This window comes from Girardinichthys multiradiatus, chromosome 1 (genome assembly GCF_021462225.1).
Source record: "Girardinichthys multiradiatus isolate DD_20200921_A chromosome 1, DD_fGirMul_XY1, whole genome shotgun sequence".
Classification (NCBI taxonomy): domain Eukaryota; kingdom Metazoa; phylum Chordata; class Actinopteri; order Cyprinodontiformes; family Goodeidae; genus Girardinichthys; species Girardinichthys multiradiatus.
The window spans coordinates 4,727,494-4,789,115 of record NC_061794.1 but is presented as its reverse complement, the minus strand read 5'-3'; the positions used below and the strand labels follow the sequence as shown (position 1 = coordinate 4,789,115).

The following is a 61,622-nucleotide window of genomic DNA, read 5'->3' as shown; positions in this document are numbered from 1 at the left end:
CCTGTCACTTCCTTCCACAACATGAACTATACTCCTTTCTAAAACAACTTTCTTTTCGCATCTCTAATGTCCTTTTTCAATTTTACCTTCTTTACCGACTGATCGCAATATTTAAGACAAACGAAACTTCCTTCAGGAAAGTTTTAACTCTTTAACCCCTTAATTGATGCACTCTGTGCTTTTTAATCTTTTCTTGTTTTTTTTTTTATTTTTCCATCAACTGTTTTACTTGAAACTTTTTAAACTATTTAACTTATTTACACTCAAACTTCCACGCTGTGAAAAACCAAACTTATCTTCCAAATTAAAGCACATTTAACACAATCATCCCCACTTTTTCCTTTCATTATTTTATAAATCAGAGTCTGAAGAAGGAGACACCCCTGATGCCTCAAGGTTCCGGAACCATTTTTTTTTTTACCCGTTCAGCGGCACGTCTGCCCACTGGCTTTTCTCCTTTATGAGGTGTAGAAAATTGCCAAAAACCACCCGCAAAACCCTGTGTTTTGCTTTATCTTATTGTTACCAATAAGAACCTCCCTGCAATTCCTTTTGCAGGGTAACCGGGCCCTCAGCTGATGTCCTCCCTCTCGCAACTCTGGAACCTAATTAATTAGTTAGGAGATGATGGTTAATGTGTAATAAAAATAATAATATACATTATATCATACAGAGCAACTTCTCACCCAGATATATTTGAAGACAAATTGTTCGGATCTAATCAGCCAGACGCCGCAGGCGGACATGAGAACTCCCCTCCGTAAAATGGAAGTGGACTGAGAACAACTCTCAGGCTGGCCAGGCGTCCGTGTCCCATCCTGCGGTCTCCTCTGGCACGTTAGATCTTGTTCGTGACGCTAAAATTGTTGTGGAATTTTCTTATCAAAGTGGGTAGAAGTTGACTCATAACAAGAGAAAATCCGGACTTTGTCTTATAAGTTTTATTCAAAGGCATTCAGCGTTTGAAGACCCTGACACTGAGGTTAGTCAGTGAAACAGAGCCCCGATCAACATTTACACACAGTATTTATACCAGAACATGACAGTGTTATCTCAACTTCAAAGAGTCTGTGTTTTACGACCCCAGACCCTTCCCGGGTTCAGAGGTGACTAGGTTACCTAGGAACAACCATCTACTCTCCCCGAGGCATCACCCTAACAAATGCCCTTAACCATTAAACTTCTGATAATGGCTTTTACAGCTTCCTCCTCTAACACAGATGTTCACTGGAGTGAGGTAAACCAAAGGTCATACACTGTGAAATGCTTACTGCAAGAATTTCCATCACAGGAAGCATGGTAACTCCTCTCCCTGAAGATTCATGAAGACGTGTGAGAAACAGTCCTTCAGCAAAGGAATGTGTGAGAAAACTGAGAAGGGCTGCACAAGCATTGTAAAATGTATACTTCAGCAACAGAATGTGTGAGAAACTGAGAAAAGGCTGCACAACAAATGTAAAATGTATATTTCTGTAGTATGTGTATGTTCAATAAAAGAATGGTGCAGGGGAGAGACAAACAGATGTGTTCCTGACTACGCAGACGCAGCATCTCTTCCTCCGGCCGGATGAATCAGCTTCAGCCTCTTGTCCGTGTTTTCTTTTCTTAGACATTTAAGTTTAGTTTTTTCTCGTACAGAATTAAGATGCTTTGACCAAATAAACGAACACGCAGGAGTTTAGGAGGACAACTCCAACATCAGCCAATCACATGGCAGCAACTCAATGTATTTAGGCATGTAGATATGGTCAAGACGATCTGCTGCAGTTCAAACCGAGCATCAGAATGGGGAAGAACAACTTCCCTGTACTGTTGTATTGCTCTTGCATCTTATACTGCTCTATATTTACTCTCACTCACTTAAAACTGTGCACATATATTTATATTATATTGTAGATATGTTTATACTGTTTAATTTGTACTGTATTGCACCGACTACGCCAAAACAAATTCCTTGTATGTCCAAAAACGTACTTGGCAATAAAGCTTTTCTGATTCTGATTCTGATTCTGATTTAAGTGACTTTGAACGTGGCATGGTTGTTGGTGCCAGACGGACTGGTCTGAGTATTTTAGAAACTGCTGATCCACTGGGATTTTCACAAACTACCACAAACTGTAGGGTTTACAGAGAATGGTCCAAAAAAGAGAAAATATCCAGTGAGCGGCAGTTTTGTGGGCGCAAATGCCTTGTTGATGCCAGAGGTCAGAGGAGAATGGCCAGACTGGTTCGAGCTGATAGAAAGGCAACAGTAACTCAAATAACCACTTGTTACAACCAAGGCATGCAGAAGAGCATCTCTGATCGCACAACATGTCGAATCTTGAGGCGGATGGGCTATAGCAGCATAAGACCAGACCGGGTGCCACTTCTGTCAGCTAAGAACAGGAAACTGAGGCTACAATTCGCACAGGCTCACCAAAATTGGACAATAGAAGATTGGAAAAACGTTGCCTGGTCTGATGAGTCTCGGTGTCTGCTGCGACATTCAGATGGTAGGGTCAGAATTTGGCGTCAACAACATGAAAGCATGGATCCATTTTGCCTTGTATCAACGGTTCAGGATGGTGGTGTAATGGTGTGGGGGATATTTTCTTGGCACTCTTTGGGCCCCTTAGTACCAACTTAAAATAATAACTTTCTGCTTTCTTGACCCCTCTGGGGCTGTCTGATCGGTAAGGGTGGCAGGGTGCCCTTTGTCACTTGGTCTTTTTGGGGCCTGGCCGCTGTGGATTCCTGATGCATTCACAGCAGGTTTGGGGCGCTTGGGTGGAATTCTTCATCCTTTGTGCTGGGCGGTTCTACTATTGGGGGCTTGAGTGGGTGCCTGGCCGCTTTGTCCCGGGCTGGGTGGTGTAGCAGCAGGGCCGGGTGGGGGGATTCGGTGCCCAGCGTCTCTAAATGTGCCTCTCTGGCCAGGGGGCTGCTGCTTCTGTGCACACAACCGATCTGCCTTCATGTGGGTCATATGGCTAGATACTCTGTGGGGGTGCCTGGTGTCTGTCTCTCTGATATTGCTGTAGCCTCAGTGAGCCAAGGCTACCTGCCTTTTGCTGCTCTTGGGCGCTTAGTGGTGCGAGGTTAGTCTTCTTACTATTGCAACATCTTTGCAAGTCCAGGTGATAAACTAGTACACACACCCATACAAATAATCCAAAAGGTTGAAGGCCTTACAAACACAGATAAAGAACAAAAAATTTTCAAATAAAGGCAGCAGGTTTATTTCCTCTAGTAAATGACTCTTTTGACATCTTCAAAGATAGTAGGTGGGCCAATGACAAAAGCCAACTTCTGTCATGTTAAAATAACTTCAAACTCAAAAATGTCACACTGGCTTAATCAAACTCTATTTTATCAACTTTATACCTCCATATACTAACCACCTCCCTATCTTCAGACCCTCTGCCTGCACTTGGGATCTCAGAGGAAGATGTAAATAGGCTATTTCAGGGCTTGAAAACAAAAACGGTCTCAGGATGATGCCTGAAACCCTGCGCCGACCAACTGGCACCCATCTTTACTGAGATCTTCAAGAAGTCACTGGAGCTGTGTGAGGTTCCCCCCTGCTTCAAACGCTCCACCATCATGCCAGTACCCAAGAAACCCACCATCACAGGATTAAATGACTACAGGCTTGTCGGCCTGACGCCTGTGGTCATAAAATCCTTTGAGTGACTGGTATTGAACCACCTGAAGGACATCACAGGCCCACTGCTGGACCCCTGCAGTTTGCCTACCGGGCAAACAGGTCAGCAGATGATGCAATCAACTTGAGACTACACTTCATCTTGCAACACCTCGACCAACCAGGGATGTACGCCAGGATCCTGTTTGTGGACTTTAGCTGGGCGTTCAACACTATCAATCCAGATATCCTCCACCAGAAGCTCATCAAGCTCCAAGTCCTGACCTCCACCTGTCAGTGGACCACCAGCTTCCTGACTGACCAGCAGCAGCAGGTGAGGCTGGGGAACATCTTCTCCCGCACAAGAACCATCATCACTGGCGCCCCCCAGGAGTGTGTTCTCTCCCCACTCCTCCCTCTACACAAATGACTGCACCTCAGTGGACTCGTCTGTGAAACCCCTGAAGTTTGCAGATGACACCACTGTCATTGGACTGATCCAGGACAGTGATGAGTCTGCATATAGACAAGAGGAGGATCAGCTGGCATGCTGGTGTGGTCAGAACCACCTGGAACTTAACCCACTCAAGACTGTGGAGATGATGGTGGACTTATAGAGAACACCTACCCAACACTCCCCCCTCACCATCCTCAAAAACGCTATGTCTGCTGTAGACTACTTCCAATTCCTACGAAACACAATTTTTCTGAAACCTGATATGGTCCTCCCACATAGACAATGTTCAGAAGAAGGCCCAGCAGAGACTTTACTTCCGGAGGCAACTCAAGAAGTACATCCTTCCAGAGGAGCTGCTGGTCACCGTCTACACTGCCATCATCCAGTCTGTCCCATCTTCATCCATCTCAGTGTGGTTTGGCTCATCCATAAAACTGGACAGGTCCAGACTGCAACAAACAATCAGGTCTGCAGAGAGAATCATCAGGGCTGACCTTCCCTCCATCCAGTACTTGTCTAGGATCAGTAAAAGAGCAGCTAAAATCTCTGCAGACCCCACACACCCTGCACACAAACTGTTTAGGCTTTTACCTTCAGGTCAGCACTAACAGAGCACTGTCTGCTAAAACCAGCCGCCGCAGAAACAGTTTCTTCCCCCAGGCTGATTGAGTTAATTTGGGGGGAATTCAAATAGCTAAAGCCTTTGTGGAACTGTTCAATGAAAAAATGTGCGTTATTTCCTTTTCTGACAAGCCTTACTATTTTTTACTCCATATTTATTTCCATCTTCAACATATTTTTTTGCTTTGGTACTTTTTGTTTTCTTAAGTACTTTTTTTGGTTTTTGTTGTGTTTTATTTGGCCCTATACCTAACTCTCATTTTTATTCTGTTTAGGAGCCAGGGCAGGGTAAAAAAACGTCCTTTGTTTTCAATCCAATTTGAGTTAATCCAGATTTCTTACCTGGGATGACGGATAGTAAATTCATAAATTGGGCTGATTAGGCAATATTCAAATTACATGACTTATTGTAACGTTCTATCCTGATGTGATATGACAAACTCATTAGAAAATACAAAATCAAACAAAGATTTTTTTTCTTTTCTTTTAGTGCTTGAAGTGTAAAACTGAGACCGGTACTCTTACTCACTGCTTTTGGTCTTGTATTAAAGTGAAACAATTCTAGCAGATCATCATGGAGAAATGAACAAAATTCAAATAATAATCCTATATTTGTTATTTGGAATAACTGATCCTAATGTCAGTGATAAATATAAAAGAAAACTCAACAGATTATTAACTTTTTGTGCTAGAAAATTCATTCTTCTGAACTGGACAACTGAAAAAATTCCTTCCAAGACTCAATGGCAGAAGATTGTATTTGACCATTTTTCTTTAGACTACCTGACATGTTGGTTACACTATCAAAATGATGTCTTTGTTAAAACATGGAAACCTTTTTTATCTTATCTTGGAACTAATATCTCCACAACTCTCACAATATCTTTCTTTTAGTATTTATGTACAGTATGTGTAGCTAATAATCAACTGTGACTCCTGAACCTGTCTATGGGCCCTTGTTGTTTTTTTGTCTTTTTTCTTTTCTAGATAAATTTCTAGATAAAAAAACATATATATATATATATTTATATATATATGATAATAATAATCTGACAAATTCCAGAAACAGATTAGAGCTTTGTCATTTTCTTTCCAGAAAGGCCGTATCATCAGGAATTAAACAAAATTTTAAATGCCCTAAGGGTTTTTTATTATATCTTTTATTGTGTTGTAAATTCATTGCTCCTGCTGGTTGTCTCCATGTGTCTGCCTGAAGGATGACATAGCTGCTTTCTCTGACATATTGCTCTGTGGTCTCCCCCCTCTGGTCTCAGCCGTAACTGTCAAAGACGGATTCTCTTCAGTCGCACACGCTGGCTTGTCCTTCTTTATAGCTTGAATGGATTGTTCAGCAGGTGATCCGGCCTCATGTCTCTTTAAGATGTAGCTCTCACGCCCAGTGATGGGGCTGATCTGAGACTCTGGTTGGGCTTCAGCTCCTGTAGATGGATCAGCAACATACTGATGTACATCCCTGCTGGTCTGAAATAATGGTCATTGTATGTTATTATAAAACACAATGAATTACCAAAGTTAAACACAGCAAAGAAAAACTTTGACAGCAAAAAAGGACAGTAAAAGACAATTACCATCAATTTAAAGACATATTCTTCCTTTTATAGAAGCAACATGATTAACAAGCACACAACTTGCACACATCTCTTTAAATTCATTTTAGTACATTTTGCTTGCTAACAATCTGCTGTTTTTCATATGTAATATTTTGAATCAGCACAACACATAATAGGTTATAACATCAGCACTCTGCCAATGTCATTTTCTAAATGCTGAATAAAGTTAAAAGAGAACCATAATTAACAATTATAAGCTTGGTTGCATTGAGGCTTGACAATGCCAAAGGCATGCAAGAACAATACATTTGATCTCTCATTCTCTCTGTATTATGTGTATTTTATGTATATTTTAATTTGGTGTCTGGGAGGACACTTCAACATAGAAGCAAAATTGGTGGTAATCATCATGATGCATTCTCTTTGTTTCTAGTTGGAAATACAATGAGAACACCCCTGAAGCCAGAAGTCACTATGAGAGTTGAAGGGTGTTGAGCAGCTGTTGTAGGTATAAACTATTAGCACTTCTAACGGTTTGTACCCCATTAAACCAGCAGCACACATTTTACTGTACCTTGTTTTTATAACCATGTTCCTTTAGTGTTTGAAGGCATAATATGGAGCCAAATACATTTAATAAGCTTGTATTCTTATTAGTTTTTGGATCCAAAACAATTAGAAAATCCTTACTGGTTTGCAGACTTGCAAGTCAAAAACACCCCACTCTGGCAAGGCAGACCAGAGCTCCAACTTTCAGTTAGATCAAATGCATCATTAGCATTTTTAGCAATAGCAGCTAGCCTAAGCAGTCATCTGTATAGCATAGCTTCTTTTTGTTCAAATACCCTGAAACAACTCTAGTCAAAACCTCTAAATATGAATGCATGTGAATGTGAATTGCTCTAAATATGAAAGACCCCAAATACAAATTTTCTTCTGAACATGAATGTCTAGGTTGTTGTTAGCAAGCCAGCCCATCGCTGACAACCCTAGCTTTTGTTAAGCAAGTATATGGTCCATATGCTACTGCTAAATGTGTGCTCTGTCAAACCTCTTTGATGGCTCTAAGCCATCAAAGAGGTTTGCACAATGTTTGAAAAAGTGCAGTGCGTCTGTACAAACCCAAATAAAGTTGTTTCACTCAACATGACTCTGTGTAGTTACACTGTTAAGAACCATTTTCTAACATTTGAATGTGAAGGATAGTAAGCAGGGCAAATAAACAGCTATGGCACATTTACTAGTAAGGACGAATCATCAGTAATATGCTTTATATTGACTATGACCTGCCCATACCATTAGACACGACACGACAAGAAAGTCGATCATCGACCTCCTGCCTAGGGTGTCCTGGTGCCAAGTGCACTGATGAACACCCTTTTGCCTGAACATGGTGTTCATTATGGACAATCCGTGACTAGAACAGAAGTCCATTAACGAAACACCACTCGGATTCAGATCGGGGAGGCCATTTCTCCCGATCATGCCTCTCCAGGTGTCACAGTCGTTTCCCACATGGGCGTTGAAGTCCCCCTGTTCAATAACGGAGTCCCCCGGAGGGGCACTATGCAGCACCCCTGACAGGGATGCCAATAAGGCCGGATACTCCGCACTACCGCTCAGCCCATAGGCCGAACCGACAGAGACCTGTCTCCAACCCGAAGGCACAGGGATGCGACCCTCTCATCCAATGGGGTAAACCCCAACACGAGACAGCTGAGCTTGGGGGCAACAAGCAAACCTCTCGAGAAGTTCAGCCCTTCCACCCGCAGGGAGAGGCAACAGGCCACTCCAGAGTAGAAGAGAGTCCAGTCCCTCTCGATAGGTTCCAGACCCCACACTGTGCATGGAGGTGAGCCCGAATATTTCTAGTTGATATCTCTCGACCTCCTACACAAGCTCAGGCTCCTTCCCCCCCACATCCCTAGAGTCAACTTAAGCATCTGGAGATCGGGCTGCCAAGGTCTCCACCGTCGTCTGCTTCCCAATCCACTTTGCATGGTCCCTCATAGTTCCCCCTGCAGGTGGCCCACTGGGGGATGGACTTGCGTCTCTCGTTCAGGCTTGGCCCGGCCAGGTCCTGTGAGTAGCAACCCAGCCACCAGGTGGTCTCCGACGAGTCCCCTCCGACGAGGTCTCAGCCTGGAGCCAGGCGACGTCACGTGCCTTGATTATATGGTCCTCATGAAGGTGTCTTGAACCGCTCTTTGTCTGACCCGTCACCCAGAGCCTGTTTGCCATGGGAGAACCTACTAGGGGCATTTAAGCCCCAGACAACATAGCCTCTAGGATCATTCGAGCACTCAAACCCCTCCACCATATTAAGGTGGCAGTTCAAGGAAGGGGGTACAGTATAATTTCATTCTTGTCATTAAACAACGCAGCCAAGTTTAATTTATTATTCAAACTGGTAAAAAGAGTTTTCTGTTTAAGGAAACGGACTTGATTGCATTGAGTCACTGACTTACATCAATCACTCCTTCTGATCAAGCATGTAGTGACAGTGGAGAGAACTCCATTTTAACAGGAAGAAATCTCCAGCACAACCTAGCTCAGTGTAGATGGCCATATGCCTTGGCCGACTGGGGGTTTGAGAAGACAGAGCCAACACACACAAAAAAAACATAAAAGCAATGCCCCATGTGTCCCACTGCAGCCTAAGCCCCATAGCATCATCACTACAGATATAGCTCAGGATAACCTAAGCCACAAGCTTTATCAAAACGAAAGGAAAGATATAAGCCTGCTTATGGACAAAAATTGGGAGGTGGTTCCACAAGAGAGGAGCAGGACATCTAAGAGATCTGGGCACTACTTTAACAATTCTCTGCCAGCATCACTGATGTGAAAAAGGTTATATAGATTGACAGAATTCACAGTAGTACTGACACCCGAGAAATATTTTAAACCTTCAAAACTACTTTAACCTTTGCCACTTACTACCAATCTGATAGCAGACACCTTTGCCTGGTTTGTTTATTGACAAAATGGCAATAAAACTTTCAATAATATTCTAATTTATTGAATTGGTTCAAATTCTGGAACTCTGGAACTATTAAGTGTTCATCATAGAGACAGCCTAAAGAAAGAAACTGTCTTTGTGGCAGCTTTTGCAAATAGCACTCCATACTGCAGACCCTAAGGTAAATACAGTCATATTCAATAAATTAGAATATTATTGAAAAGTTCATTTATTTCAGTAACTCAATTCACTAAGCGAAATGTTTTATATAGATTAATTTCACACAGACTGATGTTTTCAAGCCTTTATTTCTGTTAACAATGATGATTTTCTGCTTCCAGCTAATGAAAACATGACATTTAAGATTAGAATATTACATCAGGCAAACACAAAACATCCTTTTTAATAACAGAAATGTGTATTTATTGAAAAGTATGTTTATTACTTGCTTAAAGGTTGTTGTTTTCTAAAGGTACTGACAAAACTAGCCTCATCAGAACACATATTCTAATTTATTAAATCTGACTGTAGACAGACTGAACAATGGCAGTGTAGAAGATGATCAGCAACTCCTGTGGCAGGTTGTCCTTCTTAAGTTGTCAGAAGAAGTATAGTCTCTGCTTGGCCCTCTTCGTGAAGACAGTGTGAGGACCATCTCAGGTCCTGAGAAAGGGGTGTTCCTCGGAATTGGAAAAGATCAACAGTAGACACAGTGTTTTTGAGGATGGTGAGGGCAGGAGTGTTTTACGGAAGTCTGGTATCACCTCCACAGTCTTGAGTGGTTTAGGCCTTATGTGGTGCTGTCTGCACCACTGGCCAGTAGATCCACCTGTCTGTATGCAGACTCATCACTGTCCTGGATTAGACCAATAACAGTGGTGTCTGCAAACTTCAGGAGTTCACTGATCGGTCCACAGAGGTGCAGGTATTTGTGTACAGGGAGAAGAGGAGCAGGAAGAGAACACAAGCCTTGGGGGGCGCCGGTGCTGGTGGTTTTTGTGCAGAACAGGCTCCCTAGCCTCACCTCCTGCTGTCGGTTAGTGAGATAGCTGGTGATCCTCTGACAAGTGGAGGTCAGAACTGTGAGCTGGGTAAGCTTCTGGTGGAGGAAACCTGTGTTGATGGTGTTGAAGGCCAAGCTGAAGTCCACAAAGAGGATCTTGGCATACCTCTCTGGATAGTCGAGATGGTGCAGAAGAAAGTGTAGTCCTGGGTTGACTATGGCATTTGCCAGGACAAACCAGTCACTCAAAGTATTTAATGACCAGTCATTTAATCCTGTGATGGTGAGTTTCTTGGGGACCAAGATGAAAAGCATTTGAAGCAAGGGGGTACCTCATGCAGCTCCAGAGACTTGTTGAAGATCTTAGTGATGGGGGCCAGTTGGTCAGTGCAGCCTCTCAAACCCTGAAGCTTTCCTGGCTTTCTGATGCTGAAAGGCCCTATTCCCATTATCCTCAGTGATCTTTAGTCCAGGCAGGAAGTCAAAGGAGAGGATGGTGGTTGCTACATGTAAAGTTTCTGTGTCAGAGTGAGATGTGGATGAGCTGCTGGGAGGTGTGAACAACTACTTTTCAAACCTACAGTTGAAGCTGTTAAGGTTGTCTGTCAGACAATCGTTCTTCTCAGGGTATATATATATATATATATATGTGTATATATATACAGGTCCTTCTCAAAATATTAGCATATTGTGATAAAGTTCATTATTTTCCATAATGTAATGATGAAAATTTAACATTCATATATTTTAGATTCATTGCACACTAACTGAAATATTTCAGGTCTTTTATTGTCTTAATACAGATGATTTTGGCATACAGCTCATGAAAACCCAAAATTCCTATCTCACAAAATTAGCATATCATTAAAAGGGTCTCTAAACGAGCTAAGAACCTAATCATCTGAATCAACGAGTTAACTCTAAACACCTGCAAAAGATTCCTGAGGCCTTTAAAACTCCCAGCCTGGTTCATCACTCAAAACCCCAATCATGGGTAAGACTGCCGACCTGACTGCTGTCCAGAAGGCCACTATTGACACCCTCAAGCAAGAGGGTAAGACACAGAAAGAAATTTCTGAACGAATAGGCTGTTCCCAGAGTGCTGTATCAAGGCACCTCAGTGGGAAGTCTGTGGGAAGGAAAAAGTGTGGCAGAAAACGCTGCACAACGAGAAGAGGTGACCGGACCCTGAGGAAGATTGTGGAGAAGGGCCGATTCCAGACCTTGGGGGACCTGCGGAAGCAGTGGACTGAGTCTGGAGTAGAAACATCCAGAGCCACCGTGCACAGGCGTGTGCAGGAAATGGGCTACAGGTGCCGCATTCCCCAGGTCAAGCCACTTTTGAATCAGAAACAGCGGCAGAAGCGCCTGACCTGGGCTACAGAGAAGCAGCACTGGACTGTTGCTCAGTGGTCCAAAGTACTTTTTTTGGATGAAAGCAAATTCTGCATGTCATTCGGAAATCAAGGTGCCAGAGTCTGGAGGAAGACTGGGGAGAAGGAAATGCCAAAATGCCAGAAGTCCAGTGTCAAGTACCCACAGTCAGTGATGGTCTGGGGTGCCGTGTCAGCTGCTGGTGTTGGTCCACTGTGTTTTATCAAGGGCAGGGTCAATGCAGCTAGCTATCAGGAGATTTTGGAGCATTCATGCTTCCATCTGCTGAAAAGCTTTATGGAGATGAAGATTTCACTTTTCAGCACGACCTGGCACCTGCTCACAGTGCCAAAACCACTGGTAAATGGTTTACTGACCATGGTATCACTGTGCTCAATTGGCCTGCCAACTCTCCTGACCTGAACCCCATAGAGAATCTGTGGGATATTGTGAAGAGAACGTTGAGAGACTCAAGACCCAACACTCTGGATGAGCTAAAGGCCGCTATCGAAGCATCCTGGGCCTCCATAAGACCTCAGCAGTGCCACAGGCTGATTGCCTCCATGCCACGCCGCATTGAAGCAGTCATTTCTGCAAAAGGATTCCCGACCAAGTATTGAGTGCATAACTGTACATGATTATTTGAAGGTTGACGTTTTTTGTATTAAAAACACTTTTCTTTTATTGGTCGGATGAAATATGCTAATTTTGTGAGATAGGAATTTTGGGTTTTCATGAGCTGTATGCCAAAATCATCCGTATTAAGACAATAAAAGACCTGAAATATTTCAGTTAGTGTGCAATGAATCTAAAATATACGAATGTTAAATTTTCATCATGACATTATGGAAAATAATGAACTTCATCACAATATGCTAATATTTTGAGAAGGACCAGTATATATATATATATATATATATATGTGTATATATATATATATATATATATATATATATATATATATATTCTATGAATATGCACCTACTAGGCATTTTAATGCAAAACTGTCAAATTCTGGAAGTAGAGGATACAAATAGGTTAATTTTACACGTGCAGTGTGATTCACTAAAGCAGCAAAAAATTTAGCTCATTGTCATTGTTTTGCACGTCCCAAAGGCAGCAGCAATTTGCAACAGAGCTGAGCACAGGTAGGTATGATCCCTACGTAAAGGTAGCCATATTTTAACAAAAATGTGTGCCCCTCAGCAGCTACTGTATCTGGTTTTTATGTATGCTTGCCTAGGAAGAATAACTGCCCAGTCCTGCCATAGGCACTATCCTGTTTCAATGATTCCTGTCCTTCGAGAACTCTTTCATTTTAAATTAAATTTATTAAACAATCACACCAATCAATGCATAATGCATTATACACAACACAGCCAATCACACTTTCATTGTTTTGCGTTTACATTCTTTTGAGCAGTTACCCTAGCCCACAACATAGCTAGCTAAAACAGAATAAAAGAGCAAACATGGCAGAGGAACCATGACAGAGGAACCAGATAAAAATAAAATAAAATGAAATACAATCAGACAAAACATTACACCAAAATCCCAGAGGTCTACAACACCATCGAAGCAAGGCCCTTCAGATCAAGGACCAGTAAGAACCCCCAGGCAGCAGCTCTGGGATCAGTAAGACAGCCACAAACACCAGTACAGTAGCTAGTCTCAGCTGGACATATGCCTCTTTTCCACTGACGGCTTCAGCACCGCACTGCTCCCCTCCACTCAGTCTCGCTCTACTTTGCACAAAAGCTGTTTCCATTGAATCACTAATTGTTAGAAGCCCCGCCTCCAACCATTGGCATCATGAGCTGTGCTGCTATTGGCCCTGTCCTAATACTGGCACTTCCACCCTTGTGTCACTGAAATTGCGCGTTCCAGTTGTTGGGTTTGAGTGCATAGTGTGTCCCAAATCTCCAGAGTGGTCCTTAGCCCTGCCCCCTTTGTGCCTTCAATCCACACTTAAGCACATCTAAGCAGACTTCGCCAAAGTATATTACCCACAATTCACTGCTGCAGGTGACGTTTTTGAGCAAAAACCAATGACAACCATCAATGTAATCAACCATTATAATCAGAGTAATAAGAACTGCGTAAACTTTAGACAGCAAGGAGACAAATATATTTTTTACTGGTTTTTTAGGCTCAGCAATGTGAGATACCACTGGCTCCAGTGATTCTGTAAAGTCAGTAGCCCATAACATTGAAATTACCTTTCGAACAAACACCGTGGCGAGAGTCTGGTGTATAAGCCTCCTTCGCCTCCTGCACTTTCTCCTCCTAAAAACAATTGCCTGTTGCAGTTTTAAAATATTTTTTAGCAGCAAGACTGCGAAAACAGCAACGGGTCCCGTCATTTTTAATGTGGGAGTTACGGTGCAGAGGTGCAAGTCAATGACGTAACCCCTACTGTCCCAATTCTCCAATTTTGCATGCTTGTAACCTGCGCACTTCAACCCTTACACGCACTTTTACAAAGCACACACTTCATAGAGGGTCATAGGGTGTAGTGTGGGTATTGGGACAGGGACTATTAACCCTTACTGCCTTATGGTTCTGTGTGAGCCTACCAAAGATAAAATAAGTACAAACATGCAAAGCAAAATAAAAACTCATGGTTGCACACCACGTCCTCCAACAGTGATTTTGAAACATTGCCAGGGACTGGAAAAGCACCACAATTAGTCACTGTCAAAAAGGAAACTGCCAGAACATTTGGCCAGGAGGAACATTTTAATGCAGAATGGTGCAAAAGCAGAGTGGTTGCTTTTGTGCATTACCAAAAAGCTTGCTTTCTGTAAAATATGACGATTGGCTGCTGTCAAACAGCTTGTCACCTTCTCCGAATGTGGAGATGACAGCTTTGTAAAGACAGGGCTAAACAATTGGAACAAGTGCCCAGGCCTTCTGGATAGTCATAAAAATTCAGTTTTTCATAAAGAGTGTGTCCAGAAAAATTGCACTTACTTCAGTCAAACACCCATCAATATACAACTTGACAAACAAGTGCACTGAGCAGATAAAAAGGAGAAATGGGCTAATGGGTTGGACCTGTCCAACTTAATGTCCAGTACACATTTAAAATCTCCAGCTATCACACATTGCTCAGCCAATGTTGACAGGTCTTCATAGAGTCTTGAATCATCTACATTGGGGCCGTATGAATTCACTAGATTTATATTTTTTTAAAAGACAGCCTTGGATTATTAAGTATACCAAATTTGTCTTTGATTAAATTTTTTTACTTGGAGTGGTACGGTTTTGTAAATATGGATCATAATCCCCCTGGCTTGGGTGGAGAATGATGTTGCATATGCAGCACCTTGCTACATCCTACTGATTGCCTTGCTGTCTTCTAACAGATGGGCTTCTTGTAGGAACACTAAATAAATTTAAGATTCATTCCCTAAGACATATATTTGTTATGATTTGTACCTGTCAGCTCTCTTGCCACACCCACCTGCTCTGCTGCAATCAACCTCTTGCCCCTCACCTGTGAGCTGCTATATTTAGATGCTCTCCTACCTACAGCTGTTTGCCAAATAATTGAAAACTCCTGTTAGTAGATATTCAGCGTTCCTTCCATGTCCTTGTCTGACCTCCACGTTTCAACCTTGTTTCTGGTCCCTGGATTCTCCAGTCTCGTCTTGCCCCTGCTGGATGTCTGCCGAGTTTCTGATTCCTGGACAACAACACTGCTGCTGTGCCACGACCTCTGAGTATTACTTAAGGCCTGGACTCATAAGCCTATCTCAGCCTTCTTGTGTCTGACTCCTGCATGTCTTCTGAATTTTGGACTGTTCTCTGACGATCTGTCAGACATCGTTGCAGCAATTAAAGCCAGCACCTGCTGGGACGTCATCGCCTTCACCGGCTTTTTCTTTGGGCCTCTCTGGAGGGGAAAGGAGCAAACTAACATGATCAAGCTCCCCACCCTGGTTATTGGCTAATCTTTTGAGTCTTTCTTAAAACACAGACTCCTTAGCGGACACCAACTTGTTCTCTTACTTTGCAGAAGTTCCTGTCTGTTTCTGCAGAGATTTTCTGACTTCTGCCAGTTTTTCTGTTAAAATATCTTTTGACACACCCTCAGTGTTTGACAGAAGTTTCGGGTGCAAGGTCTGGTGCATTACAATGTTAAATTACCTTGCCATAGAATAACTTTCTTATGGACCATAACAAACACAGATAAAACCCACATACAAAAGGATTTCTGTTACCCTGCCTGTGGTCCCCGTGTAAGTGTTTTTCAGTTATTAATAAATCTTGTCAACTCACCATGCAACTCCTGTCCTCTTGCCTGCCACACCAGAGCAGTTCTCAGGTTTCTTTTTTTTTTTTTACATTTTTTGTGGCACTAGAGGCCTTTATTTTTAATTTTTTTCAATAGTAGGTAGACAGGAAAAAGGGAAAGAGAGGGGGAGACATTCAGCAAAGGTTGCTGGGTCTGGGACTCAAACTCAGGACAGCTGCATTAAGGACTATAGCCTCTACACATGGTCGCGCGGGTAACCCCTACACCACCAGCGCCATGACCAACCACAGTTGGTCATGGCAGATGGCCACACACATTGACCCAGGTTGTGCTGGAGGTTTATTGCTGTCAAAAGAGAAGTTTTCCTTTCTGTTGTCGGTACCGGCATGCTGAGTATGAGGGACTGCTGTAAAATCAAAACAAAATGCAAACGACAGCCCACTGTTGTTACATGCTCGTTCAGGAGGAGTGAATGATGCAAGTCCCTAACTCAATGCAATCTGCTGGGTTTCATTAGATAGGAAACCTTTTAACCAATTTAAAAAATAAATGTCACGTGTTGTTAATTTTATTGCATGTGGCTAGCACTGTTGCCCTGCAGCAAGAAGGTCCTGGGTTTCCGAACCCAGGAGTCTTTCTGCATGGAGATTGCATGGTTTCCTCATGCATGCGTGGGTTCTCACCGGGTACTCCGGCTTCCTCCCACAGTCCAAAAACATGAGTATAAGGTTAATTGGTCTCTCTAAATTGAATGAGTGTGTGCATGGTTGTGTGTCCTGTATGTCTCCGTGTTATCCAGTGATGGATTGGCGACCTGTTCAGGGTGTACCCTGCCTCTCGCCCGTAAACTGCTGGAGATAGGCACCAGCTCCCCTGTGACCCACTGTGGAATAAGCGGTAAAGATGAATGAATTGCATGTGGAAATGTCTGATGTTGGTGCTATCTTGCGGCAGTAATGCACTGTAACTACACCTCCCAGCATTCATTGCAGCTCTGACATCAGGGCAGAGGTGATATACCTCCCTGCAAACCAAATTTACCAGGTGGGCCAGGGTGAGGCCAGTGTTTTTTCATGGGGGCACAGAACAAAAGAATGAAACAAAAAACAGGGTAATAATAAGCCACAGATCCACTTGTGACTTTGGAGCTGCAGGTTGCAGACCACTGATCTAGTAGACGACACCTGTAATCCTATCTCAATACAGCTGAAGCTAAAAGTGCAACACCTTAATTTTTAATTAATTGATAAAGTAAAACTGTAAAGGTAAATAAATTGGTCCAAGGGACCAATCAGTTACCATTTCTGAGAGGGGGGTTTTTAGGGTCTTGAAACCTTGGGGTCTTTAGCCCAGACCCCTCCTTCCTCCTCTTCCCTCTTTAAGAAATATCCTTTACAGTCTGGATTTACGCATTTTCCCCACTATGTTTATCTCTCGCATGCAGCGCAGCACTGAAAACATTTAGTCAACACTTGGGTGACCAGATCTCAAAAAACTGAATGTGGGACAAGGATAAGGGGCATTGTGGGACACATTACCAACTCTATGATTATGTCCTAGATTTTAATTCAACAAAGATCTCACATTTCTGCTTTGCCTGTTAGTGAACAACAATGACTTAACACAAATTGGAAAAAAAAAACTTTAAAAAACTTTTTTGAAGTATAACAAAATGGTATAAAAACTGATTAAAAAAGTTCAATGTTTATCAGTAAGAACTTTACAAGCTTTCAAAGTTTAACACTAGTAATCTCGGCTGCTGTTACCTTGTCTCTCTGGCAGTCATCTCTGAGTTTGAGTAGAAATAAGTCCATAGACCAGCAGGTGACTTTTCTGCTTTTTCTTGTTTTGTTTTATTTTACTAGCATCTGGTGCGCAGGTTGGTCATGATGTGGGACTCTACTGCGTTTTTTTAATGACAGCTGATGTGGCTCTGTAATGACGACTGTAGCTCTGCTTTCTTTACATTTCAGAAAAAAATCGGCTGTCGAATAATTATGACTTATCTGAATTTGACCCAGTCAAATGAGAGGCTTTGTTCCTATTTGAGGGATACCGGGACAGGAGTGAAAAATGCGCCACAGTCCCACACAAATCAGGACATCTGGTGCCCCAAGTCAGTCTATGCCCACCTGCTGAGTGGACCCCAGCCCGGTCTCACTGAGTATAAATTATGTTAAGACTGGACAATGGAATCCCAAATATTAATTTTTTACATAAACATGTATGGGAACGTTGTAAATATATAATTAATATAAATGTTCATAAGGTTACTTTTATGTTTACCTCTTAATTTCTCAACCGTTGCCTGGATTGGCATCTAGTCTGCTCTATTACCGTAATGCACCATGTATATGCGAAGCTAATCTTTAACAGAGAGCTAATGTCGGCTGGTGTGACTGACGTGACCACAGTGAACTGTGCTGGGTGACACAGAAAACATAACACCAATAACTCCGATGGTTATGCCAGCCAGCATTAAAGTCTTGAGTGCTGTGCTCTGCATATTCCATGTGGACACGGTGCTCAATGGTTGTTAGGGTATCCACAATGGTATCGTCGATGCTAACATTCTGGAGAGAAATTATCATCCCGATAATTTGAAAGATGTCATCCAGACAAATCAAAATGACATCATATGACAAATTATCCCCCCCAATTTGATCTGCTAAGGTAACCAGAGCTGAATGAAGTTAAAGAAACTCCACCATCCTACCCAAACCTTGAGCAGGCGCAGTAGCTGCTCAGGGGAGCAGGTACCCAGGAAACTAATCTCTATGTAAGGCTCAGCCAATGAGGATGCAAGTCCAGCCCATTGATGCTGATTGGCCCCAGAGTCATTCAGTTGTAAAGTGACATGAAATAAATAGCCATGGGGAAATATAAGCTGATTTTTAAAAAAATTACATTTTGAAATAAAAAAAAATTGCTGGAATTACATAAAAATAGCCTCAACAATAATTTCAATTATTAGGTAAACATTTTATATGAAAATTATTTTATATTACAAAGCTGATTTTTAATGGAAAATTAAATATATTTAATAATAATGAGCTGAGAATTTAATATGCATTCAATTATTTCACAATTTCATTGTCACATTAAATCATTATCTATTGTTTACTGATGTAGATACTTATTTCATAATGTTTCATTTATTTATTTAATTTTGAACACTTTGGCGTTCCATAATTATGTCTTCAGTACAGGGGGCAACAGGGGCCAGAGCCAGTTCTACAGGGGCACCGGCCCCTTGTGGCCCCTGTCTAGAACCGCCAATGGGTGGGATGCAAGCAGATAATCTGTGGTGAAGATCCCTAAAGGTAGCAGCTGAAAGAAGAAGATGAAGATATTGGACTATTAGTGTGGAGCTGACCTGCTCGCCAACATCTGTGATCCTGCTGCCTCTGTCTGACAGTGATTTGCCCTTCTTTGGTTGGCCAAATCCCCACGACTCGAGTCTAATGAGACCCTCTGCTGAACGGGCAGTTTTGTTGATGTGGTGGGCTGGGATACGAGATGGTAAATCCCAAGTGCCCTTAAAGTCTGGCCAGGCGCTGCCTTTCTACAGGACACACAGAGACGCAGAATGATCCTCACAACATTCTGTTTTAAATGAAAACAGAAGTAGTTCAGTGCACCTACTTTCACTCCTGGTAGCAGATGTCCTCTGCTGTCTGCAACGAAGGAGGTGTGACCCACATGTTTACTGGGCCGCTGCAAACAAAGAGACCAATAATATTTTCAGGTAATCATCCCCAAAAATCAACAAAAACACAGTTTAATCCAGCAGGAACCGGTTGCTGATATCCGTAACTACCTCTTTAAAGGACTTAGCCTCACACCAGTTCTGCAGCCTCTTGGATTGGAAGGCACTGTCATACTTTTCAAGGCGAAAAAAGCAATGAAGTAATATAAGTAAAAAAAAAGTCCAAAACAGCAATTTTTCACAAGACAGAAAATGAGCTTACTTGGTTAGCTGAGAAACTGGAAGACATTGCTGCGTGTGCTACCGTCCCAATCTGTTGTGTTGATTTGTTGCGTAGCAACTCACTTAAACTGAACGCTACTTTATAGAAAACTGAAAACATCTCTAAAAAGTTCATAAAACTATTTAAATGTTCGTTACATAATAATTGAAAATATACCATATGTCTCAGTGCTTTATGAAGGTGGTTTTCACCAGAACAATTCATATAAATGAACATATAAAATTACACATGTCGAAAATGATGATGATGTTTGGACGGTGTATTTTAAAAGAATATTTTCCTCACATTTTTATCCCATCGTGAGTCTGATGTGAAAAACAGCGTACTTCAGCGTATGGTCAGGTGTAGAGCTTTTGTTTTTGTTGTTTAACCAATGCAACGACATTCAAAACTAAGTAATAGTACGGGATGTTTTATAAAGAAGTCCCAATATTTAAATGTACTTTGATTTCTGCTATACCATGCGTTCCACCGAAATGTAATTCAGCACAAAGTTCAGTCTTTGTGGACCAAATTATTTATTTTGAAATTATTTGCCGGAAACTTGCATATGCTGAAAACGCCGGAATCCTTAGAACCCCACATTGTCAGAGATGATTTACTTTTGGAAGTGGCGGTAAAAGGCATAAACTGGTATGTGAATGATTCAGAATGGTAATTTATGGCATTCCTCTGGAGGAAGATATAGACAAGTAAAAAAAAAGCATTGTCGGTGCAAAGGTAAAAAATCTCAAAAGACTGACAAAAAATATAAATGGAGAAAGAGTAGGAAGCCTGTCAATTTTAATAGACTTTGAAGAAAAGGTGTTGCCACAAAATGTTAAAATAGGATATCTGAGTTTTTCTGTGAGGCCCTTCACTCCTCCACCACTAAGATGTTTTAAATGTCAGAGATATGGTCATATAGCAGCTGTCTGCAAAGGAAAACAAAGATGTCCAAAGTGTGGAGAAGATCACAGAATTGAAGATTGTGGGGAAGAAGTGCAGGAAAAATGTTGCAATTGTGGAGGGCAACATAGAGTTACATTCGGGGGATGTGAGATAAGGAAGAAGGCAAAAGAAATTCAATAAATTAAAATGACTAAAAACATAAGCTATGCTGAAGCAGTCACAAATGTCCAGAATGAAAGATCAAGGGATGAAGGTCAAGTTAGGATTCCAGATTATCAACAAAGAAAAGTAGAATCAGAGGAAAATGTTACAATGTCTGTGGAAAAACTGATATTATTCATAGCTTATGTCATTAACTGCACTGAACAGGCTAAACACAAAACAGAAAAGATTAAAATAATAGTCAGAGGAGCAGAAAAGTTCTTAGGGTTTAAAGAAGGATCTTGGGAAAACATTAATAAAAAGTTGGAAACAGATGGGACGCAAGGAGGAACCCCAGCTGATAGAAATATATGATAATATTACAGTGGAATGCAAGAAGTTTAATCGCTAATAGACAGGAATTTAAATGGTATATAGATGGAATTGAAGAAAAACCAGAAATTATATGTATACAGGAGACGTGGTTAAAACCAAAACTAGATTTTGTGTTTAAAGGTATAATAGTATCAGAAGGGATAGACAAGAAGGAAGTGGAGGAGGATGTGGAATATTTATAAAAGAAGGAATACAATATCAGATATTAGGAAAAGGTAAAAATTTAGAATACATAATAGTTGAAATTTACAATAAAAAAGAAAAATGTAAGATAATAAATTTTTATAATCCATGTAAAATATTATCATTTGAGTTGATGGATGAATTAATGGGATACTTAGAAGGAAAAGTAGTCTGGTGTGGAGATTTTAATGCTAACAGCAAATTATGGGGAAAATGTAATGATAAAAATGGACAAGTTATTGAAGAAATAATGGAAATAAAAAATTTGGTATGTATAAATGATGGAAGATGAACAAGAATTAATGTAAAAACAGGTACAGAGTCTGTGATTGATTTAACAATAGTATCAAATTGTTTAGCCAATAACTGTGAGTGGGACATTGACAAAGATACAACAGTAGGCAGTGATCATTACCCCATTAAAATCATAACAGGAATATTAATAAATAACAGGAATACAGGATTATATAAAAGATGGAACTTTAATAAGGCTGATTGGGAAAAATTTTAATATTTAAGTCAAAATAAATTGGAAGAAATAGATGAGTCAATTGATATAAATAGTTTAAATATAAATATCTGTAAAAAAAAAATCTTACAGGCTGCAGAAGAATCAATAAAAAAAGGAGGAAGAAAGAATGATAAAAAAATTGTGCCATGGTGGACAAAAGAATGTAGTGAAGTAATAAAATTAAGAAATAAAGCATTTACAATGTTAAAAAGTAACCCAATTTATCAGAACCTAATTGAGTACAAAAGAAAGCAAGCAAAAGTGAGAAAGATCATTAAGAATGCAAAAATAGATTATTGGAGAAACCTTTGTAATACCGTAGGGAGAGAAACTGTTAGGTATTATTTAGTCAACTCAGAGGCAAGAACGATACAGTCAATTTACTTGCAAGGGTAGCTCTGCTGTACAGACTACTACAAAGTGTTGGCACCCCTGTCTCTTTATTTATACATGCTGGTTCACACACAGTTCAACAAACATTCAGGGTGTGTGTGTGTGTGTGTGTGGTCAGAAAGGTTAGGGTTCATGTGTCTTGATTTTAAGCAGAGAGAGAGAGTGAGTGAGGACTCGTACCAGTCCCTAGATGTTGCTGATAAAAGCATAACTCACTCTTCTGACCTATGTCCCTTTCTGTGACATGTAAGGAGGGAAAGACACTTAGAGCAGCACTTATGAGTGATAAACAATACAAAAGTTTTCAAACCCCTAACAGAAACAAAAATTGATCAAATTTGGAAAACAATTAAAAGAATGAAGGGTATTAGAAAAGAATATGGATATCCTATATTAAAAATAGATAATACAACTATAACGGAAGATAAAGAAAAAGCAGAAATATTAGCTAAAACATTTAGTAAAATTCATAGTTCAAATAATATTAGTGAAGAGGGGAAGAAAGGTAGGGAAATCACAAAGATGAAATATAAAGAATTACTGCGAAATAACGTAGATACGAATAAATTAATAAATGAACCATTTACACAAGGAGAATTGAACTTTGTTACCAGGAAAACAAAAAATACATCACCTGGAAAAGATCAAATGTACTATATGATGATAGAACATCTTAATGACAAAGCAAAAGAAAAAATATTAGAATTATACAGTAAAGTCTGGGAGGAGGGAGAGCTGCCACAGAGCTGGAAGGAAGCAATAATTATTCCAATAGCTAAACCTGGAAAAGATAACACAAAACCAGAAAATTATAGACCGATGGCATTAACATCAAATATTTGTAAAATAATGGAAAAAATAATTAATAATAGATTAACATATTATTTAAATATTAATGGATATATATCTAGAAATCAAAATGGGTTTCGAAAAGGGAGAAGCACAAATGACTCTGCATTATGTTTAGAATATAAAATTAGGAGAGCACAAATAAACAAAGAAAATGTAGTAGCTGTATTTTTCGACATAGAAAAAGCTTATGACATGATGTGGGTTGAAGGATTATTAATTAAATAAAATAAAATGGGTATTACTGGAAAAATGTTTAACTGGATTAAAGATTTTTTATCAAAAAGAACAATACAAGTAAGAATTGGTCAAGAATTGTCAGGTAAATATATAATAGATAATGGTACTCCTCAAGGAAGTATTATAAGTCCATTATTGTTTTCTATAATGATAAATGATGAATTTAAAAATATTGGTAAGGACGTCGGTTGCTCACTATTTGCAGACGATGGAGCTATATGGAAAAGGGGTCGTAATATCAAACTTATTGAAAAGAAAATACAGGATGAGATTATTAGAATAGAACAATGGGCAAATCAATGGGGATTTAAATTCTCAGTGGAAAAAACAAAAGTAATGGTGTTTACACAGAAAAGGAAAAGAGAAAATATAAAACTAAAATTATACAATCAAGTTTTAGAACAAGTAAAAAATATAAAATTTTTAGGTATATGGTTTGATGAAAAAATTATATGGAAAGTACATATAGAAAGAATCATAGATAAATGCAAACAAATATTAAATATTATGAGATGTATGGCTGGTATTGACTGGGGAGCAGATCGAACATCATTAAAAATAATTTATACAGGATTAATTAAATCAAATATTGATTATGGAAGTATAGCAAACACTCACCTTATAAAATTAGACAATATACAACATCAAGCTTTAAGAATTTGTACAGGAGCAATCAGAACCAGTCCAATAGCAGCACTTCAGGTAGAGATGGGAGAGATGCCATTAGATCTAAGAAGGAAACAGTTAGCAATAAATTACTGGATAAATTTACAAAGCAATAATCCGGATCATCCCACACGTGATATTTTAAAACCATGCTGGGAAAAAGAAAAAAAACAAGTTAAGAGTTTTGGTTGGATTATCAATAATATAGCAGAAGAATTTCAAATATATGAAAAAGAAATAAGTTTAATGTTGCCTTTGCCAGTAGTGCCACCGTGGCTGTTACCAGAAGCAGTGGTGGATATGGCATTGATGAAAAAGAAAAAGGATCCAAAATGTAGATTAGATTCAAGTATAATACAAGAATATATAAACAATTACTATCATTATGTCCAGATTTACACAGACGCATCAAAAACAGATGAAAAAATAGGAGTAGCATTTGTAATACCAGAATTTAAAATAAAAGTAGGAAAAAGAATTACAGATGGATTATCAGTATATTCAGGAGAATTATTAGCCATATTGTTAGCAGTGCAGTGGGTGGAGGATATAAAACCATTAAAAACAATCATTTGTTCAGACTCAAGTTCAGCATTATTAAGTTTAAAACATAATCATTCAGAGGGTAGACCAGACATTTTGTTGGAAATAAAACATACTTTATTTAGAATACAAAGAATGGGATTAATATTAGTGTTTTTATGGGTACCAGCACATGTAGGAGTTGGAGGGAATGAGATGGCGGACAGGATAGCAAAGAAGGCAATACAAAACAACATTAGCTTTATAATAAATATTAGTAGGTCAGAGGCAAGAAATATAATTAAACAGAGAATCAGGAAAGAGTGGCAAAAAAGGTGGGATGAAGAAAAGAAAGGAAGATGGTTTTACAGAATCAACAAGATAGTAGGAGAAGTAAGAACAGGAAGAAGGAGAAGAAAAGAGGAAAGATTAATTACAAGATTAAGAATAGGACATACAGGACTTAATTCTACATTGTTCAAGATAAAGAAACATAATACAGGAAAATGTGATCATTGTGGGGAGGAGGAAACAATAGAACATGTAATATTGAAGTGTCAGAAATATGAACAAGAAAGAACAATTTTAAGGAGAGAATTTGTAGGTATTAAAGAAAATTTTATTTTGAGAGATACTCTGCAAAGAAGTTTAGATAGCAAACATATTCAAATTATAATTAGATTTTTCAAAAACACTAAATTAATAAATATAATTTGATTGTTGTAATAGTGAATAAGATTTAAAACCATGAAGAACCACACTCCATACCAGTCGGTGGCGGTAATGCACATCATAACGTTATTTGCCAACTGCCAAAAATAATACAAGAAGAAGAAGAAGAAACTTGCATATTTATCTTCCGGTGTCAGAATGAACGTTGTTTCAAGTGCCATACAACAGAGCTAGCGTTTCGCATTATTTTTTCAAGTTTTCTCAAAAAAGATAGTTGTAATCAAGTCAGGACTGCTTTTAAGTGCGGGTGAGTTGACGCAGAGGTATAGTTAAAGCATACGTTATTGATTTCGGCTTTTAGACGCCGTCTTTTGGTTTTCTTTCTCTCTGGCCCAGGTGTCATGGAAGGTTCGACCTCTCGGTTAACTGCCGCGCCAGAAGGAGAACCCCGGCCGTCGGGCAGCCGACAGTCCGGCCGGGACGCCGGGTCGGAGCCCACGCGGGACATGAGGACTCACTTTCGCGTGTGTCGCTTCATAATGGAGTCAGGTACGAGTTGGCCCAGGGTTGACTTTTGTCATAAATCACAAATATATTTTGTAAATACATTTCTGAAATAGAATAAAGTTTTCGTTTGAGATACAGTTGCTAATATGAGATAATGAGAGATAAACATTTTAAACTAGAGTTGATCTGAGGTTTTTAAATCTAGTAAAAATATGTTGGAACAGCCCTTTACTCCACCGCCTAATCAGACGCAAACGTTACAATAATAACTGTAAGTACAGGTAGTGAAAGGCTATTATTTTAAATGTCACTATTATAATACTAGATATTTAGGTTTCAGGGCAAACCCCCGTTTCCATTAGAAGAACGCATCCCGGTTTTAAGCACTACCCAACAGACAAGTACTGCAGTAAATTTCGTGTTATGACCAGAAGAAAAACCTTTTGTATACATCTCACTGATGCAATGTGCAGATTTTCATCAATACATGCTGAGCCATTTCATATTGGATGACAATTCCAGGACCATGACACAGTTTGTGAAATAATTCATGGAGCCTCAGCCATCACTGTTGTTGTAGAAGTAAATAAATGTGTCTAAATCAGTTACCAGAAAACATTAAGGAGAACCTTCTAAGCGTTGGTCTCTGCTTGGCTTTTTGTTGCTCAGGAGTGAAGCTCGGTATGCGCTCGGTGCCTGTGGCCACGGCCTGTGTGTTGTACCACCGTTTCTTTCAACGGTTCACGCCCGGTGTTTATGAGCCCTACCTGGTGGCTATGAGTTGTTTGTACCTGGCTGGCAAAGTGGAGGAGCAGCACATCCGGACTCGGGACATCATCAATGTGAGCCACAGGTAAAACACATGGTGAAGAATAAAAAATACACAGGCAGATTTGAAATCATACTCCTGAGAGGACATTGAGTGGAGGCAATATGTCATCTGTTTTGTTAGTTTGTTTGGTAAAAACACACGTTCTCCACTATATCAAGAAGGCATGAAGTTGCAGTGTTTTCTCTAACTGTTTCAATGATAATACAACTTGTGAAAATCCAACATTTACTTATTCAGTTTTTTCCTGACATCAGGGTGTTACCATCAGGCTCTGTGAGCGTTAGCTTTGCAGCCAACATTGAGCAGCTCTATGTTGTCTGAAAAACATGGGGTTGGTTTTGACTTTCTGAACAGTTTAGGATATTTTATTGCACCCCCCACCCTAAAAAGCTGTTAGGCGGTTTTGTTTTCCCGTCTTTTTTTAGCTTTTTTGATGGACAAATAACTGCCATAACGACTTAAATAAGGACATCATGGCATGTTCTCCATCCTAAAGCATTCAGCACTAGGCCCAAAACCCAACACAGCAACAAGAGGCCTGCTTGTCATGGTCCACTCCTTCTGGTCCTGAAACCTGCTGCCACAGAGCTGCTGGACTCCTCAGGTTTATCGCGACCAGCGTCATGGTGCAATACTCTGCAGAAGTTTAACAACTGGATCATCCCCTGGTACATCTCAACCATCAATCAACTCGGACTCTAACGCCAACCACAATACATCCACATAGTCACTTATAGGAGACTTGTTTACTCCCGGTCTGGTGACTCCATTTCCTCTTTTTGCACAGCAGTATTCTCTGTTCCGTATATTCCACTTTCTAGCCATGGCAATGCTGAAGTTGAGCTTCAAAGTCGAAAGGCTGGAAAACACGGAGTGGACTTGACTTTGCTGCGGCCAATGCAAAGACTAACTAACAAAATCTTTTAAAATTGAACTGTAGAACACACGGTCTCCTGCTAATTCTAGACAAATCTCTGAACATATGCCTGCTCTCTGGTACAATAATGTGCTGCGGAAAATGAAAACAGCTGGACAGGTTCTAGAGTGAGAATTCAAGGCTTCTGGACTTACTGTCCATAAGCAAGCCTACCAGGAACACCAAAGAGCCTGCTCACAGATGCTCTAACAAGCACCAGCAATCTATTTTTTCCAATGTTATCCAGAGCTGTCCTGGAAACTCTAAGCAGCTTTTCTCCACAGGTCCTCGCCCATCAAACCATGTACCTCTTAAAACTCATAATCAACAGATGACAACTGCGATACATTTCTGGACTTCTTTTGCCCAAAAATCAACATACTCCGCACTGCCCTGAGCTCCTCGTCCAATTCATCCCATCAGACTGCTGACCTACTCTCCAGCCTCTCTATTCCTTCTTCCCTGTTTCCCTGCAGGAGATTCTCAACATCCTCAAAAGGTTGAAACCGACCGCATTTGCTCTTGACCCGTTCCCCTCTGCTCTAGTCAAGACAAATATCTCTGTCATAGCTCCTCTTACCACCATGTTCATTAATCAGCCCTCTTTGCTGGCTCTGTTCCATATTCCCTGAAAACTGTCATAATAAAGCCACTGCTGGTAAAACCCTCAATCCAGAGATTTTGACCAACTACGATCCTATAGGGAACCTTCCCTTTCTTTCGAGGGTTCTGGAAAAAGTCTGTGCTGCACAACCACATTAACACCTGAAAACCAATCAACTATTTGAAAAGTACTGATCTGGGTTCCAGCCTGCAAGCATCACTGAAACAGCACTGGTCAAAGTCGCAAATGACCTGATGATGGCAGCAGATATTGGTGCACCCTTCCTCCTTTTCTTCCTAGATTTGTCTGCTACAATATTGACCACGAGATCATAAACCGGCTTTGTCCCATTATTAAACTTAGTCACACTGTCCTGAACTGGTCCGTACCTACCTCACCAACCTCCACTGGAAAATCCAAATCCAGGACTCAGTCACGTGCGTTTCTCAAGGATCCATTCTTGGTCCCACCCTCTTCAACATCTACGTGCTTCCTCTAGGCCAAGTCATCAGTCGCCATGGGGTTTCATACTATTGTTACGCATATGACACAACTTTACATAAAAATGGACTCTCTCCCATATCCTGTTCCAACCTTCCACAGCACCCTGCCCATCAGTGACACGCTCCAGCTCTGCCTTGAAGAGATAAAATCATGGATAAACAACAAATTCCTGCAACTGAAGAGCTCCAGAATTGAAGGAATTTTTATTTTCACTCAACATCAGCTCCACTTATCTCTCATAATAACCATCACTTTTATCTGGACATCCGACTCCTCTTCTGTTGCCAGCCTTGGTGAGCCTAAAGAAACTGCTGTTTGAAAGATTTCTGAAATTACTTTATTTGAATCATTTTTTATTTTGCTCTTTTTTTATTTAATTCGACTTCTTTTTATGTTCTTTTATTTCTAGCACATTGAGATCTATTTGATTCATAAGAATCAAATCTGCTTCGGGTCTCTAGGGTCACTTTTTATTGCTATTAATAGATAAATAAAATAAAAACAAGAATAAGCCACACTTTCCAGATTTTTCTTTCCTTTCACGTCTAAACCTTGCACTACGTTGTTTGTCACATATAATCACCAAAAATACATAAAAGACCATTGCTGTTATCTAATCAAAAACGTCCAGGATGAATAATTTACAAGGCAAAACTTTTACATCCTCAAAAGCCTATGTGACCATCCTTCACAGCAAAAAATACTCCTAATTTTATTCATATAATTGCCAATGGAAATTTCTATATTGTATCTAATAGGCAGTTAACAAGTTGTGTTAAGTCAGGATGAGGTGCTTCTGAAGCCCCGGCTACACATCATTCCACACACAGGTACAACAGGCCATTTGCACAATGTTGTTCAAAATACAGGACTTTCTGTTCTACCCTGAAACAGTGGAATTGCTGGATATTTCTTACAATTTATAAACCTTTTGTAGAAAAAGTTGAAAGATAAATTGAAGTCTGAATTAAAACCTGTCTATTCTGTCTTTTCGTCCCTCACAGGTACTTTAACAAAGGCAGTGCTCCTCTTGAATGTGACAAAGTGTTCTGGGACCTCAGGGACAGCGTGGTGCAGTGTGAGCTCCTCATCCTCCGACAGCTTAACTTCCACGTCTCCTTTGAACACCCTCACAGGGTAGGAGTGTGTGGCATGTAATCCCTGCCTCCTCATTCAGTTTTCAGCCTCCTTTTCTGTCCCTCACTGGACAATGTTGCCATTGATGTATTTTGTAGGATGAAGTTGTGGGTCTTATAACAGCAGCAGTTTTAGGTTAACAGTGTCATAATGCTGCTGCTCAAATGGCTACAATGTTAAATAGAAACTGTTTAAAAATGTATTTAAAGAATAACAGGTGGTGTGAAGATTGATAAATGGCACCATCTAGTGGCTGAGGTGTCATTCTTATATGTGCAACTATTTTATCAAAAACGTTGCAAACAAATCGAGAAATGAAGATCACACACTGAGTATCAGCCCTAAATTGAAAGTTAAAAAGAGATGGTTCTGTCCTGTTTGTTGTTTCCTAACCTTAAACCCACAGTAGGAGATTTAGGTTTGACTTTCTGCCTGTTGTCCTGCAGTATTTACTCCACTACCTGCTGTCTGTAAAATCACTGGTGAACCGACATGCTTGGTCTCGAACCCCTGTGGCCGAGACTTCCTGGGCATTGCTGAGAGACTGTTACCATGGAGACATGTGCATTCTCCACACACCACAACACATCGCAGTAGCTGCATTGTACCTGGCACTGAACAGCTATGGAGTGGAGCTATCCGTTGGCGAGAAGGAGTGGTGGCAGGTGTGTTTTTGTTTTAGGAATGAGAACATGCATGTAAGGGCGTCTGATTTAATGGTACTGATTGCTTTAATTGGGACTTTTCTGATGTGTGATCTCTGATTTTGTAGAACTCTGACAATCAATTTTCAACAATTCAAATTTCTCTTTAAGAACTGTAAATTACAGTAAAAGATTATTTTCTGCTTTCTCAGTAAATTGAAAAATGTACTCTTAACACCCAAATGCTTAGGTAACTAAAAGAATGACAATTCTTTGCATTTACCTTTGTCAGACAGGTTATATCTCACTGACCTTTTTTGTACACTGGTGTAAATATATTTAGTAGATATTTTTCGAAACGATCCAGTCACAAAAATATAACATTTTTGTCTAACTATGTATGGTGAGGAAAAGGCTCCTGTCTGCTGTTATTTGTGATATTGTTGAATCATGTATATGTTTATTGTAACTACACAGGAGCCTTCTGTGATTGATCATTCATAAGTAACACTAGGGCAAGAGGTGTCACACTGTGTGAGACAGAGAGCAGCCACTGTTACACAGCTCTGCAGTTTTACAGGATTGACTATTACAAAACAGCAACAACATGAACCCAGAGTTGAGTCTTCAGCATTTCATTTAGGTGATTAGTGAAATTAGAGCTATTAGCATTACTAACATGAGTCTCTTTGTGTCTTCCCTATAGAGTTAATAGGCCCTTACCTAAACTCTGAGAATCCCAAAAGTCTGGAAACATCTGGACTCCTGACAAGGATGAAACAGAGCATCTTTGCTGGAATATGTTCAGCTTCCTGATATTTAAAAGCATCAGCCTGAATGAACATCCTACATGCCACCATAGAAAATACAAAAATCTTGGAGTGTTAGTGTTGTTAAAGTGTAAAATTTCCCAGTTTCAGCCAATTGCTGATTACTTGGTGTATCTTTAAACAATAAAACTTAGATGTACAGTTCTACACAGTGGCGCCAAACATGTTGGTGTCTGTGTACAATTCCGGTAAATCAGATACTATAAGCACCTTTCTGTCCTGGACTGATTCTCATATCCCCTCACATTTAGACTGTAAGCCCTGACAACTGGCTGTCTAAGTGCAAGTCAATGAAAGCAATTAAAATGTCATTTAAAGAGCTCATAAAGGCAGTAAATTGTACACCATAAATGTTATAGAAATTTCAGGCAGCTGTGAGCCATGTAAGCTGGAGTCATCCGAAGAACCGGTCAGTGAGTGAACAGCTATAGCTAGTAAGATGTCAGATATCTGGAAGCAGTTAAACAGTCATTAATTGAAGTGTAAGCTGATGTGTAGAGGCAGTTAAGTTGTCAAACAAAGACTAAAAGTGCTTTCAGAAGGCTGGTAGACTCTGCTGCAGCTGCTGTAAAACAACCAGAAGTTTGTCTTCTTATAGCCAAACTAAACACATGGGGATCTATAGAAAATCCCATCAGACATCACAGTTTGCAGAGGAAGCTCGTTTCAGCAGCTTGTATCCATGATCTCATTCTTTTGGTCATGACCCAAAGTTCATGTTCATAGGTGAGGGTAGGAATGTAGACCGACTGCTTTTTGGCTCAGCTCTCTCTTCACTACAACGGACCAGCACAGCGTCCTCATTGGTGCGGTGGCCGTACCGATCCGTCTGTCGATCTCCTGCTTCATTCTTCCCTCACTTGTGAACAAGACCCCGAGATACTTCGACTCCTCCACTTGAGGCAGGAACTCCCCTTCAACCTGAAGAGGGCAAGCCACCTTTTTCTGGTCGAGAACCATGGCCTCGGACTTGGAGCAACTGGTTCTCATCCCAGCCGCTTCACACTTGGCTGTGAACTGCCCAAGTTCATGCTGTAGGTCTTGGCTAAAGGGGACCAGCAGGACCATGTCATCTGTAAAAAAAAAAAAATAGATGAAATCTATCGGTCCCCAAACCAGACCCCCTCTGGCCTTTTGTTGCTCCTTTAATTCCTGTCCATGAAAATTATGAACAGGAACAAAGGGCAGCCCTGCTGGAGTCCAACATGCACCGGGAACAGGTCCAACTTAGATCCAGCAGTGCAGACCAAACTCGTGCTCCGCTTGTACAGAGACCAGATGGACCCTAATAATGGGCCTCGATTCCGTACTCCTGGAGCACCCCCCACAGGGCACTACGAGGGACACAGTCGAAAGCCTTCTCCAGGTCCACAAATCACATGTTGACCGGTTGGGCAAACTCCCATGAACCCTCGAGCACCCTGCAGAGGGTGTAGAGCTGGTCCAGTGTTCCACGGCCGGGACAAAAACCACACTGCTCCTCCTGAAAAGGAGGTTCAACTATCGGCCGGACTCTCCTCTCCAATACCCTGGCATAGGCCTTACCAGGGAACACACCCTCCGGTCCCCCTTCTTGGGAAAGGGAACCACCACCCCAGTCTGCCAGTCCAGAGGCACTGTCCCCGACCATCACGCAATGTTGATGAGGTGTGTCAACCACGACATCCAGAGACTTGAGGTACTCAAGCCTTGCCACCGTGGAGCTTTTTGACCACCTTGGTGACTTAAGCCTGGGTGATGAATGAGTCAGACTCCGAGTCCCCAGTCTCTGCTTCCAGAAGGGAACACATGACGGCAGGATTGAGGAGATCCTCGAAGTACTCCTTCCACCGCCCGATAATGTCCCCAGTCGAGGTTAGCTGTCCACCAGAAAGACGGAGTCCAAGAAAAGGGGCACTGTCTAGCACCCCCAACAGGGTTTCCAAGAATGCCTGGTAGTCTGCACCGCTGGTTGGCCTGTAGGCCAAAACAACAGTCAGACATCTCTCTCCGACCTAAAGGTGCGACCCTGTCATCCATTGGGGTAAACCCCAACACGAGACAGCTGAGCTGGGGGACGACAAGCATACCCACCCTTGCCCGCTGCCTCTCCCCGCAAGCCAATTCAGAGTAGAAGAGAGTCCAATCTCCCTCAAGGAGTTGGGTTCCAAAGCCCACGCTGTGTGTGGAGGTGAGCCTCTTCTATTTCTAGCCAATATCTCCCGACCTCCCACACAAGCTCAGGCTCCTTCCCCCCTGCAAGGTGGCATTCCATGTACCCAGAGCCAGTTTAAGCATCCAGAGATTGGGTCATTGAGGTCTCCATCTTTGTCCGCTGCCCGATCCTCTATCACATCGGCCCCTCATGGTTCTCCCTGCAGGTGGTGGGCCCACTGGGGGATGGCCTCGCGTCTCTGGTTCGGCCGTAACGCGGCCACCGGGCGCTCGCCAACGAGTCCTGACCTCAGGCCTGGCTCCAAGGTGGGACCCTGGATCCACCGTACCGGGCGACATCACGTACCTCGTTATAAGTCCTCATGAAGGCGTCTGAGCCGCTCTTTCTCTGACTCGTCATCCAGAGCCTGTTTGCCATGGAACTAGCCACCAAGTAGAGTAAATAATAATGCAGAGTATTGCAGCTAAGCCATTTAGACAAATTCTGATAACAATGTAATATATTTGTTTTGAGGGAAAACTGGTCTTTGTTCCACAGGCTTTGGTTTCTGGATGCCACAATCCTGAAAAATAAATATGGTCAATTGTTTTTAATTCTCAGTTGGATTTAGGGTTGTACTTTGACTGGGACATTCTAACCATGAATATGCTTTGATCTATAACATTTCATTGTAGCTGTGGCTGTATTTGTAGCATTGTTGTCTCTTTGGAAGGAGAACCTATGCCACTGTTTCAAGTCTTTTGCAACCTCTAAGTTATCTTTCATGATTTCAACTCTGACCATTTCCCCTGTCCTTGCTGAAGAAAAGCATCATCTCCACAGCATGATGCTGCCACCATACAGTTGGGGTTGGCCAGATTTGTGGAGTTCACAAGTCCTGTCAAGAGGTTCTCCCACCTGAGCTGTGGACCTTAGCAGATCCTCTAGAGTTACCGTGGGCCTCTTGGCTTTTTAATGCTCTTTTTTACAAAACCTCTCAGTTTAGGTGAATGCCCTTGTTTTGGTAGGTTTGCAGTTGTGCCATACTCTTTCCATTTTTCAGATGATAAGTTGAACAGAGCTCTGTGGGATGCTTAAAATGTCCCCACAATCTTTTCTCTGGTCTGCCTTGTGTTTTTTGTGGTCGTCATGATGCTTTGAGTTATCTAATATTCTCCAACAAACCTCCGAGATCTTCAGAGAAGAGCTGGATTTATGCAGTGATTAAGTTACACACAGGTGGACTCTACACAATAATTCTGTGATTTCTGAAGGCAACTGGTTGGACTGGATTTAATTTAGGTAAATCACATTCAAGGTGGCTAAATCATACTGAAAACAACATTTGAAACCTTTTATAATTTTCATTCAATTTACAATGATGCACCACTATGTGTTGGTCTGTCACATAAAATCCAAATAAAATATGTTGTTTGTGGCAGAAAAATGTAAAAAAGTTCAAGAACTACGAATACTTTTACAAGGCCTTGTGAATGTATCCGGTTTAAAAACACAAATTCCTTAAAGATGTGTAAACATTAAACTATATCATAATTTACTGTTCTGTGCCCTGCTGATCACATTTCTGGTTGGCTGGTTTCCATCCGATCACATTACAGAGGGGAATAAGCAAAACAATATTAAATGATTACTGGGATGCACAAGTATCAATGTTTTCTGTGCAACAGCTTAAAGAAACTATGTAGCAAAAAGGTGCTTCTGCTGTCATGCAGACTGAGTGCCTGCAATTTTGTTTTGTTGTGCACTTCAGCTAGATTAAATTACTGCTGCAGCTAGTCTTCAAAAGCACAGATGGTTTGTTACTGTTGGGCATTCATTGATTGTTGGTGACAATTATATTTTTTTCCTATTCACCCAATTTTCTAAATTAGATCTCTTGTCACAAATTTCATTTAGCAAGTCATCTGATTCAAATTCAAATTGAGAAAAGTCTGTTTTTGTACAGACCTTCTGCTTCATCCCTGAAGGCCACTGAATCTGGGTCGTTTGAAATGGTGTGTGCACCTTTGATGTCCCCTGTTTATTGAGGCCAGGTGTGGAGCTGACATTCTGGGTTGTGTGTTTGTCCATGTGTAGGTGCTGTGTGAGGACGTGACCAAAGCAGACATCAATGCTGTGATCTCTGACCTTCTCCGGTTGTATGACATGGAGGCCAAGTGTATCTGAAGGACAGAACGACAGACAAGAGCTCCACATGAAAGTTCGGTTGATGTCTGTGTGGCAAAAACGTGAACATGCCCTGCTCTGCACAATAGAGGGTGGGGGTTCAGGTGCGTTTGTACATATGTGCATCTGAGGCAGAAAGGACTTTGATTTTGCCCCAGTTATTCCATGGAGCTGAGAAAATCATACCTGCAGTACCATTATCTGCCACAGAGGTGAGACATTTCTCATTTGTAGGTGTCAGACATCATGGATCTGATTTGTTCCAGATCTTCTCTTAACACCACACATGTGACAGGTTTCTACTTCAGATACTACTCCGGGAATTTGAGAAGATCTTGACCTCTGTATTGATTTGTAATAACAAAGAATAAATAAAATGGAATTGGAATTGTGACCTCAGGTAGGTTTGTCTCATTAGGCTGCATCACATTACCAAATGTATACCTTTACAAATTGCTTTTCAACAACTACAGACCGACAGGTCTCTATTTATTTGAAATCCAGAATTTATCCTGAACCAATTTCCTATTGTAATAAGTCTATTCACATGAGGGGTGTAATAATTGTTTTAATTGTTTACCCTGTCCACCAACATAACTGTTCAGGGGTTTGTAAAAGTAGTCATACACCTTGAACTTTTTTCTCCGATACAACCACAATTTTTAGTGGGTTTTAAAAAGAAGGTATGTGAAACACAAAGCAACACATAGCTTTGAAGTGAAGAGAAAATGTTACATGGTTTACATTTATTTTGTGCCCCTGAGTCAAAATTATGCCTAACCACCTTTTAATGGAACAAATCTTTGGAGTATGTCTCTACTGGTTTTGCAGATCTAGAAACTGAGATCTTTGCCTGTTGTCCTTTGCCAATTATATTAAGTTCAGTTAGAGAACATGGATAATTTAAAAATGTCAATTTTCAATTCTTAGCACAGATTATCAGTTTGATTTTGTCCTGAACTTTGGTTCATTCTAACACATGAAAAGGCTTTCATCTAAACCATTATGGTGTTTTGGTCTTTGTCCTTCTAGAAGGTAAGCCACTGGTCCTCCGTGTTGTACATTCTGACAGGTTTTCTTCCTGAATTGTCCTGTAAATGGCTCCATCCATCTTCCCATCAACTTTGTGCAAGTTCCTTTTCCCTTCTAAATAACCTTCTTCTATATGTTTGCTACATTGCTTGTGACAAACTGCAAGCAAAACATGGTTTTCTTTTTATACTTTCTTGCTTTTTTTCCCACTAAGGCCAGATTTGTACTCGTACTTGACGTCTTCCGCTTTATCCGGGACCGGGCCGTGGGGGCAGCAGACTCAACAGAGACACCCAGACATCCATCTCCCAGACACCTCCTCCAGCTCCTCCGGGGGGAGCCCAAGGCGTTCCCAGACCAGCCGAGAGACATAGTCCCTCCAGCGTGTCCTGGGCCGTCCCCTGGGACTCCTCCCGGTGGGACGTGCGTGGCACACCTCCAAAGGAAGGCGTCCAGGAGGCATCCGGTATAGATGCCACCTCAACTGGCTCCTCTTGATGTGGAGGAGCAGCGGCTCTACTCTGAGCTCCTCCCGGATGGCCGAGCTCCTCACCCTATCTCTAAGGGAGTGCCCGGCCACCCTACGGAGGAAGCTCATTTCAGCCGCTTGTATCCGGGATCTTGTTCTTTCGGTCATGACCCAAAGTTCATGGCCATAGGTAAGGGTAGGAACGTAGACCGACCGGTAAATTGAGAGCTTCTCTTTTTGGGTCAGCTCTCTCTTCACCACAATGGACCGGCGCAGCGCCTCCATTACTGTGGCAGCTGCACCGATTCGTCTGTCGATTTCCCGCTCCATTCTCCCCTCACTCGTGAACAAGACCCAGAGATACTTGAACTCCTCCACATGAGGCTGGAACTCCCCTCCAACCTGAAGAGGACAAGCAACCCTATTTCTGGTCAAGAACCATGGCCTCGGACTTGGAGGAGCTGATCTTCATGTCACCCGCTTCACACTCGGCTGCGAACCTCCCCAGTGCATGCAGTAGGTCTTGGTTAGAGGGGGCCAGCAGGACCATGTTATCTGCGAAAAGAAGAGACGAAATCCACTGGTCCCCAAACCAGAACCCTCCGGCCCTTGGCTGCGTCTAGAAATCCTGTCCATAAAAGTTATGAACAGGACCAGTGACAAAGGGCAGCCCTGCCGGAGTCCAACATGCACTGGGAACAGGTCCGACTTAGTGCCGGCAATGCGGACCAAACTCCTGCTCCGCTTGTACAGAGACTGGTTGGCCCCTAGTAAAGGGCCCCCGATTCCATACTCTTGGAGCACCCCCCACAGGGCATCACGAGGGACACAGTTGAATGCCTTCTCCAGGTCCACAAAACACATGTGGACTGGTTGGGGAAACTCCCATGAACCCTCGAGTACCCTGTAGAGGGTGTAGAGCTGATCCAGTGTTCCACAGCCGGGACGAAAACCACACTGCTCCTCCTGAAGCAGAGGTTCGTCTATTGGCTGGACTCTCCTCTCCAACACCCTGACGTAGGCCTTACCAGGGAGGCTGAGGAGTGTGATCCCCATGTAGTTGGAACACACCCTCCAGTCACCCTTCTTATGAAAGTGGACCACCACCCCAGTCTGCCAGTTCAGAGGCACTGTCCCCGACTGCCACGCAATGTTGAAGATGCTTGTCAACCACGACAGCTCCACAACATCCAGAGACATGAGGTACTCAGGGCGGATCTCATCCACCCCCGAAGCCCTGCCACCGCCGACCTTTTTAACCACCTCGGTGACTTCAGCCTGGGTGATGAAAGAGTACAACCCCGAGTCCCCAGGCTCTGCTTCCACCAGGGAATGCGTGATGGCAGGATTGAGGAGATCCTCGGAGTACTCCTTCCACCGCCCGATAATGTCCCCAGTCGAGGTCAGCAGCTTCCCACCCCCATTGTAAACAGTGTTGGCGGAGCACTGCTTCCCCCTTCTGGGGCGCCGGACGGTTTGCCAGAATCGCTTCGAGGCCACCGGTAGTCCTTCTCCATGGCCTCACCAAACTCCTCCCAGGCCCAAGTTTGGCACGCTTGGCCTCACGGTACCCGTCAGCTGTCTCAGGAGTCCCACAAGCCAACCACAGCCGATAGGACTCCTTCTTCACCACCGGGTTCAGGGATTGCTGTCGTAACAGGCACCGCAGACCTTACTGCCACAGCTACGAGCAGCAGCATCGACAATAGATTCGGAGAACATGGTCCTCTCGGACTCTGTCTCCAACATCCCCCGGAATCTGATCAAAGCTCTCCCGGAGGTGGGAGTTGAAAACATCCCTGGCCGAGGGCTCTGCCAGACGTTCCCGGCAGACCCTCACTATGCGCTTGAGCCTGCCAAGTCGGTCCGGCTTTCTCCTCTTCCAGCAGATCCAACTCACCACCAGATGGTGATCAGTGGACAGCTCCGCCTCTCTCTTCACCCGAGTGTCCAAAACATCACGACACGACGACAAAGTCAATCATCAACCTCCTGCCTAATGGAGGCCAGATTTATGAAATGCATAAAATATTGTCAATAGATTCTCCCACCTAAGCTGTTAATCTCTGCAGTTCCTCCAGAGTTACCAAGGGCCTCTTGGCTGTTTATCTGAGTAATGCTCTCCTTGTCTCTATATTGGGTAGACATCCATGTTTGCTGTTGTGTCATACTCTTTTCATTTCCAGAAGATGAATTGAACAGTTCTGTAAAATGTTAAAACCTAACCCTGCTTTAAACTTCTCTGTACCTTTTCTCCCTCACCTTTCTGCAGTGTTTCTTGATCTTCATGGTGCCGTTTGTTCACTGATGTTGTCTAGCAAACCTCTGAGGCCTTCACAGAACAGCTATTTCTGGTCATTTTTAAAGAATTACTTTAACTCTCATTCTCTTGTGGAAATTCAACACAATTATTCAATGATAAAGATAATAAAACCTGCATTTGTTATCATCTATATTTAAGAGTATTAGTTGGATTTTTATCATTTTTAGCCAAAGTTAATAAGAGCCATTGTGGAAGACCTAAAGAGCCACTTGTGGCTCTGGAATTGCCAGTTGCAGAGCCCTGGTCTAGATTGCTGTGATTATTATTGATATTATTTAATATTAATATTTTAATAGTTTCTTAAATAATAATTCGGTCTGGGGCGTGGTGCTGGTGATTTAGGGATTAAGCGGACGACCATATATAGAGGCTATAGTCCTTGATGGGTCCGTTCCGGGTTTGAGTCCCAAACCTGGCAACCTTTGCCGCACGTCTCCCCATCTCTCTCTGCCCCTTTTTTCCTGTCTGTCTACTGTCGAAAAATTTTAAATAAAGACCTCCGGAAAATATATAAAATAATAATAATTCGGTCTGTTAAGTGTTGTCCTTGTGAATACCAGCCTAATAAGACGGTGGTATTAGGACAACAGTGAAAGGTGTCAGTAAAACTACACACACATGGAATAAATTCACACAATTTGTTAAAATACAAGAACTCAAAGTCAAACATTTTTCAATAATCAAACTCTTCAGTAGAACAACTAAAACTACCAATCAAAATGAAAGAATAAGGAACACCAATGAACTATATACAATATGAACAAGTGAATCAAAGATGGTTGAAAACCATTGCCAATAAAGTGATGCAACATTACCATTCAATGTTATTTATGTTTGAGAACCAGGGATTATCTTGAGGAATCTGGAAAATAAGTTAGTCTTAGCACTTAGACAATAATTGGTATACCTTCAAACAACCATTCACAATGCAAGATCAGATAAAACATTATGAAAGAATGATTTGCTGAATAAAACTAAGCTTCTGGATGACTAATTCTCAATGGTGTTTAATTAGCTGCCTTTATTTGGTTCAATAATGTTTAAAGAAATATTATTGAGGAAATATTAAAATAATATTTGATTAAATATTATTTTGAATAAGAACCAACAACCTTTCTGGATAAATGATTCTTAATGGATTAATAAGATGGCGGTCATAAGTCACGTGTCACCTTAGCTGTTAGCGGTTGAAGTTAAGAAAAGAAAGCCCATAGCTTGTTACCATTCCTTTAAAATCAAATGTGTACCTACCTTTCAAATACCATCAATAAAAGGATCAAATGCATAAGCGTTGATGGTGCGTTATGGCCGATCTTATCTTAACTTTAAAAATACAACACAGAACACATTAGCTGAGCAGCTGGTATGCTAGCACTTAGCTGAGTTTTCTCCACACAAACAAGAACCAAACATCATAAAACAAACACTATATTATTTCTTCCTGAACTAATCTTCTCTGCCCAAACACTACCTCTTACGTGAACCGTGCTAAGGAAAAGGTTTCCGGGCAACGACTTGAGGAAACCGACGCCACGTATGGACTGAACTATACAATAAGGGGATGTTGAAGAAACTTCAGTGGCCGCAGTGTGGTGGGGTATCTCTCACTACCTGGACGTGCACGCAGGAAGGCGTACGATGCTGTGTTCCCGATGCCTTTTTTTCCAGGCCGTGGGGAAAAATCCGCTTCAAGTAGGGCTGCTTCTGGAAGCCTAAGAAGAAAGGTCAAGTCATGCTTGTCTAATTACACCCATCTCTGACTAAATGTCACGTACTCAAACAGCAAATCATTACTTCACTTTGTTAATAAGATCATCAACGTGATCGTAGTCACTTTTACATCCAAGTTGAAGAGTTGTGTCTGTTCGCCGGCAAGGAGACATTCACGCGTTGTGTCTCTACTGTCCGGTCTCCTTGAGAGCCGTGTGGTAGAGGCCGCCATGTTGGAACATGGAGTTTTTGTTCAATCAGTGACATCACGGGGAGTCAGCTATGACTCCTCCTCTTCCTAGGCTGGGTTAGGGGCAAGTTAGTGTGACACTGACAGGTGTAGAAAAGTTCATACTGACCTTCAATTATGTATAGTTCAGAGTCCATGTTGTAACCCATGTGAGGTGTCCCAACAAGATGAACAACTGAAGGATGATCCCTTTTTACTTTTACAACTGTCCATTTGCTGTATACACACTTTGTTCTTGTTCTGTTTTAATTTTATTAGACCTAATGCTGCTTTAATCCTTCATAGTACAATAAAGGTACAACAACTGGACAGGAAATAAGTGTAAAACCAGCCAAAGTCCTAAGGAAAACTATTAAACATCTGTGTAGAACTGTGAAAAAAAAAAATGCGACCACTTGACAACACAAGGTAAACAAATCATTTTGGTTTTTCGGAAACCTTTTCACAATAGTTTGAATATCAGTATTTATCCTATTTTGTTCATTTTGTTTCTTATAAAAGGTTTCAGACGCAGTTTCTTTATTATTTCAGGAACCTTTTAAAAGTCCTGCTGATAATTTTGCTCTCCCAATCTCTAACTGATTTTTACTTAACAATATGAACTTGATCTGGAAAAAAGATTAGATTATTTACCGAAATGTAATTTCATTTTTCTGAGGTGTCTTACAGATCTAAAATGTGCTGGTATTAAATAAAACATGTAACTTTGTGTCAATCATGATATCTAATACAACAGACTGAACATCCTCCAAGCTTTGTCATTATACATACAGTACAGACCAAAAGTTTGGACACACCTTCTCATTCAAAGAGTTTTCTTTATTTTCATGACTATGAATATTGTAGCTTCACGCTGAAGGCATCAAAACTATGAATTAACTCATGTGGAATTATATACTGAACAAAAAAGTGTGAAACAACAGAAAATATGTCTTATATTCTAGATTCTTCAAAGTAGCCACCTTTTGCTTTGATTACTGCTCCGCACACTCTTGGCATTCTGTTGATGAGCTTCAAGAGGTCGTCACCTGAAATGGTTTTCCATCAGTCTTGAAAGAGTTCCCAGAGATGCTTAGCACTTGTTGGCCCTTTTGCCTTCACTCTGTGGTCCAGCTCAAACCATCTCGATCGGGTTCAGGTCTGGTGACTGTGGAGGCCAGGTCATCTAGCGCAGCAGATGACCTGGAATAGATCCATCCTCACTGTGTCTGAGCTGTCATAACTGGCCATCCTTTCTGTTTTTACTGTAAGGGTGAATACTATTAAAGTCTGTTTTCATTTTCTTCTCCTTATCATAACAAGCTTCTAAGAGTTGATATTTTTAGCAGTTGAGTGTTGGGCTACTTTTAGGTTTGTGGAAGCAGGTCTGCGTGTCTGTGGAGTTTCTGTTTTAGTCCAGGATGAAGAAGTCAAAGTCACATGATCAGTTGTGACACATCTGAGTCTCCCTGCCTATTTCTCCTCTCTCTCTTTCCTTCACTCTCCTGCCTCTTCTTGGGACAAGAAGCATTGCGTGTATTCCCTGCTCATCATATGTCGCACAATATTCCCCATCCTGAAACACTGGCACCCTACTCATCTGTCATTTTTTTTGTTATTTTTTCCCTTACTGGGGAGAAATCTGGCTGGCGCTCACTTCATTTGCTTCGGTTGTCTCAAGCACTATTTTATCTTCCTCTCTCCATCTCTTTGTGTCACCCCTTTTGACTGACACCTTCACTTCTTTCCACTCTTTATTTTGCCATCTTTCCTTCTCCCTGTATCTTCCACATTTCTCTCCCCTCCTTTCCTTCTCCTGCCTCCTCTCCCTGTCTCCCTAATGTTATATTAATAATGGAGAGGGCGCGTGTTCAGCCAGACTCCATGAATTAACCATCAGATGGAAAGGAGTCAGAGGAGAAAGGAAGAGCAGACCTAACATGGATGGATGTAGAAGGAATTGAGGGCACAAAAGAGGAGCTTATCTTTGTATCACACTTCAACACCCTTCACCCTGTTCCGATTGCCTCTCCTCTGCGTGCTTCTGATCTGCTTACACATCACTTCAGCCTTTACTCTGGGCTTGAGGGGAAGTCAGAAGGTTTCACACACTTGCACAACCAGCTGTGTGCATAGGCATGTACATGTGTGTTCAAATCAAAATGACAGTTTGGGATGTTAATGTTACATCAGGCCTGCAGTCTGCAAGGAGACTGCCCTTGAACTGATGAAAGCTCAGCAGCCTTCAAACTGATTAGACATCAGCCAAGCACTTGTAAACACTGTAAATGCGTAATGCATGGACAATGGATTGAACATGGATGTATAAGGATGAAGGGGAGGGGCAGAAAGAGTAACGTGCATGATTTATTGTCCATGTAAACAGGAAGATCATGAAACGATAGTCTGCAGTAGAGCAAATGGTCTACCTCTATCAAAGGTCTATGACAGTTTAAGTTTTTTTAAATTTGATTTATTTTTGCAAATACAAACATCATGAAATATGCAATCAGAAATAAAAAGCATAGAGTAGGTGAATGTACGATGCCATGAAGAATAAAAAAAGAATTATTAAACAACAATTAACAAGATTGATAATAAAACAGTGAGAGGATCTACAACAATTAACTGGTCTCACCACCTTATACCACCCCGCCTATATTGGCAAGGTAGGAGTCTCACCTCAAATGAACGTTATCCTTTCTATCTACAGTTTAAATTAGAGACCGTCCAATGAAACTAATTCACTAAGCTCCTTGTGCCGCAGAGCTCCCATTGTGGCATAGGTGGATTTCCGCTGTGAAGTGATAGGTTATGCCCCACTATCAAAGCTGTCTGAACCCATTCTGCATCACGAAAAGGAAAAAAATTGACAGTTGCTGGGTCACCCAAAGTACACACCCGCTTCAAAAAAGGTGCACAATGCTTAACAATTGCAGGGAATATTGATGTAATTCCACCTAAAATCCTAGATCTTTGGGTAAAAAAATCATGTGGATAAGCATACCTTCCTCCATCTTACATTTCCAGCACACTGGAGATTGAGTGAGCGTAACTCTGCAATTTAAAGGGTGCCCAGTTGATCCTATTTAATATCTTAATAAGCAAAAATATGTTCTTAACTCTATAAACAATCTTTTGCAAAATCCTGGCCCACTTGGAGTCAGTAAAATGTGTATTGAGGTCTGTTTTCCATGCAGATTTAAGAGTCCCAGGGCCCTTGTCCGAACTCTTAAGAAGCATTGAGTATTAAACTGATGCCCCATAGTCCTCGTCAAACACCTCCAATGCTCCAGTAAGTCGGACCACATCCGTTGTTGGGGAGGTAGGAGGGTGGGAGAGCAAATGTCAGAGTTGGAGGAATCTCCAGAATTGGTTCTAAAGTAGCTTAAACTGGACCTGGAGGTCTGCGAATGTTTTACGAATTCGCCCTTCAATGAGATCTCTCAGCTTTAGATTGCTGTTTTCCACCCAGGAGGCCCGAATGAATGGAAAACCTATCAATATGCAGACTTGGGTTATGTCAAATAGAGTCCAGGGGCCTCATGTACATAGCGCAATGTTTTACGCACAACTCTGCATGTACAAAAATGAACGTTGCGTGAAAGTGTGTGTGTAAATCTATGCAGAGTTTTGACCTGCCAAATTTGCAGTAGTCACGCAACTTTTTCAATCGACAGTAATAAACTGGAGAGAGTTAAACCTCCCATAAATACACTGAAATATGACTCCATTCAGTTTTATTTAATCATGGAGCATCAAACCTGATGGTTTAAACCCAGGTGATCAAACTGAATCACATTTAGCCTCATACAATGACATAACACACCTCAGAAAAAGAAGGAAACAACCTCAGATGGATGGAAACTGTAAAACTTCCTCTGTTTTTGTCACCTGTACAGGTCCTTCTCAAAAAATTAGCATATTGTGATAAAGTTCATTATTTTCCATAATGTCATGATGAAAATTTTACATTCATATATTTTAGATTCATTGCACACTAACTGATATATTTCAGGTCTTTTATTGTCTTAATACGGATGATTTTGGCATACAGCTCATGAAAACCCAAAATTCCTATCTCACAAAATTAGCATATCATTAAAAGGGTCTCTAAATGAGCTATGAACCTAATCATCTGAATCAACGAGTTAACTCTAAACACCTGCAAAAGATTCCTGAGGCCTTTAAAACTCCCAGCCTGGTTCATCACTCAAAACCCCAATCATGGGTAAGACTGCCGACCTGACTGCTGTCCAGAAGGCCACTATTGACACCCTCAAGCAAGAGGGTAAGACACAGAAAGAAATTTCTGAACGAATAGGCTGTTCCCAGAGTGCTGTATCAAGGCACCTCAGTGGGAAGTCTGTGGGAAGGAAAAAGTGTGGCAGAAAACGCTGCACGAGAAGAGGTGACCGGACCCTGAGAAAGATTTTGGAGAAGGGCCGATTCCAGACCTTGGGGGACCTGCGGAAGCAGTGGACTGAGTCTGGAGTAGAAACATCCAGAGCCACCGTGCACAGGCGTGTGCAGGAAATGGGCTACAGGTGCCGCATTCCCCAGACCTGGGCTACAGAGATGCAGCACTGGACTGTTGCTCAGTGGTCCAAAGTACTTTTTTCGGATGAAAGCAAATTCTGCATGTCATTCAGAAATCAAGGTGCCAGAGTCTGGAGGAAGACTGGGGAGAAGGAAATGCCAAAATGCCAGAAGTCCAGTGTCAAGTACCCACAGTCAGTGATTGTCTGGGGTGCCGTGTCAGCTGCTGGTGTTGGTCCGCTGTGTTTTATCAAGGGTAGGGTCAATGCAGCTAGCTATCAGGAGATTTTGGAGCACTTCATGCTTCCATCTGTTGAAAAGCTTTATGGAGATGAAGATTTCATTTTTCAGCACGACCTGGCACCTGCTCACAGTGCCAAAACCACTGGTAAATGGTTTACTGACCATGGTATCACTGTGCTAAATTGGCCTGCCAACTCTCCTGACCTGAACCCCATAGAGAATCTGTGGGATATTGTGAAGAGAACGTTGAGAGACTCAAGACCCAACACTCTGGATGAGCTAAAGGCCGCTATCGAAGCATCCTGGGCCTCCATAAGACCTCAGCAGTGCCACAGGCTGATTGCCTCCATGCCACGCCGCATTGAAGCAGTCATTTCTGCAAAAGGATTCCCGACCAAGTATTGAGTGCATAACTGTACATGATTATTTGAAGGTTGACGTTTTTTGTATTAAAAACACTTTTCTTTTATTGGTCGGATGAAATATGCTAATTTTGTGAGATAGGAATTTTGGGTTTTCATGAGCTGTATGCCAAAATCATCCGTATTAAGACAATAAAGGACCTGAAATATTTCAGTTAGTGTGCAATGAATCTAAAATATATGAATATTAAATTTTCATCATTACATTATAGAAAATAATGAACTTTATCACAATATGCTAATTTTTTGAGAAGGACCTGTAGATGGAAATGCTCATTGGTTTGTGTGCTGAGGAGCATAAAATGCATGTGAATCATTTAAGGGGCACTTTCATTCTCACTGAAAAAGAAAACGTTGTCGGATCAGCAGATTCATTCCAAACATGTCAGGTTTGATGATTCCTATGGTGGACAAGCTGGTGACAATCACATATGTCCATAAATAGCTGCATAAAATTGCGCGTTATTGTGGAATGATGGCAGCTTTGGCACAGCTGGAGGACATGGCCAATGGAAGAAGTTGGAGAAAGCGTTTTTTTCAGAGATCGTACTGATCTGCTGGCACATGAGCTTTGGCTCATGGCTAATCAGCCAGTTTAGATTATCCAGGGCAACTATTTTGGAGCTCTGCACAGAGCTGCCTCAGTGTTACAGAGGGAAACCAGGAGGAACCGTGAGTCTCCGGTGCCGGTTCCAGTTCCCACTACGCTGCAGTCCTTTCAACCGGAGCTTTTCAGAGGGAAGTGACTGACAGGTCGAGTATTTAACAGTCATCCCTGAGCCGGCCATGCCAACCATATGGGTCGGTCTCATCGATATGTTGCTCTGATATGGAAGTGGTTTAATGGCCTGAACTTATATAGCACTTTATCAAGTCCCTAGAGACCCCAAAGCGTCCAATCTTTTGCTGCCAACAACTTAATGCTCACCTTCTACCAAAGATACACTTAGCCCTGTCTTTCAGGCCCTGCCTGAATGACAGAGACGCACAGAGCGGGGATTCGAACCGGCAACCCACCGATTACAGGACGAACTCCTACCTAAATAATTTCTATTATTTTAAAAATGCCTTTTTTAAATAATGCATATACATATGAAATAAAGATAAAAATTATTTTAAACTAATAAAAATTATTAAATGCATATACATATGGATATACACACGTGGACAAAATTGTTTGAAAATAAAATGAATTCTATGAAACTTAACATGCTTCATGCTTCAACAGAATTATTTAAAAAAATAAACTCATGAAACAAAAATTATGGTACCCTTAACTTAATATTTTGTTGCACAACCTTTTGAGGCAATCGCTGCAATCAAATGATTCCTATTACTGTCAATGAGACTTCTGCACCTCTCAGCAGGTATTTTGGCCCACTCTTCATGAGCAAACTGCTCCAGGTGTCTCAGGTTTGAAGGGTGCCTTTTCCAGACAGCATGTTTCAGCTCCTTCCAAAGATGCTCAATAGGATTTAGGTCAGGGCTCATAGAAGGCCACTTCAGAATAGTCCAACGTTTTCCTCTTAGCCATTCTTGGGTGTTTTTAGTCATTTGTTTTGGGTCATTATCCTGTTGCAAGACCCATGACCTGCGACTGAGACCAAGCTTTCTGACACTGGGCGGCACATTTCTCTCTAGAATCCCTTGATAGTCTTGAGATTTCATTATACCCTGCACAGATTTAAGACACCCTGTGCCACATGCAGCAAGGCAGCCCCAAAACATACAGAACAGAGCCTCCTCCATGTTTTACATAAGGGACAGTGTTCTTTTCTTCACATTTTTCTGTCTGCGAACATAGAGCTGATGTGCCTTGCCAAAAAGTAAAATTTTTGTCTCATCTGTCCATAGGACATTCTCCCAGAAGCTTTGTGGCTTGTCAACATGTAGTTTGGCAAATTCCAGTCTAGCTGTTTTATGATTTGTTTTCAACAATGGTGTTCTCCTTGGTCGTCTCCCATTAAGTCCACTTTACCTCAAACAATGTCGGATGGTGAGATTTGACCCTGAAGTTCCTTGAGCTTGAAGTTCACCTTTAGTCTCTTTAGAAGTTTTTCTGGGCTCTTTTGTCAGTCAGTCAGTCATTTTCTACTGCTTATTCCATAGTGGGTCACAGGGGAGCTGGTGCCTATCTCCAGCAGTCTATGGGCAAGAGGCAGGGTACACCCTGGACAGGTCGCCAGTCCATCACAGGGCAACACACAAACAACCATGCACACAATCATTCATACATCTAAGGGCAATTTAGAGTGACCAATTAACCTAACAGGCATGTCTTTGGACTGTGGGAGGAAGCTGGAGTACCCGGTGAGAACCCACGCATGCACGGGGAGAACATGCAAACTCCATGCAGAAAGACCCCTGGCCGGGAATCAAACCCAGGACCTTCTTGCTGCAAGGCAACAGTGCTACCAACTGCGCCACCGTGCAGCCCGGCTCTTTTGTTACCGTTCGTATTATCCGTCTCTTTGTTTTGTCATCAAGTTTCCTCCTGCGGCCAGCCGGCCACGTCCAGGGAGGTTAGATACAGTCCCATGGATCTTAAATTTCTGAATAATATGTGCAACTGTAGTCACAGGAACATGAAGCTGCTTGGAGATGGTCTTATAACTTTTACCTTTAACAAGCTTGTCTATAATTTTCTTTCTAATCTCCTGAGACAACTCTTTCCTTCGCTTCCTCTGGTCCATGTAGAGTGTGGTACACACCATGTCACCCAACAGCACAGTGATTACCTGTAGCCCTATATATAGTCCTACTGACTGATTACAAAAATGTAGACACCTGTAATGCTAATTAATGGACACACCTTGATTTAACATGTCCCTTTGGTCACATTATTTTTTTCAGGGGTACCATCATTTATGTCCAGGCCTGTTTCATGAGTTTATTTTTTTAAATAATTCTGTTGAAGCATGTTTTAAAAGCAATGTCTGACTTTCATTTGTTCATTTTCATAGAATTTATATTTATTATTACCTTTGTCAGATTCAAGTTATTCTGTGACCATTGTGTTTTTTTTTCCATTAACCGAGGGGTACCAACAATTTTGTTCACGTGTATATATGCATATGTGCATATACATATGCATATGTATATATTTAGGGGAACATAATGTTCTCCTAAACTGTGGCTCTCATTTGCAGCGAGGAACCGATTTCTGAATGTAATCAGAGCTACAGATGGCACTCATATTGCTATAAGGGCTCCATCTGTAAGTGAAAATGCTTTTATGAATAGAAATTTAACTCAATATATGTGCAACCTATTTCTGATGCGCAAATGTGTCACTAATGTGATGGCCTCATCAACTCATGATTCCTTTATACTTTCAAAATAATTCTAATAAATGTAATAATAGCACTTGCGCGACGGCTGCTTCTAGATAATTTTCTATTTTTTTATGTGACATCCTGAACAGTTGTAAAGATAGTAGTACTTCACCTAGTATGTGTGGTGACAGTTTTCCAGTTTTGGTTTAGATACACACATCGTGGAACTAAACAGGTACGAGCCGACAAGCATTTTTATTTTCAGCCAGGTTTGAGTCACTGATGTCATTCCAAAGTTGTTGATTTGCTGTAACTGATTTCAAATAGGCCCTATGGTGTGTAGACACAGTCTCTCTTAGCGTTATTCTACCGAAAGAAACAGTTTCGGACTGTAATAGCACCGTTGCCATGGTTATTTGTACATGTGGTGTGTGCCTTCTGGTTATTTATACTACACTGTCTGGCCAAAAACAAAGTTGCCGACTGGATTTAACTAAAGAAATAGGTACGAGCCTCCCATTGGATAAATACTACATTGGCAATTATGTTTCAGCCGGCAACAAGTTGGTTGACCCCAACTGGTGCAATGAGTTGCTTCTTATTTCTTAAACAACCGTGTCGAAAGACACATCTCATGGTCATGGAAAAGATGTCAGTCTGTTTCAGAAGGGTCAAATCATTGGCAACCATCAAGCAGAGAAAACATCCAAGGAGATTGCAGAAACTACTAAAATTGTGTTTAGAACGCTCCAACGCATTCTTGAAAACTGGAAGGATAGTGGGGACCCATTGTCTTCGAGGAAGAAATGTGGCTGGAAAAAAATCCTGAATGATCGTGATCGGTGATCACTTAAACATTTGGTGAAATCAAATCGAAGAAAAACAACAGTAGAACTCCGGGCTATGTTTAATAGTGAAAGTAAGAGCATTTTCACACGCACAATGTGAAGAGAACTCAAGGGATTGGGACCAAACAGCTGTGTAGCCTTAAGAAAACCTCTAGTCAGTGAGGCTAACCAGAAAAAAAGGCTTCAATTTGCTAGGGAGCATAAAGATTGGACTCTGGAGCAATGGAAGAAGGTCATATGGTCTGATGAGTCCAGATTTACCCTGTTCAAGAGTGATGGGCGCATCAGGGTAAGAAGAGAGGCAGGTGAAGTGATGCACCCATCATGCCTAGTCCCTACTGTACAAGCCTGTGGGAGCAGTGCTATGATCTGGGGTTGCTGCAGTTGGTCAGGTCTGGGTTCAGCAACAGTAGGTGTTCAAATGAGGTCAGCTGACTACCTGAATATACTGAATGACCAGGTTATTCCATCAATGGATTTTTTCTTCCCTGATGGCACGGGCATATTCCAAGATGACTTAATGATTTGCATATAGGTCCTTCTCAAAATATTAGCATATTGTGATAAAGTTCATTATTTTCCATAATGTAATGATGAAAATTTAACATTCATATATTTTAGATTCATTGCACACTAACTGAAATATTTCAGGTCTTTTATTGTCTTAATACGGATGATTTTGGCATAAAGCTCATGAAAACCCAAAATTCCTATCTCACAAAATTACCAATAAAAGAAAAGTGTTTTTAATCCAAAAAACGTCAACCTTCAAATAATCATGTACAGTTATGCACTCAATACTTGGTCGGGAATCCTTTTGCAGAAATGACTGCTTCAATGCGGCGTGGCATGGAGGCAATCAGCCTGTGGCACTGCTGAGGTCTTATGGAGGCCCAGGATGCTTCGATAGCGGCCTTTAGCTCATCCAGAGTGTTGGGTCTTGAGTCTCTCAACGTTCTCTTCACAATATCCCACAGATTCTCTATGGGGTTCAGGTCAGGAGAGTTGGCAGGCCAATTGAGCACAGTGATACCATGGTCAGTAAACCATTTACCAGTGGTTTTGGCACTGTGAGCAGGTGCCAGGTCGTGCTGAAAAATCTTCATCTCCATAAAGCTTTTCAGCAGATGGAAGCATGAAGTGCTCCAAAATCTCCTGATAGCTAGCTGCATTGACCCTGCCCTTGATAAAACACAGTGGACCAACACCAGCAGCTGACACGGCACCCCAGACCATCACTGACTGTGGGTACTTGACACTGGACTTCTGGCATTTTGGCATTTCCTTCTCCCCAGTCTTCCTCCAGACTCTGGCACCTTGATTTCTGAATGACATGCAGAATTTGCTTTCATCCGAAAAAAGTACTTTGGACCACTGAGCAACAGTCCAGTGCTGCTTCTCTGTAGCCCAGGTCAGGCGCTTCTGCCACTGTTTCTGGTTCAAAAGTGGCTTGACCTGGGGAATGCGGCACCTGTAGCCCATTTCCTGCACACGCCTGTGCACGGTGGCTCTGGATGTTTCTACTCCAGACTCAGTCCACTGCTTCCGCAGGTCCCCCAAGGTCTGGAATCGGCCCTTCTCCACAATCTTCCTCAGGGTCCGGTCACCTCTTCTCGTTGTGCAACATTTTCTGCCACACTTTTTCCTTCCCACAGACTTCCCACTGAGGTGCCTTGATACAGCACTCTGGGAACAGCCTATTCGTTCAGACATGTCTTTCTGTGTCTTACCCTCTTGCTTGAGGGTGTCAATAGTGGCCTTCTGGACAGCAGTCAGGTCAGCAGTCTTACTCATGATTGGGGTTTTGAGTGATGAACCAGGCTGGGAGTTTTAAAGGCCTCAGGAATCTTTTGCAGGTGTTTAGAGTTAACTTGTTGATTCAGATGATTAGGTTCATAGCTCGTTTAGAGACCCTTTTAATGATATGCTAATTTTGTGAGATAGGAATTTTGGGTTTTCATGAGCTGTATGCCAAAATCATCTGTATTAAGACAATACAAGACCTGAAATATTTCAGTTAGTGTGCAATGAATCTAAAATATATGAATGTTAAATTTTCATCATGACATTATGGAAAATAATGGACTTTATCACAATATGCTAATATTTTGAGAAGGACCTGTATGTATTTATGGGCGGAGACTGGGCGGTTCAAACTCCATGTGCAGCTGCGCAGAATTCACTGCAAACTGGGTTGTATGAAGGCTACGTGTGCTGTGACATGTATGCATGGTACATCTGAATTGTTTTGTGCACTGCACATTTCAGAATTTCTCTCTAATGTAAACTTTTAGTATGAAATCTGTGCACTCTTTCGTATATGCAGACCTCTTCCAAACATATTGTAAAAAAGACGCAAGAGGATGGGTTTAAAATCAGCTTCATTGTGGGGAACTTACAACTCCATGTATAATTGTTACAAAGTCTATGAAATTCACTGGAAGGGTCTATAGGAGACAGTTGAACCTTGGAGCACCAATTTTCTTAATGACATAAACCTTGCCCTAAAAATACAAAAACAGGGGAGGCCACTGTTTGATATCAGATTTGAATATGTCTAATAGAGGTTTAACCCCAATTAAATCCAAAAATGAGCGAGAGAATAGAATTCCAAGATATTGAATTCTTAACCAGATGTAAACAATGTTTTACGGCAGTAAGGTGACAGAGGAAGGGCCTCTGATTCAGCCAAATTAACCTTGTAACCAGATACGTGAGGAAGCTGATTAATTGTTTTAAGTGCTTTGAGTGTCTCGTTGCTGAAAAGCGCTATATAAATAACCTTACCTTACCTTACCTTACCTTACCTTACCTTACCTTAAAGAGTGCAGGCATAGATTGTTTGCAGCTAGTACCAGGGCATCGTCAGCATACAGTATAATCTTGTGGGTGCTTCCATAAATTTTGAGGCCAGGAAAGTAAGGGTCTTTGCGAACAGAGGCTGCTAACACTTCCAATGCCAAGGCAAAAAGCAAGGGGCTTAAAGGGGCTGCCCAGTCTCGTGCCCTTATCGAGTTTGAACAATTGTGATTTGACATGGTTTGTCCATACCAAGACTTTTGGATCATTATTAGAACCTTGATCCAGGAAGGAAATTTTTGGCCTAAACCAAAGGCTTCCAAATTTGCTAAAAGATAAAGCACTCAACAACTTAAAATGCTTTTTCAGCATCCAGTAAGAATTTTGCATTCATAATTAATTGAACTATTTGGCCTATAGTTTTTGCATTCTAGAGGGTCCGTCTTGATCTTTAGTATATGTGTGATTAGGGCCTAAGTTAACGTAGGCCTCGACATAAATCTCAAAAAGCAAAGGCGGAAAGCTCATCTGCAAAGGTTGCACTGAACTGTGGGGTAAAATGAACCAGGTTCAGGTGCTTTAACAGTCCAGAGGCTCCTTATAACTGTTGCTATCTCCTCCCTAGTGTGTGGAGCATCAAGTAAATCTTGCTTGCTTCAAAGTGCAATGTAAAGTGTCTAAATCTATTGTTATATCACTAGGTTCAAATACAAGAGTTCCATCCTGCATCCTAATAGCTGGAATTGCACTCTGAGTTTCCTTAATATTTTTGTATTTGGCCAGCATTTTATTAGCTTTATCCACCTCCTGGAACTTCTTGTGCCTAAGATAAAACAGAGAAAACACACTTTTCTGGGTCAGGATTAAATTCAGTTCATACTTGACTTTCATTGAGGAGAATAAGTTTTCTGACCTTGTATCCTGCTTAGATGTACAGTAGATTCTGTTAAAGTGATCTTCCTTTCTAGATCAATTTGTTTGGTCATGTTATATCTTTTCTTACATGAGGGAAACTGGATGATATGCCCTCTAATAAATGCTTTAAAGACTTCTAATGCCACACCAGCAGAGGGAGCTGAGGATCAATTAGTCTCCAGGAAGAGTGCAATCTATGATTTAATGTTGGACACAGTGTCAGGATAAAGGAGAGGCCTTGAGCTGAGCCTCCATCTAGGGACTTGTGAGGGTTGCAAGGTGGTATCATGCCAATACTGCTAGAGTCTACTCATAATGAATGTCTGGGGCACTACACGTGTCCTGTGTAGCTGAGGTTGACCTGGATAGGTGCTGTGAAGGGGTGCTACAGTCAAGAATTTTATCCATAACCTGGTTAAAATCATCACCCATTAGAATGGGCTAATTACACATTTCACTAAACTTACTGTCCAAAAAAAAAGTATTGTCTACCTTTGGGGCAAACAGGATGCAAAAGCATGGCCTGACACCCCTCTATGAAGCTTCTTTGATTTATTAATTTCAAGACAAGTTTTCTGAAGTAGAGTAATACCAAATTTTGTAATGAAATAAATGTCATTATCTTCTTTCTTTTAAATGGGTGATTAAGACATAAAACTTAGAGAGCCCCTACAATCATCTGACATTGTAAATAGTATGCAAGAAAAATCGCCATGGGAAACTGCAACTAGTTACTACAATTATCACATGGTGAGTAACCAATAAATTTAACAGAAAACCAAACAACAATAAGTAATAGGACCGCTTAACCTCAGAGTATTAACATGTGGGGTGACCAAGAGCAAATGTTCCCCACAAGTGTTCAGGAACTACAGCATAACAGACCAAAGAGAGAAGTAACGCAGATACAGTTACATTATATAAAAAAAAGATAACTAAAAGGATTATTGAAAAACAGTTTAATATTCCTCTGCTAAATCAGACTAAGAGGAGGAAATAGAAATCTTTAGTAGACATGCCGGAATTGCAGCTTAATTAGTGCGGGGAGAAATAAAGTTTGATTAAAGTCACGCTGCTACCCATAGCCATAAATCTACCTGTAGTCACACGTGGCTCTGACCATGTAAAGAACAGATGTAGTTCAGTAGTAGTGAACTCACATTTACATTCTGGCATCTTTAGGACAAGGAAACATTCGGGAAGTGTAATTTTTCTCTGGTGTAGCAATTCTTTATGATGCCGAAACGCCTGCCTCTTCTCTGTAACCAGCAGTCCAAAAAGATCATAATGTGATGTCCATTCCAGCGTAGTATTCCCATTTTGCGCGCTGTCTCCACAATCCTCTTCAGGTCCTGAAACTGCAGAAGGCAAATAATGATCGCCCTCAGTGGTTGGCAATCTGGTTTGCGCTTACCCAGGCTTTGATGCATGTGGTCAGTATTCAGGCCTTTGGGGAAGTCGGTCAACAAGATCTCCGGGAAAGTACAGTGTTACACACTTAGTTGAGAGGAAATAATAAGTGCCAATGTGTAGATGTAGGGGGACTTTATTCTGTAAACACAGGAAATAAGGCACATAAATGATGAGTGCCTCCAAAACAAATGTCGACCCAATATTCTGTAGAACCCAAAACCCTTGTGTTTAGAGTAAGCAGGTAACAGTCACAGCTGGTGGAAATCAGTGTTCTACAGGGTGCACGGACAAATAGTGGCATATGTGACACCAACTTGCTGAGAAGACATCAGATAGGCAGGATTTTCACCACACAGACAAAGAAATTATCCACATGACCAGCAACTACAACCTTAGGAAGCACCTCCCATTGTCTCACCCTTCCACAACACTTGTGGCTAACAACCCGAGCCCTGCCTCGGCCAGCGCAAGCTCTGACAATCCTACACCGTGCAAACAGAAAAGGCTTGATTTTTCTGGTCAGCAACTTGTAACATCTTTTTAGATAGTAAAATTATATATTATACTTTTTTAAAGTAACATTTCCAACACTGGTGTAATCACAGGAAATGTGTATCTGCACTCAGAGGTTATTAACCTCAATAACCAACACTACGTGTTACCATGCAATACTAAAACAAGAACAGAGTGATTCCTAAGTCCCTGGTGTTCCTAATAAAATAATATCTTACTAATCAGTCTGACTGAACATGCTCTAAGGCTAAAACATAAACACACACTGGCTTATAGAACTACAATCTGAACTTAACTGCTGTCTAAAACCAGCACTAGGCTGTGTAAGGGTTATATGCAAGTGTGTTAGCTGGCTCTCTGTTTCTGGAAGGATACTTTCTGCTTGCAGCAGAAGATGGCCCTACACAGTTGTAGTCCAGCTCCTCTTCATGCATGTAATCATGATCAGCCTCCTGCTCCAATCCGTCGTCCTCCTGCTCGAACTGATGCTGCTCTCCCTGGTCTAGGTTGTCCTCCGGTTTCTGGATCATAGGTCTGCTCTCAACTGAACACTGGGCCCGCCATATTCTCTTATTAATTCAAATTCAAAAATACTAGGGGCACTGCTGAGCACTGATCATGTAGGAGGTGTTTTGCGGTAGCTCCGAGGGGATGTGATTGTTAATTTATTTTTTACACCACCTTATTTGTCCTTAGGGCAGTAAACCTGCTAAGTGTGAGCCTTGTTACTTGTTATACTGCTCGTCTTCGTAATTCCGGTATAAAATATGGGGAAAACTGACTCTAACATGGCTACTCACTACAGACTACCCAAAGCATCCGAAGGCTCTCAGCATACTGAATTTGTGGCCGGTCTATTGCAAGATTTGCTAGGTCTTGATGCTAAACCGGTCCTTGACCGGGCTCACCGCACATTACGGGCCAAGCCTGCAGAGGGAGACAAGCCGCGCCTGTTTGTTGTCCGTGTCAACCTGTTTCAGGTACGGAATGAGATTCTACGAAAGACTCGTGAATCATCTCCCTCACTCTATGGAGGAAAACAAGTGTTCATTTTTCCTGATTACAATGCTTCTGTGGCTAAAAGGTTTGCAGCTTTTGTAAAAGTGAAGAAGGAACTCCACTACTGCCCCGGGATTAAGTTTGGACTTGTCTATCCGGCAACATTACGTATTACCCTTCGTAATGGACAAGTCTGAAAATTTGAGGGTCCTGCCCTTGCTGCGGTCTTTGTGGAGAAAAACATTAAAAATGTGGTACTCCGGATTCAGTTTGAGAGGTATTAGTGGTTCCTCGGACTGGACAGTATCTTTTCAATTACTACAGGCCACAATAATAAATATGGACAATTTAAAGGTTACTTTATTAATATATGTTTGTTATCATAGTTAGTTTGTTAATGGTTGTAGTGCTTTCTAAGAAATTTGTGGATGCAAATGTGTAGCTTATTCTACTAACTGTGATCCTTTTACTTGTGCTTAGTAGCCCAACTGATGCCACTTGTCCTTTATGTGCCTTACTGTATATTATAGTTCTCCATCGTTCTGACAGGTGTACATTTAGTATGTTGATTATTAATATTATCCCTTTTTTGTACATATAACTTTACACTCTTTTTTTATCCGTTGTTGGATAATTGCAATTGCAATTGCTTTTGCCCATGGTGTTTTATTTAGTTGATTTGTATTTATTTTAACACTAACCAATAATTTAACTGGTATATATTTTTTCTTTGTTTCTTGCTTTTTACTTATGTGACAAGCGTTTTTATTTTGCCAGGTGGTGCACTTTAAAAAAAAAAAAATGTATATATTTTTGTTATGGAACATACAGGGGTTGGACAATGAAACTGAAACACCTGTCATTTTCGTGTGGGAGGTTTCATGGCTAAATTGGACCAGCCTGGTAGCCAGTCTTCATTGATTGCACATTGCACCAGTAAGAGCAGAGTGTGAAGGTTCAATTAGCAGGGTAAGAGCACAGTTTTGCTCAAAATATTGATATGCAAACAACATTATGGGTGACATACCAGAGTTCAAAAGAGGACAAATTGTTAGTGCACGTCTTGCTGGTGCATCTGTGACCAAGACAGCAAGTCTTTGTGATGTATCAAGAGCCACGGTATCCAGGGTAATGTCAGCATACCACCAAGAAGGACGAACCACATCCAACAGGATTAACTGTGGACGCAAGAGGAAGCTGTCTGAAAGGGATGTTCGGGTGCTAACCCGGATTGTATCCAAAAAACATAAAACCACGGCTGCCCAAATCACGGCAGAATTAAATGTGCACCTCAGGTGAGCTCCACAGGGCCAATATACACGGCCGGGCTGCTATAGCCAAACCTTTGGTCACTCATGCCAATGCCAAACATCGGTTTCAATGATGCAAGGAGCGAATGGCGTGGCCATTCTTATCAGTAAATCTGTACCCTATCCGCAGTCCCAAACTATTTTTGACTCTTGTGATGGATATATTATCGTTACTGGTACAATTTGTAGTATTCCTGTGGCTTTAATTAATATACAGTACAGACCAAATGTTTGGACACACCTTCTCATTCAAAGAGTTGTCTTTATTTTCATGACTATGAATATTGTAGCTTCACACTGAAGGCATCAACACTATGAATTAACACATGTGGAATTATATACTGAATAAAAAAGTGTGAAACAACTGAAAATATGTCTTATATTCTAGGTTCTTCAAAGTAGCCACCTTTGGCTCTGATTACTGCTATGCACACTCTTGGCATTCTGTTGATGAGCTTCAAGAAGCAATCACCTGAAATGGTTTTCACTTCACAGGTGTGCCCTGTCAGGTTTAATAAGTGGTATTTCAAGCCTTATAAATGGGGTTGGGACCATCAGTTGTGTTGTGCAGGAGGTGGATACATTACACAGCTGATAGTCCTACTGAATAGACGTCTTGAGACACACAGGTGGAAGGCGGAGGCAAAGGGAGCATCGGTATCTTCTGATTTGGTTAAAGACAAACACGTAGAAGCAGAAGGGTCTAGGGCTGAGGTGGAAGATAAAACAATTCACGTGTGACAGAAAAGCTGTGGGTCCTGTGGGTCAAAGGAGGGTGGGGTGTCTTACTGGGTGTGAGCAGGAGAGGAGGATGCTGAGCTTGTTTCTGAACTGAACCTATTGAAGAATGTGTTTAGTACATTGGCTCTGTCCAGGTATCGGTCTGATCTTGCTTCTGCTTGAAGCCTGTGATCTTCATCCCTGATTACACATCTCTGATGTTGTTTTGCTGGAGCTTGCTCTCCAGCTTCTTCTTGCACACCTCATTGCTGTGTCTTATCCTCAATAATTGCCTGTCTCCCTCTCCGAAGGCTCTTTTTTTCTTGTTAAGCAGTGTCCTTCAGGTCACTGGTGATCCAGGCTTTGTTACTGGGGAACCATCTCACTGTTCTGGTGGGGATGATGTTATCCACACAGAAGTTTATATTGTCGGTGACACACTCAGTCATGGCATTGATGTCCTCTCCATGTGGCTGGCACAGTGCGCCCAGGTCTGTAGCCTCAAAGCAAACTCAGAGCTTCTTCAGCTTCCTGTGACCATTTTCTCACAGTTCTCTTTATTACAGGTTGCCTCTGAACAAGGAGCTTATATTTCTAGCAGAGAAAAACAAGATTGTGATCTGATTTGCCTAGAGGAGGTCTTGCTTTAGAGCTGTATGAGTCCTTGACATTTGCATAAAACAAATCCACTGTTTGTTTTCTCTGGAAGAGCAGCAGACAAACTGTTAAAATATTGGAAGTGTAGCAGAGAGTGAAGCATGGTTAAAATCACCAGATATTGCCACAAACGAATTGTGGTGTTGTGCCTGTTGCTTAACAACAACTGAGCTGATGGCATCACATGCAGTGTCAGCAACAGCTAAAGGTGGAACGTAAACTGTTGCTAAAAAAACAACTCTCTGGGTAAATAATATGGACGAAAACTTACCGCTAACAGTTCAATATGTGGACTCCAGAGATGACACTTCACAGTAACATGTCCTGGATTACACCATCTGTTGTTCACAAGTACTACCAATCCACCTCCTTTGCATTTGCCACTCCTCTTTAAATCTGCTCATATGATCAGAAAGCCTGGCAGAGAGATGCTGGAGTCAGGGACATAATACTGCAGCCATGTCTCGGTGAAACACATAATACTGTATTCCTGATACTCTGGGTCCTTTGTAGGCCTTGGAGTTTATCCAACTTGTTTCCCAACGATCTCACATTGCCCATCAGAATTGATGGAAGAGATGGTTTGAACTTCCTCCTTCTCTCTTCTTGTTGCTCCTGTTCTGCATCCATGGCACCTCCTTTTCAATTCATCAGGGATTTGGGGTTGTAGTTGAAGTATTATTTTAGCTTTTGAGATATTAATTAGCTGCTCCCAGTAGTAAAAAAATACTCAGTTTCCATGGTGACGCATCATAACAAATGTCCAAAAGTAAAAAAGAATCAGCAAAAATCCCTCCACCCGCACAGCATCCGATACCAGAGAGGATGATCATCCAAAATAAAATCAATTTTATCCACCACATAAGGAATTTGACTTCTTAAAAAAGAATTAATCAGAATGAAAAGTAACAGAGCCACTCCTACCTGCTGCCACCTTGAGCAGCACAACTCTAGAATTCTATTACAGACCTGCTAATGTCGCTCAGTTGTCCTCTTGATCTGAGGTAGTCTGAAGATCATCTTGCTGCTGCTCCTGTTGTTTCTTCCCACAACATCTTGCTGACTTGTTCCTCACTGGTCTCCGTGTCTTAGACTTGCTCTGGTCCACTGGGAGGAAGTCACATGGCAGTAACAACTTTCTGTGGAGAACCCTAGCTTGCCCAAGACCTTGTTCTGGTCTCACCTCATAAACAGGACTACCTCCATACTTTGTTTCTATCACAACATATACCTGGTCTTCCCAAAAGGATTGCAGCTTTCCTGGGCCTCCTCTTTCTGAGCAATTGCGGACGAGTACTCTGCAATCTGGATACAAGTCTGTCCCTTGGATCTTCTGGTTGTAATGCTCCTCTACTCTCTTTCGCCCATCTTGTGCCGTCTTAGATGCCAGGCGATACGCTTCTTCAATGTGTTTTATCCACTTGATGGTGTACTCACTGTGTGACACATTCTGTTACATTGCCTTGAGGTTGAACATAATGTCCAGTCTTGGATTTCAGTCAAACAGAAGATTACGGGGCAAATCCAGAACACTCACGGTGTGCACAGTTGTACGCAGGCACCACCTTTGCCAGGGAACTC

At 41.5% G+C, this 61,622-nt stretch overlaps 2 protein-coding genes across 4 annotated transcripts; one reads left to right on the top strand and one right to left on the bottom strand.

Annotated features, from left to right (window-relative positions):
* Positions 1–5,829: 5,829 nt before the first annotated feature.
* On the bottom strand, positions 5,830–19,948 carry cfap126 (cilia and flagella associated protein 126). Of its 2 annotated transcripts, none has more exons than XM_047361507.1 (5): positions 19,846–19,948; positions 19,695–19,757; positions 19,520–19,591; positions 19,251–19,439; positions 5,830–6,142 (listed from the first exon to the last, which is right to left on the bottom strand). In XM_047361507.1, the coding sequence occupies exons 1-5, from the start codon at positions 19,870–19,872 to the stop codon at positions 6,080–6,082; spliced, it is 414 nt and encodes a 137-aa protein (XP_047217463.1). In that variant the 5' UTR covers positions 19,873–19,948; the 3' UTR covers positions 5,830–6,079. The 2 variants fall into 2 exon arrangements, with proteins under 2 accessions (XP_047217463.1, XP_047217454.1); XM_047361498.1 differs by having other exon boundaries at positions 5,830–6,185; positions 19,846–19,941.
* A 5,529-nt stretch (positions 19,949–25,477) lies between these two features.
* ccnq (cyclin Q) lies at positions 25,478–39,579 on the top strand. Of its 2 annotated transcripts, XR_007039275.1 has the most exons (7): positions 25,478–25,637; positions 25,727–25,879; positions 26,507–26,690; positions 29,698–29,830; positions 30,277–30,495; positions 35,536–35,837; positions 39,399–39,579. XR_007039275.1 is itself a non-coding variant. In XM_047372306.1 (6 exons), the coding sequence occupies exons 2-6, from the start codon at positions 25,732–25,734 to the stop codon at positions 35,623–35,625; spliced, it is 774 nt and encodes a 257-aa protein (XP_047228262.1). In that variant the 5' UTR covers positions 25,478–25,637; positions 25,727–25,731; the 3' UTR covers positions 35,626–36,019. The 2 variants fall into 2 exon arrangements, 1 of the variants encoding a protein (XP_047228262.1); XM_047372306.1 differs by lacking the exon at positions 39,399–39,579 and having other exon boundaries at positions 35,536–36,019.
* Positions 39,580–61,622: the final 22,043 nt, after the last annotated feature.

What these genes read in the sequence shown, in the direction of transcription:
- cfap126 (XM_047361498.1), bottom strand. Translation starts at nt 19,872, where the DNA reads ATGTCTTCCAGTTTCTCAGCTAACCAA. An exon ending in CCAGTTTCTCAGCTAACCAA is followed by an intron (nt 19,758 to 19,845) that starts GTAAGCTCATTT and finishes CGCCTTGAAAAG; the next exon opens with TATGACAGTGCCTTCCAATC. An exon ending in AGGCTAAGTCCTTTAAAGAG is followed by an intron (nt 19,592 to 19,694) that starts GTAGTTACGGAT and finishes CTTTGTTTGCAG; the next exon opens with CGGCCCAGTAAACATGTGGG.
- ccnq (XM_047372306.1), top strand. Translation starts at nt 25,732, where the DNA reads ATGGAAGGTTCGACCTCTCGGTTAACTGCCGCGCCAGAAGGAGAACCC. An exon ending in CCTTTGAACACCCTCACAGG is followed by an intron (nt 29,831 to 30,276) that starts GTAGGAGTGTGT and finishes GTTGTCCTGCAG; the next exon opens with TATTTACTCCACTACCTGCT. An exon ending in GCGAGAAGGAGTGGTGGCAG is followed by an intron (nt 30,496 to 35,535) that starts GTGTGTTTTTGT and finishes GTCCATGTGTAG; the next exon opens with GTGCTGTGTGAGGACGTGAC.